At 37.8% G+C, this 72089-nt stretch overlaps 2 protein-coding genes across 6 annotated transcripts in view; one reads left to right on the top strand and one right to left on the bottom strand.

Moving 5' to 3' along the window:
* MSH5 (MUTS-homolog 5) overlaps positions 1-3572 on the bottom strand; it is a 7618-nt gene extending 4046 nt beyond the window's left edge. For 2 of the 5 annotated variants that reach the window (XM_078975643.1, XM_078975642.1), the window contains exons 1-16: positions 3485-3572; positions 2716-2747; positions 2427-2521; positions 2240-2320; positions 2080-2152; positions 1912-1975; positions 1686-1840; positions 1504-1605; positions 1383-1410; positions 1277-1308; positions 1145-1202; positions 951-1037; positions 682-738; positions 427-528; positions 293-337; positions 1-38 (exon numbers count right to left, since the gene is read on the bottom strand). The exon at positions 1-38 is cut by the window's left edge and continues 40 nt beyond it. In XM_078975643.1, coding sequence (XP_078831769.1) covers positions 1-38; positions 293-337; positions 427-528; positions 682-738; positions 951-1037; positions 1145-1202; positions 1277-1308; positions 1383-1410; positions 1504-1605; positions 1686-1840; positions 1912-1975; positions 2080-2152; positions 2240-2320; positions 2427-2521; positions 2716-2747; positions 3485-3520 — 1085 coding nt within the window. In that variant the 5' untranslated portion in view covers positions 3521-3572. Of the gene's footprint in view, positions 39-292; positions 338-426; positions 529-681; positions 739-950; positions 1038-1144; positions 1203-1276; positions 1309-1382; positions 1411-1503; positions 1606-1685; positions 1841-1911; positions 1976-2079; positions 2167-2239; positions 2321-2426; positions 2522-2715; positions 2748-3424 lie in introns of those variants that run through there. The other 3 variants (XM_078975644.1, XM_078975645.1, XM_078975646.1) reach the window with 3 other exon arrangements.
* Positions 3573-49591: 46019 nt separating this feature from the next.
* On the top strand, positions 49592-50925 carry LOC145018093 (BURP domain-containing protein BNM2A-like). Its single transcript, XM_078976014.1, has 2 exons — positions 49592-49742; positions 49829-50925. The coding sequence occupies exons 1-2, from the start codon at positions 49689-49691 to the stop codon at positions 50675-50677; spliced, it is 903 nt and encodes a 300-aa protein (XP_078832140.1). The 5' UTR covers positions 49592-49688; the 3' UTR covers positions 50678-50925.
* Positions 50926-72089: the final 21164 nt, after the last annotated feature.

Here is a 72089-nt window from a genome sequence, read left to right as displayed (position 1 = left end):
TTCTCTTTACTTCTACTTACATCAATAACACCAATTACCTAAAGAAATAACAATAAATCAGCATACAGAAGTTTGGAGCACCTTAGCATTATTTAGATTTCAGATTTTATAAGTTTGTGTTTCAACTTTCAAGAGATGACATAAATTCCATCCTTTTTCTGTGAATATAGTCTGAAGTTTCAATTTTCTACTTATTTAATCTTACAACACACTTAAATCTAACTTGAAGAAGCATATAATGAAATGAAGGATCACAAATTCACAACAGAATGTAAAGGAGAAGTTAACAAACCAGTTCATATACATAAGCCAAGTCCATTGAGATGCATGAAGCAGCCTGTTCACAACTCAAAAACCAATGAATACTTACAACTAAAGCAGTGGTATAATTATAAAAAACAAACAAAAACAAAAATAACTTAATACCTTCTCAACAATATGTAGACTTGAATAGTTAGCATGTTCCTGAAGATTGTCAGAAATTCCAAGTTCAAATATTTTGTTGATATGCAGTAGTGCAGCAAGGCTCTACAAAATGAAAGCATATTATGTTATAAACATGAATGTTAACAATCATCAAGTAAAAACAGATGTGTAATAAATGACTCAAGATGCATATGAAAACATAATAAATATCCTACAACTTTACAAGAAGGGTGAAATAGATAGCAAAGAATATACCTTCAAAAAAGAAGTCCAATCGCCACATGTACATATGGAGCTCGGGGAGTTGAATTTCTTTTGTGAAGAAAATGAAAAAGATAAGTGAAAATTACATATTAGAAAATAGAAAATACAGAAAGCATGAATATTCTGGGAAAGATATGATGCCAAACAAACAGTTATTGGTATATATTAATGTAATGCAATGCTTTTAGAAATCTAGGTTCACAGTATCCATCACAATAATGAAAATGTGATAAAAAGGTGAAAAGAAATTGATTGTGCACCTTAAGTATATGGGGAACATCCTTAACAGATTTCAATGTATCACGTAAAGCAGTTGACAATTCTTCAGATGAAACAAAGAATGATATCTGAATCTATCAAAGAAAACAAGCATGTTTGTATAAATGGAAATAGAGAAAAAAAACATCTCATAAAAAATATAAAGCTCTTTGTATTTAAATAGGAACTAGGATACAGCATTTAGACGACTATTCAAGTTGTCAAGATCTAAAATGGGCCTAAGAAACCATGACCTGTTACAGAAAAAAAAAATTACCTGTATGTAAAATTATAACTGCAATACTTAAAGCTGAAAATTTGTTTTTACCTAAGAAGACGTTTACCCATAGGTGTAACACACTAAAAAAGAAAACACTGATTAGACAACATTTCAAAGGTAAGGGGGGCATAAAAGTAAAATACAATCCCCACACCTTATTCATCATGCCAAAGACAGAGAAACTGCAAATAAACATATATTAATATAAATCAGTGGTAACTACATATTCAAGAATATGTAAAAAAGACAAAAGAAAAAAGAAAAAAGAAAATTACCCTTCTTTTGCTCTACCAATACCCATATGACTTGGATGTTTATCTGTTTGGAATATCTGCAACGCCTCGTGTGCTGCTGAGTCAACTTTAAGGAATTTGTTTCTGCATTTCAAATGCAAAAATTATACAACCAAAACCAGGGGATTTAATCATTTTATTTTACTATGAAGAAATGAAATTACAATGAGATTTGCATGATAGAGTCGATTGTAATTGATATACTCCCACATTCGTTTTGTTCAATTGTATCCACAACTCTTTCATTCTCCAATATGGCAAGAAGTCCTCCACTAACACGAACTTGAACTTCACTCTCAATATCCATCATTGAACTTAGCTAAAAGTAAAGAAAAGTAGAATGTGATCAAAGAAAACATGGTGACTTAGCAAAATCATGTGATTACTTACAAAGCAGATTCGTTCTTTGATATTTAATCCATCATCCATCCCTGTTACTCGAAGATATACTAATCTGTGTTATGTAAATAGACAGAAAACAGCAAGAAAACTATCAAAAGAGAAGTTAAGAAAAAACTAGAGAGAACATGTCAAAGAAGTGTCCACTGTATACTACACCTGTGCCATGCTTGTTCATAGCAAAAGATTGAACTCTTCATAATCTTCACAGTAGGAACCTCATTTCCACCATCTGTATAACTATCACTGACAAGAGTAAATAAAAGATACACAGGCTTAGTTTAGTGTGTAGAAGAATATAATGTTACTATGAGATTACCATTTTGTTGTAAGGCAGATATGAGAGATTCTTCACTTTTAGTACTTGTGTATATGATCAAGGGCTTAACTTGATATTTGACTGAGAAATTAAGAAAAGGGATAGAGGTATTTAAAACTGAAAAAAGCTGCCAAATGACCTAATCTTAAAAGCTGACATAATCACATAATATAGAAGTATCTTTTACCCATATCAATTAGAGGAAATTCTGAGGTATTGTCTTCCCAAAGTTCAAGCACATGGAGCTCACGTGTAAGAGTATCATAATAGGAAATTCCAACTCTGGCAACATGATTTTGATGATGAGTTAACTCTGGTAATAAAAAGCTTTATAATAGATTAGAGAAGTTAAATCTGATATTAGTTTTGCACTCTGATTCAAGGATGATGATAAACAGAGTTTTTTCATCATGATAATGCTAATTATTGCAATAGGATTACCAACTACTGATGTTTGTTCACCTAAGAAAGCTTACCTATGACCATGCATGAGGCATGCCATGTACACCTGCATAGAAAAGCCATAAGCATGTCATGAAATTTCAGGATAAGCAAAAATAACATTATTGATCCTTGGGGTCATGGGTCCCACGAAGGAGGAAGGGAAGTGAAAAAACCACAAGTCAAATTAGTTTATGGAGGGAAAGACCATGGTCAAACAATTTCAAATCAGTCCTTGAGAATTTAAGTAGTAATTTGTTTTATCTGAACCTTTAATCACAAAGTTAGTTAAAAGGTGGGTAGTGCATTCCATGTAGGAAGGCATTATTTGAGAGAGTATACAGCATGATTTTGTTCAGTGATATGAAAGCCCTCTCTTTCTGTCATTTCTATGTTTCTCTATCTTTTTCATCTTTCACTGGATTGCTCGCTTTATTTTACAGAATTATCAATTACAACAATAATTTGCAACTGAGAGATACGGACTTGCAAAAAATCGTTTAAGTATGTACACTACCTCTCCTGAATATCAACAATGCAGAATCACATCTGATGACTAACACTGATTCTCCAAATTCGAAGCAAGATAATGAAAAAAATATCAAATAAATCACTTGAATTTATGAGGCGCGATCAAAATATTAAAATCAGCACCAAAAACACCCAATTAATCGAAAAAATGACAAGAAAAAGGAAAGGATGAATGCTAGGGTTACAGAATATTAAATGCATGTAATTAATTACCTGATCAGATGAAAAATGTAGTGATTAAGAGAAGGAATGAGTGTATGGTGTCGAACACACCTGTGGCACAGCTTCTGTTTCGTCGACCTCCTCCATAGCACAAAGCTAGCGTATGTGATATGGCGGGGTACAACCTACCGTTGGGTTTAAAGAAGGACAGCAGGTCAGTGCAATTTTTTAATTAAGTAATTATTTTTTTTATTATTACAAAATTTCACCAACAAAATGTTCCTCCGAGTTTATTTAATCTACATGTTTCGTATTAATTTTTTTTTTTTTTTAACTTAGATCATAATTATTGTTTTTTTTTTTTTTTTAATTTTCGTCTCTCCTATCTCTAAAAAGATTTTTTGTCATATTATAATTTTTATATTTTTAATTATTTTATATACCTTATTTAGAAAATTATAGTTTTAGTTCATATAATTGATATAAATCTGCAATTTTAATCATAGTTTTTTAGTTTTAACACAATTAATCCATATTATAATTAATTTCATCAAAAATCGTCCCTTGTTAAATTAACATCTTCACATCACCATAAATGAGTCTTACGTATCTCTCATATGATGGGTAATATAGTAATTTAAGGTCTTTCTCTCTCAAACAACCATCTATAGTTAATTGAGGACCTAAAACAACCATCTCCCTCGCCTCATCCCTTTACACTTTGTTCTCTTGAAAAAGTAATTGTGCTTATCTCCCAAAAATGAAATGGTAATTTGTTCTTGTGGAAGCAATTCCTTCATTGTAACTTCATAGACGAACCTTACACCTAAAGACGATTATGGTTTTGCACAAGGGTTGGAACCGGGTCTAGATTTATTGGGTGGTTTGATCCTCTACTATGTCATAGGGCTACTAAAATTATCTTAGGTTTGCTTAGGTTAAGGAATGATCTTGAAGAAAATCCTAATTCTGCCAGGAAATACACGTTGATGTGCTATTTAAGTTGGATTTTTTTAATGTTTTTAATCATCAAAGGATTCTAAGTCATGGATGTGATGGGATTTAGGATGGGAATGTGTGTGTGTTTGTTAGAAGGTTTTGAAATGCGGGTTGCAAATCGATGTATTATGTTTAGGTTTTGAATGAAAGCTTTGTGGGTTGTAAATTAATGTTAACAATTTTGCAGTTTTATACTCTTTTACAACTAAATGTTTTTGTAGTAATCAATTATTGGTATGTTGCAAACTTATGGTCAATATCGTCTGTAACTTTGAATGGACACAAATGAATCATTAACATGACATGCAAAAGGAGTAAATAATATTACTAAAACAATATCAAACCAAATCAAGGACCAATCTTATTTAAACATTTAACATTAAACAAAAATAAGCATGACATCATATCTAGTTTATACAGCCAACTACCATTAAAAATAAAAATATGTTGTTTTATATTTACATACCAAAAAGAAATCAAGAAGCAATTACTAAAATCATTGTACCAAAAGATTAACTTAAACCATTATACCAAAAACCAATAGTCAAACCATTGTCCCTCAAACCAACTCTCAAACTACCAACCATCTTAAAGACACCAGACCTACTATCCCTTGTAATATCCCGTTTTTCCGTTATCATTTTAAAAGCATTGTATTATATTTTTAGAAGTGTAAAAGTAATTAAGAAGTTAATAATAATAAAAATAAAAACAATAAGAATAATAATATAATTAATGTTTGTTGGATATTATTCCTTTTATATATCAGCTCAGATACCGATTTGTTGGAAATATAACAATCTGATCACCACAACAAAAGGCTCGGTTACCAGTTACTGTGTGACAGATATATTAGTTTAAGATATAAGATATATATATATATATATATATATATATATATATATATATATATATATATATATATATATATATATATAAAGAATAATAATTGCGGAATAAGTATAAATATGAAAGCTGTAAATGACTGAAAGCTATAATAATATAAATGACTGTATTTAAATGACGTAAAGCTATAAATAATATAAATGACTGTATTTAAATGACATAAAGCTATAAATAATATAAATGACTATATTTAAATGACATAAAGCTATAATAAAGTATATAAATATATAAATATATATCAAGTAGGTTCGTCAATAAATTGACTGAACTGGACTCATGAAACGACTGGTCGATATTTGTTCTTTGAATGGACTGGTCGATATTGGGACTCTTGGAGCGACTGGTCGATATTTGTTCTTTGAATGGACAGGTCGATATTGGGACTCTTGGAGCGACTGGTCGATATTTGTTCAAAGATCAATCCGGCATTGGATAAGTAACAAAAAGTTCATTTAAAGCTCGATTTTATGTAAAACAAGTGTTTACAAAAGGGTACAAAATACATGGGTTTATGTATTTGTATTTGAAGTATTTTTGGGTAAAAACATGCACACGGGTCGTGTAAGATAAGGCACAAGTGACACGGGTCGTGTAGGAGGGTTTTGGAGGGTTTTCTTGAAGAATGATGCTGACACGGGGCGTGTTGATTTAGCCTTGCTGAACACGGGGCGTGTTCATGATGCTGATGCTGACACGGGGCGTGTTGATTTAGCCTTGCTGAACACGGGGCGTGTTCAGGTTCAGAAGTATGAAGAAGGCAATCAGAGGGCAACACGGGGCGTGTTGATTTTGCCTTGGTTTTTAACACGGGGCGTGTTCGTGTCAGAGTCAATTTCGGGATTTTTGTGATTTGAAGGTAAGTTTTGTTTGTGATGTTTTGGCTAGGGTAATGGTGTTAAGGTGTTTTGAGGATGTTTTCAAGGTTGTTTAGAGGTTGGAAGGAGGTTGATATAAGGTGGTAAAGGTGGTGAAATTTCTCATGAAGATGATGATGAATAGTGATGGGTTTTGTGGTTGATCTTGATGCAGGAGGTTTTGGGTTGTTTCATGGTTGTGTTTTGGTGTTTTGATGTAAGGAAAGTGTTTGGTGGTGTATGATGTGATGATCAAAGGTGGTGAAGATGAAAAACCTTTAGTTTCAATGAAGAAGATGAAGATGGTTGATGGTGTTCTTCATGTAGCTTCTTGTTTGATCTTGGTGTTCTTCACTTGGCTTCTTGTTTGATCTTGGTGTTCTTCATTTAACTCCAGGGATGAAGATTGAGAGGCTTTAGTTTTACAAAGGAAAGCTCACTATATCATATCTATCTCTCTTACTCTCTTCTATTATCTCCAACTCTAAACACACACTACATACACATGTATATATATGAGAAACAAATATCTTGTAGTAGTACACTTGAGTGTAAGTTGAAAGATGCAAGTTGATGTAGAGCTAGGAGCAAAAAAAGTGGGAAGGGTTTTTGCTTCTTCATCTTTGACTATTCAACATATATACATATATAATACATACATATGTATATAATACACACACACACACACATATATATATATATATTGTTGAAATTGTTTAGTCACACATATGTGTTTTCGTCATTCGCGTGTTTTCGTATTTTCCGTTTTATCACGCATTCATGCAACCTGAAATAACTGATAATATTTGTTAGATTGTATAAAAACAGTTCATCTTATTTCAGTTATGGTCACATACAAGGTTACATAAGAACATTTTTCAACAATTTCCCCCTATGTGATCATTGCTGAAATAAGGACAGGTATGATATAATCATATTGACAGTTTAACTTTTGAAGATTCGAGATAAAAGATTTGTCAATAGATAAGATATATATAAAACCATAGCAATTGATTTGAAAGTTTGTGACTTGGTTTAACATATCTTATGTAAAAGATTTTCAGAAATTTGTTTCCGAATCAAAGTCTCGGGTTCGGTTATCAAAGGGTAGCCATATATGTATCTAAAGAAATTTCTTAAGATTTTATAGCATTATTAATGACGACAAGTGGTTTAACAGGTCGATTCAGATGAACGCTCATAGGTATAGCTCACACTTCACTTGGGTGTTTGGTTGTTCTGGCAGCAGAACAAGTTAATGATCACTAAAAACGAGTGATATCTCTCTCTGACGACTCACACTCATATTGGAGGTGTTCAACTATGCTTTTCCTGAAAGGTCACTTAGTCTCATTATTAGATAATCAATCACATAAGACTGGTTTTGGCATTACTCAGCGGGTTTCTTCATTCATGCCATTAACTTTCTCTCTCTCTCCGTCGGGAAATACATGTAGAGGGGTTTAGCAATTTTCATAGTGCAGTTTGCAACTAAGAACTTTCATTGATGAAGGCTACAGTATCCCGGGAAATCCATTGTTGTTGCAGCTTTTTCTTTGATGGTATCCTTTTTGTTGATCAATATCTTTTTTGTTGTAAAAGGATATTTTGTTTTAGCATCGAGAATTTGCTACATTTGAGAAAATTGGGATTTTTGAGAGTATCTATCTTGCGGGATTTAGATATCCCTTTTTGTGAAAAATGGTTAAAAACAGATCATGAGATCTTTTGATGTTTGCTTTGAAATAACCATTTGGTTGAACTTTGTTTGAAAATACCAAGTGTAGAGTTTTTTTGTTTTGTTTGGTATTTCTTCGGTGAATGATTTGGCTTTCTTGTTGATTCTTCTTTATCATGTTTCATCTTTTCTTGTTGATGGATCACGGGATCTCAAGACATCATTTTTGGTTGGCTTATATCTAGGTAGGGATTAGTGGCATAAAAGACAGTTTGTCTAGTATGTAAGAAATGAATGTATCGTCCCTGGTCATTTTGATATCTAAGCAAAAATGAGACCGTGACAAGGTATAATCGGATATACCTTATAAGCAATAGTGACACACCTAAGCTCACAAGAAATGAATTCCACAATGATTCAGATTGATGAGGCACAAATTCTCACATGGGTTTTTGTTTTCATCTGAACCTCCTAACCTTATGTCCCTTTTTAAAATCATCAATAATGAAATAAAATTGAAGGAAATAAAGTTATGTACATTATGAAAAGTAGGAGATTTGAACCTTCACTCCAATTGAGAATCAATATGACTTAAAATCTTCATCGAGCATAAGCATCTGAAAATTAAGTCAAAAGACGATTAATCACAAGGTTCTATAAAAGCTTATTACGACAAGTCTTTTATTATATTTTTGAAGATTTGTTTTTCTGAATGTTTTTGGAAATATTGGTTATTTCAATGTTTTTGGTTTTTTTGAAAAGAAAGCAGTTTTCAAATGTTTTTGAATTTTCTTTTTGAATGAAAGTAAACACACTTTTGTACAAACAAAAAGTAAAAGTTTAAGGATGGATGTTATCTGGATTTAACATTCCTAGACGGCCTAGGAAGTATTGAAACTTCGTTTCATCGAGAGCTTTAGTGAAGACATCGGCAATTTGATCTTCGGAGTTGATGAAGTGTAGTTCGATATGACCCTTTTGAATGTTGTCTTTGATAAAGTGATATCGAATGTCGATGTGCTTTGTCATGGAATGGTGAACGGGATTGTGAGAAATGGCAATTGCACTGGTTGAGTCACAAAATATGGGAATTTGTGAGATTTTGAAGCCATAGTCACGCAGTTGAGTTTGCATCCATATGACTTGTGAACAACAGCTGACGGCAGCGACATATTCAGCTTATGCTGTTGATGTGGATACACAAGTCTGTTTCTTTGAAGTCCAACTCACTAGTCTACCTCCTAGGAATTGACAGCTACCAGATGTACTCTTCCTATCTAGCTTGCATCCTCCGTAGTCTGAGTCGGTGAAAGCGTTCAGCTGAAAATCGGATTTAGCTGGATACCAAAGGCCAAGTTTGGGAGTGCCTTTAAGGTATTTGAAGATGCATTTCACAGCAACTACATGGGATTCCATAGGATTTGCTTGGTATCTAGCACAAACACATGTAGAAAACATGATGTCAGGTCTGCTGGCAATGAGGTACAAGAGTGATCCGATCATTCCACGATATCTTTTCTGGTCAACGGGTTTGCCATTTAAGTCTGCATCAATTTTGTATCCAAAAGCCATTGGGGTTTTTGCGGTATTGGATTTTTCCATTGAAAAACGAGTGAGTGGGTTTTTGACAAAATTCTCTTGGTTGATGAAAATGCCATCAGTTGACTGTTTGATTTGAAGTCCGAGAAAAGTAGTCATCTCCCCAATCATGCTCATTTCAAATTTGCTCTTCATTAGATCTGCAAACTTAACACTTAAAGATTCATCAGTAGAACCGAAAATAATGTCATCAACATATATTTGTACGATTAACAGATGTTTATTAAAGATTTTACGAAAGAGGGTTTGATCAATTGAACCTCTTTTAAAACCTGATTCTTCGAGAAAGGTTGACAACGTGGCATACCAAGCTCGAGGTGCTTGTTTCAAGCCGTAAACAGCTTTCTGCAATTTAAAGCTGTGATCTGGAAATTTGGGATCTTCGAAACCTGGTGGTTGTTGGATGTATACTTCGCGATCTATCTCTCCATGTAGGAATGCACATTTAACATCCATTTGGAATACTTTGAAATTCTTATGTGCAACATAAGCAAGAAAGATGCGAATTGCTTCAATTCGGGCAACTGGAGCATATGTTTCATCGTAGTCGATTCCCTCTTGTTGTGAATATCCTTTGACTACAAGACGTGCCTTGTTTCGACAAATGATTCCTTGATCGTTAGTCTTGTTTCTGTATACCCATCTTGAACCTATAACAGTAACATCGGGTGAAGTAGGAACAAGATTCCATACGTCGTTTCTTTCAAATTCTGCTAGCTCTTCTTGCATAGCTTTTACCCAATCTGGATCTTTTATAGCAGAATGTATGGTTTTGGGTTCAGTCATGGATAAGAAGGCTCCAAATAAACATTCATTTGTGGATGCGCCTCTAGTCTGAATGCCTAAGTTGGGATCTCCGATGATTTGGTCTGTTGGATGATTTCTGGTCCACTTTATTAAGCGATTCTCTTCCGCTATAATAATTGGAGTTTCAGTATCCCATTGTTCTTCTCCGGGTGTTTCATCTTGGAATAGGTTTGAAGGTTCCCCCATAAATGATGCATCGGGATTGTTTTGGCTATTTGGGGATGGGGTGTTTAAAGGAGGATTTGGTGTTTGTTCCAAAGAGGAAGTATGTGTTGGTGGTTCCCCCTCGAATTGATTTGCATCATTTTGGTTTGTTTGTGGAATTACTTCACTGGGTGTTCCTGTAGGGTCAATTAAAGTAGTTAGAAGTTCAGAATTGTAAGCGGTTTTTGGTTGTTCAAAAAGCAAATCAAGATCGATTTCAATGTCTATGTTAGGAGAAGGTGTTTGTTGAATTGGATTTTGAAAAATATTTTCAATCATTTTTGAACCAAAGTGTTCACGATCCAATTTCCTAACATAAAATTCATCGAAATGAACATCGGTACTTTCTTCAATTACTCTAGTACGTTTATTCAGTACTCGATAAGCAGCTGAAGAAAAAGAGTAACCAAGGAAAATTCCTTCGTCCGACCTTGATTCAAATTTTGAAAGGTGATCTTTATTATTCTTTACGAAGCATCGACAACCGAAAATATGGAAAAATTTGATGTTTGGTTTTCGGTTGTTAATGACTTCATATGGTGTTTTATGAAGATGTTTATGGATTAAGGAACGATTTTGAGTATAGCAAGCTGTGGCTATTGCTTCTGCCCAGAAGTATTGTGGCAGATCAGCGAAGATAAGCATTGATCTTGCAGCTTCACATAGAGTTCGGTTCCTTCTTTCGACAACACCATTCTGTTGTGGAGTGTATGGGGCTGAGAAGTTGTGTTCAATTCCTTTGTCTTTTAGAAATGAATCTAGAGTATTGTTTTTGAAATCTAAACCATTATCACTTCGGATTCTTCGAACAGGTCGTTTCAGCTTCAGCTCGATTTGTTTGATGAAGTTGATCATCTCTTCAGGTGCTTCTGATTTTAGTCTTAAGAAAAAGACCCAAGTAAAGCGCGAGAAACCATCAACGACAACAAGAATGTACTTCTTCCCTTGTATGGTTTGGGTTTTGGCAGGGCCACAAAGGTCTATGTGCAACAACTCTAGTGGTTCGGATACACTAGATTCTGAGATGCTTTTGTGAGTGGACTTGGAAAGTTTTCCTTTTTCACATGCGGCACAAAGAGTTTCGTTATCAAGCTTCAGAAGTGGTAGCCCTCGAACAAGATCATCGCCGATTAATTTGTTGATATACCCAAAGTTTAGATGGGAAAGGCTGCGGTGCCATAACCAACTAATATCTGCTGGGGCTTTAGATAGCAGACATATATCGGGTTTACCATAGATAAGATCCATGTCAAGTGGATACATATTTCCGGCACGGTCAGAATCAACTATAACATCTTTGGTTTTGGCGTCCATGATCAAGCTTCGTTGTTTGGTGAAAAGAACTTCAAGATTGTTATCACACAGTTGAGAAACACTGATGAGGTTGTGTTTCAGGTCATCGATGAAGGCAACTTTCTTTATGGTAAAATTACCATTTGTTATGTTTCCATAACCTTTGATTTTTGCTTTCATGTTGTTGCCGAAGGTAACATCTTGATTGGTTTGTATAGGTTTGAAGTCACGTAATTAGTTCCGGTTTCCTGTCATATGCTTGGAGCAGCCACTATCAATATACCATGTATCATCATTGGGTTCTCCAGCATTAAGTACCTACAATCAGACAGAAACTTTAGGTACCCAAATCTGAATGGGTCCTGGTTTGTCAGTTGTTATTTTGGGTGCTTTTCTTAATGAATTTCTTTTATCATTTGACTTCACATTATTGTAATGGTTTGGTTTATAACGATGGAATGGTTGAGGTTTGATTTGATCTATCAATTTTACCCAAAATGCGATTTGTTTTTGAAAACCTGTGGGTTGATAAGATCTGTGATTTGGTGAAAGATATCCTAGATGTGAAGGTTTGTTTGAAAAGTTTTCTTCATATCTAGGATGTGATGGGCGATTTTGAAAAGCTTTTTGATGATGATGGTTTGAAACTTTCTGATGTGATGGTTTTTGAAAGTTCCTTGAATGATTAAAAGTAATATCTTGAAAGCGGTTTTCAAAAGGTTTTTGAAAAGATTTTGGTTTTTGTTTGGAAACCTGTTTATGAGGTATGACGTAGGGTTTAATTGGTTTCTTTGGTTGTTTTTCAAAAATGTTTGGTTTGATTAGTGGGGTTTTGGTGACTTGAATAGATTTTTTGCTTGTTTGTTGTTTCTTGGAGTATTTTTGTCCCAGACTAGTTTTTCCAACAATTGATGAAGTCATTGTAGGAAAAGCAGTTGGTATAGAAGTACTACCATCCTTATAAGAGGAATTTTCTCCATTCAAAAAGTTTTTGAGTTTAGTGGTTCCATCGGTGTGTTTGATTTGGTGAGTTAAAGAACTTGCAGAGTCTGTTTCAGAATTTACAACTCTTTTGAAAGACTTTTTGGAAACACTGAAAGCAGTATCATCTGGACTACAGTTGATAACTGTTTCTTCATCTGAATCTTCCTCATTAACAGATGTGAAAAGATTAGGTAGAGTAGATTCAGAGTTTTCACAATTCGTCATGTTTTCCTGTTTTGCTTGTTCAATTTCAAAGGATTCTCTTCCAATTCCTGGTCTATAATTCGTATCAATTTTGCCAGTTCCCAAGGTGTTTGCCTTGGTGAAAATATCATCACTTAGCTTTCTGGCAACTTTGATAGAATCCATATTCCATATCAGTCTTTTATTCTCGGTTTCAAGAGAATTGATTTGTTTTAAAGAATCAGTCAGCTTTTCATTTAAACATTGTATTTGTCAGTTGATTCTTGAAAGTCTTGTTTCAACTGAAGGATTTCCATTTCTAAAACATCTTTTATTTCAGAAGAAATGACTGACTGATTTTTTAGTTCCAAATCCCTTTTCTGAATTAGGGTCTGATTTAATTGTTCCAAGACGTGATTATAATCTTCTGATTTTCTTTCAACGTCTCTTTCCAATTTGCTTTTCGTTCTTGTTGATTCTCCAAATTTGAGTTGCAAGGTTTGTAACTCAGATTTGCAACTATCATAATTGACCATTGTGTCATGATATGTTTTGAGATCAACTTCCAGACTAGTCTCAATTTTGGTTATGTGGGACTCAAAAATTGTTTTTGAAAAACCAAGTTCAGAGATCATAGACCATACCTGTTCTATGACGTTTGGAGCTCTTGAAGGTATTTCAACACCAGCTACGAAGCAGAAGTTTGATTGTGTTGGTTTGTGTTCAGCTTCGTCATCGGAAGTTGGCCAGTATTCCACACTTGGTTCATGGATTGCCATCAATGCTCTTTGCTTTTCTTGGTTTTCCAGTTTCTTCAATTCATCGGCTCTTTGAGCATAGTATGCTGAGTCTTTGATTTTGGTTTTGTTTTTGGCTCGACATTCTCTGGCATAGTGATTTGTTCCTTTGCAGTTGTGACAAATGATCACTTCTTCATCACTATCATCCTTTTGACTTTTAATCGGAAGTCTTTCAGGTGTTTGAGTTTGGGTTTGTTGGGAAGGTTGAGAATGGTTTTGTTGGAATCCAAAATTTTGGTTGTTTTGAAAACCATTGTTTTGATTGTTGTAACCTTGATTTTGGAAACCTCCATTTTGATTTTGAAAACTGTTGTTTGGATTGTGATTATGACATGAGTTGGGATCGTTTTGAAATCCCTGGTTTTGAAAACCTTGGTTTGAGTTATTTTGGAAAGAAGGTCTTTGAGAATTTTGTCCAAAGTAAGGTCTAGGTTGAAAACCTGAGTTGTTTTGACCAAAAGATGGCCTTGGTTGAAAACTTGAGTTATTTTGTCCAAAAGATGGTCTTGGTTGAAAATTTGGTCTAAAATTTGATTGACCATGATTTGGGATAAATCTCTGGAGATTTGTGTTTGCAACCAACGCACACAGTTGTTGATAATCTGCTTCATCATTTGAATCAGACTGGAAGGCTTGGTTTTGAAAAGATGTAGTCTGATTAAAATGATTAAAGTTTTGATCTTTGAAAGGTGTTTGGTTTTGAGAAGTTGTGGACACAAGTGCAAGTGGTCCTCCAAAAGCTGCAGTGGTTGGTGGGTCAATCGAGGATTCATACGATTGAAGTTCTCCATACAAGTTGTACAAAGTTTCCGTATGAATAGCTGGATTTCCCTGAATAATGAGTTTAACCATTTTCCAGCTTTCGAAAAGATTGTTTAAAAACTTGAGATTTATCTCGTGTTGTGTCTTTTTGATACCCAAATTGTTCATTTTAACCATAATCAAATTGAACCTATCATGAGCATCATGGATGGTTTCTGATGAAAGCATTTTGAAATTATCGAATTCATTCAAAACAGATGTTCTTTTGTTTCCGATAATTCTTTTATTTCCACAAAAACGATTTTTCAAATTCTCCCAAATTTGATTTGCGGTTAACAGTATAATGTCATCCATTTGACTTAGAATACTGTGAGGTATTCCAGAAACAAGTTCCTTTTTGGCTTGGAGTTCCAACTTTTTTGTAATTTCAACTTGAGTGGCTTGATTTGTAGCAAGAGTAGCCATATTTTCTGAAGTAACAAATGTTCCTTCTACACACTTCCAGACATCTTCATTTATAGCATTAAGATGAAGATTCATACGACCAACCCACGAATTATACTCTTCAGGAATAAGTATGGGTGCCCGTGAACCAGATCCTAAGCTATTTGCAATGGAGACAGAGTTCATGTTGGAGTAATTTGCCAAAGACATTTTTTTTGAAAGGATTTTGAACAAGTGATATTAAAATGAAGTTTTTAAAGAAAAGCTTATGGAAGGTTTATAAACACTATAACCAAAAGTTTTTCGACAAAAATTTCAAGGTAAATCACACAAGCTCTGATACCAATTGTTGGATATTGTTCCTTTTATATATCAGCTCAGATACCGATTTGTTGGAAATATAACAATCTGATCACCACAACAAAAGGCTCGGTTACCAGTTACTGTGTGACAGATATATTAGTTTAAGATATAAGATATATATATATATATATATATATATATATATATATATATATATATATATATATATAAAGAATAATAATTGCGGAATAAGTATAAATATGAAAGTTGTAAATGACTGAAAGCTATAATAATATAAATGACTGTATTTAAATGACGTAAAGCTATAAATAATATAAATGACTGTATTTAAATGACATAAAGCTATAAATAATATAAATGACTATATTTAAATGACATAAAGCTATAATAAAGTATATAAATATATAAATATATATCAAGTAGGTTCGTCAATAAATTGACTGAACTGGACTCATGAAGCGACTGGTCGATATTTGTTCTTTGAATGGACTGGTCGATATTGGGACTCTTGGAGCGACTGGTCGATATTTGTTCTTTGAATGGACAGGTCGATATTGGGACTCTTGGAGCGACTGGTCGATATTTGTTCAAAGATCAATCCGGCATTGGATAAGTAACAAAAAGTTCATTTAAAGCTCGATTTTATGTAAAACAAGTGTTTACAAAAGGGTACAAAATACATGGGTTTATGTATTTGTATTTGAAGTATTTTTGGGTAAAAACATGCACACGGGTCGTGTAAGATAAGGCACAAGTGACACGGGTCGTGTAGGAGGGTTTTGGAGGGTTTTCTTGAAGAATGATGCTGACACGGGGCGTGTTGATTTAGCCTTGCTGAACACGGGGCGTGTTCATGATGCTGATGCTGACACGGGGCGTGTTGATTTAGCCTTGCTGAACACGGGGCGTGTTCAGGTTCAGAAGTATGAAGAAGGCAATCAGAGGGCAACACGGGGCGTGTTGATTTTGCCTTGGTTTTTAACACGGGGCGTGTTCGTGTCAGAGTCAATTTCGGGATTTTTGTGATTTGAAGGTAAGTTTTGTTTGTGATGTTTTGGCTAGGGTAATGGTGTTAAGGTGTTTTGAGGATGTTTTCAAGGTTGTTTAGAGGTTGGAAGGAGGTTGATATAAGGTGGTAAAGGTGGTGAAATTTCTCATGAAGATGATGATGAATAGTGATGGGTTTTGTGGTTGATCTTGATGCAGGAGGTTTTGGGTTGTTTCATGGTTGTGTTTTGGTGTTTTGATGTAAGGAAAGTGTTTGGTGGTGTATGATGTGATGATCAAAGGTGGTGAAGATGAAAAACCTTTAGTTTCAATGAAGAAGATGAAGATGGTTGATGGTGTTCTTCATGTAGCTTCTTGTTTGATCTTGGTGTTCTTCACTTGGCTTCTTGTTTGATCTTGGTGTTCTTCATTTAACTCCAGGGATGAAGATTGAGAGGCTTTAGTTTTACAAAGGAAAGCTCACTATATCATATCTATCTCTCTTACTCTCTTCTATTATCTCCAACTCTAAACACACACTACATACACATGTATATATATGAGAAACAAATATCTTGTAGTAGTACACTTGAGTGTAAGTTGAAAGATGCAAGTTGATGTAGAGCTAGGAGCAAAAAAAGTGGGAAGGGTTTTTGCTTCTTCATCTTTGACTATTCAACATATATACATATATAATACATACATATGTATATAATACACACACACACACACATATATATATATATATATTGTTGAAATTGTTTAGTCACACATATGTGTTTTCGTCATTCGCGTGTTTTCGTATTTTCCGTTTTATCACGCATTCATGCAACCTGAAATAACTGATAATATTTGTTAGATTGTATAAAAACAGTTCATCTTATTTCAGTTATGGTCACATACAAGGTTACATAAGAACATTTTTCAACAATGTTAATTAAAAATAAATGAAAATAATTAATAAAATATTAATGAAAGACTAAATCGGTTAAGTTAGAAACTTATTTTATATGAGTTCTTATCCGGAAGAACCATTTTTGCTAAATCAAAAAACTAAGGGTCTAAAGTATAATTTTTGAAAAAAAAATCGGTGTACTAAAGAGGGTACATCCTTTTACCCAATAGCCCAAACCCAGAGAGGTATACCCTACTAGTTATAAGCTCTATAGGGGTGGTGTAACGACCCAATTTTCACACCAATTTTTTTTTTGTTTAAAAACGTTACTTTAGAAAATATTAATAACTAAAACATCATTCGATCATCCATAATAATAACTGAACCATGTCTGAAAACCAAAACATACAACTAATCAGAATATCAGAGTATCAATCCCAGAAAAGCTCGTAAATGCGGAAACCGAAGAGTGTGTGTGTGACATGCTGCTACCGCGCCGACTCCTTTCCCCTAGCTGAGGAGGTACCTGAAACCAAAACTGAAACCGTAAGCACAAAGCTTAGTGAGCTCCCCCATAATACCCCATACCATGCAAGCATTTAACAAACAACATGCAATTATGAGATACGGGCCACGCCCACACTCGTGAAGATACGGGCCCCGCCCACACTTCGCTTTCTGAGAGATACGGGCTCCGCCCACACTCGTGAAGATACGGGCCCCGCCCACACTTCGCTATCTGGGAGATACGGGCCTAGCCCACACTCCATTCTCGGAGAGATACGGGCCTCGCCCACACTCAACCGCCAACTCATATCATACAAGTATCGCACAGACAACAAGTGTAAGCAATTCTATCATACTGGCATATATCATAATCAACTCAACTAAGAGATACGGGCTCGGCCCACACTCTAATACTAACGTCTCGTCTATACGGGCCGGCCTTGGTGCCTTAGACCCGTTACTACTGGAAGGAAACTCACCTCGAAATAACTGCTGGTCTGTGTGGGAATTGATCACCTACTACTGCTGCTGCTGCTCCGGAAACTCCCCGACTGTAATTCCCACAATATACTTAATCATACACTGCTAACTGTCCTTTGGGTAAAAATACCATTTTACCCCTGGTCTAGCTCTAATTCAAAGTCAGAGTCAACTTTCAGTTGACCCGACTCGCCGAGTTGGCTCTCCAACTCGTCGAGTCCCTATCAGACGATTGTCCTGAGTCCCCATTTCTACTCGTCGAGTTAGGCTATGACTCGACGAGTTCATCTTCTAGACTGACGTTCAACCTCTTCATCCTACTCGCCGAGTTATATGAACAACTCGTCGAGTTCATCTTCATCCGAAGAACACTTATGCTAAGACTTGCCGAGTTGCATGAACAACTCGCCGAGTCTGTTCTTGATCTATGAAGATTGCCTTGGACTCGCCGAGTCAAGGCATTGACTCGCCGAGTCCTATCATGGGTGAGTTCAGCTTCCAACTCACCGAGTCACCCCCGATGACTCACGTCTCAACTCGATACATCATAAAGGGACCAATTCAGTGACTCGCGACCCGACTCGTCGAGTCACATATACGACTCGCCGAGTCGCATCCATCAAATACACCGATTTGCTCGATTCCAGTCCATCCCATTCACAGATCTGGTCTTCTAGGACACAAATCACACGTAAAGTTTCCAACTTTACGTGTAGATATTCACCAATATGGATTTTAAGGCTCAAAGTGCACCAAAAGAGGTAGATCTAGGGCTTTCATGCAATATGACCCCATAAAGGCATTAGATCCAAGCTCCAGGGACTAAATCATGCCTAGATCTAAAGGCTAACAACTTATTACAACCCACAAAGCACAAACAAGCTTGGAGAAGAGCCCAAGAAGGACTCCTATGAAGCTAAAAGAGATTACAAGCTTGAAAACAGAGGGGAAACGAGCTATACCTCAAGGAAAACGTTGAGATGACACAAAGATGCCTGGTCTCCTTCTCCTCTTCTTGATCTACTCTTCTTTCTCCTCAAAATCTTCAAGAACACTCCAAAACACTTCAATCTCTCAAGGAAATAAGGGAATAAACGATGTTGGGAGTTCTGGGGGTGAATGGGGACGAGTTTGGGGCGGAATGAGGGTTTAAATAGGGTGCAAACCCTTGAAATTTAGGGTTTCATCCAGCAGCGGTGACTCGCCGAGTCCGGGATATGGACTCGCCGAGTCGCCAACTTAAACGTGTCCTGAGTCTCGTCCCTACTCGGCGAGTCGGACCTTATGACTCGCCGAGTCCAAGGCTAAAATAGGGAAATACTCAAATAAAATTCACATACCGGAAACCAGGTGCTACAAATCTCCCCCACTTATTTTAGACTTCGTCCTCGAAGTCTGCTGCTCGATCCTGAAACAGCTCGGGGTAATGCTCCATCATCTCGTCCATCGGCTCCCAAGTCCATTCCGAACCCTTGCGGTGCTGCCATTGCACCTTCACTAGTTCTACCCTCTTGTTTCTCAAAGCCTTTGACTTCCTGTCGAGTATTGAGACTGGGAGCTCAATGTAATTCAAGCTGTCATCAACCTGAATATCCTCCAACGGTACTACCGCTGAATCGTCCACCAGGCACTTCCGCAGCTGCGAAACATGAAAAGTGTTGTGGATCTGACTGAGCTCGACTGGCAGATCCAGCCTATACGCCACCTTGCCCACCCGGGCTACAACCCTGAACGGCCCGATGAATCTTGGGCCCAACTTGCCCCGCTTCTTGAATCGAATGACGCCTTTCCAAGGCGACACTTTCAGGAGAACCATATCCCCGACTTGGAACTCCAAGTCGGATCGACGCTTATCAGCGTAACTTTTCTGCCGACTCTGAGCAGTCTGAAGTTTGCTCCGAACCTGCTGGATCCTCTCGGTCGTCTCTAGCACCACCTCGGTGCTTCCCATGACTCTCTGGCCAACTTCACCCCAACATATCGGGGTTCCGCACCTCCGCCCGTACAACATCTCGAACGGTGGTCGGTCAATACTCGCGTGATAGCTGTTGTTGTAGGAGAACTCAGCCAAGGGAAGATAGGTATCCCAGCTACCACCGAAATCCAACACACACGCCCGCAACATGTCCTTCAAAGTCTGGATGGTCCACTCACTCTGACCATTTGTCTGCGGGTGAAAGGTGGTGCTAAAATGCAGACGAGTGCCCAACTCGTCATGGAATTTCTTCCAAAATCTGGAAATAAAACGCACATCCCTGTTCGAGATCACCGATACTGGCACCCCATGCTGTGCCACAATCTCCCTGATATAGATGTCGGCCAATTTTTCGGCCGATATGCTCTCCTGAATTGGAATAAAGTGAGCACTCTTGGTCAATCTATCCACGATGACCCAAATCGAATCCACTCCACGTGCGGTCCTGGGAAGCTTCGTGATAAAATCCATCGTGATATCTTCCCATTTCCATAGTGGAATGTCCAACGGCTGCATCTTGCCATGCGGTCTCTGATGTTCGGCATTGACCTTCCTGCAGGTCAAACACCGCTCGACGTACCATGCCACATCCCGCTTCATGCAGGGCCACCAGTAATCCGGACGAAGATCCCTATACATCTTCGTCACCTCGGGATGAATAGAGAATCGGTACTTGTGCGCCTCCTCCATCAAAATCTGACGCATGCCTCCGTGATACGGCACCCACACCCTACGGTGTAGTGTCAAAAGTCCTCGGCCTTCATAATCAAAGGAGGAAACCTGACCCACCACACGCTCGCTCTTCTGATGCTCCTCCTTGATAGCCTCCAGTTGAGCCTTCCGAATCTGCTCCAATAGGGGAGTCACCACGGTCATCCTCAAGCAAACGTCCCTGATCGGCACCGTCTTGCGGCTAAGCGCATCAGCCACCACATTGGCCTTCCCCGGGTGGTAAAGGATCTCGCAATCATAATCCTTCACCACGTCCAACCACCGACGCTGCCTCATGTTCAGATTCGGCTGGTCCATGAGGTACCTCAAACTCTTGTGGTCCGTGTAGACGGTACACCGAACCCCGTAGAGGTAATGTCGCCAAATCTTGAGGGCAAAGACCACCGCCCCCAACTCCAAATCGTGCGTCGGGTAGTTCGCCTCGTGGGGCTTGAGCTGCCTCGAAGCGTAGGCAATGACATGCCCCTTCTGCATCAGAACTGCGCCCAACCCCGAAATGGACGCATCACAATAAACCACAAAATCCTCTACGCCCTCAGGCAGGGCTAGGATCGGCGCCTCACACAATTTCTGTCTCAGCATCTCAAACGCAGCCTGCTGCTCGGGTCCCCACCGAAAGACCACAACTTTCTTCGTCAGTCGTGTCAGGGGTACGACTATCTTGGAGAAATCTTGGATAAATCTCCGATAGTAGCCCGCCAGTCCCAGGAAGCTCCGAATCTCAGATGGAGACTTCGGGACCTCCCATCTCATCACGGCCTCGACCTTGGCCGGATCAACCAGAATCCCGTTCTGGTTGACGAGGTGTCCAAGAAATTGCAGCTCGCGCAACCAAAACTCACACTTGGAGAACTTGGCATACAAGCTCTCCCTCCTCAGGGTCTCCAATACCTCCCACAGATGCTCCTCGTGTTCCTCCCGAGTCTTGGAATAGACCAAGATATCATCGATAAAGACTATCACAGACCGATCCAGCATCGGTCTGCATACGCGGTTCATGAGGTCCATGAACGCGGCAGGAGCATTGGTGAGCCCAAACGACATCACCATGAACTCGTAATGACCATAGCGCGTCCGAAACGCGGTCTTCTGCATATCCTCCTCCCTGACCCTCATATGATGATAACCCGAATGCAAATCAATCTTGGAGAACCAAGATGCCCCCTGAAGCTGGTCAAATAGGTCATCAATCCTCGGAAGCGGGTAACGGTTCTTCACCGTTACCTTGTTCAGCTCCCGATAATCTATGCACATCCGATGTGACCCGTCCTTCTTCCTTACAAACAGAATCGGGGCTCCCCAGAGTGAACTGCTCGGACGAATAAATCCCTTGTCTAGCAGCTCCTGTAGCTGCGTAGACAACTCCTGCATCTCGGGAGGGGCCAACCGATACAGCGCCTTGGCTATCGGAGCCGCGCCAGGGACAAGGTCAATCCTGAACTCCACCTGTCGCTCCGGAGGTATCCCCGGAAGCTCCTCCGGGAAAACATCTGCAAAGTCTCGAACCACCGGAACCTCGCTCACTGTCGGCTTACCCGCCTCCCGGGTATCCATCACATATGCGACATATCCTGCGCATCCCTGCTGGAGGTAGCGCCTAGCCCTCGCAGCTGAACATACAGTGGGTCCACGCTGAGGCCTCTCTCCATGAATCACTAGCTCTCCCCCGCTTGGGGTCCTGACCCGTACTAGCTGCTGCGTGCAATCTATCACCGCCCCATTGGGGCTCAGCCAATCCATGCCTATAATCACCTTGTTCCCACGCAACGGAATGGGAACCAAATCTACCAAATAATGCTCCTCGAACAAACGCAGCACACAATCTCGGAATATCATCGATGCTCGCACTGATCAATCGTCAGCGATCTCCACTTCCAAAGGGCAATCTAACTCGCCCGATGGCTCATGAAACTTCTTGCTAAGTGCAAGGGAAACGAATGATCGGGATGCTCCTGAATCAAATAACACTTGAACTGGGAGGCCGTTCACATGGAACAATCCTAAGGCATACATATACATATAGAGCACATATCAATAACATAACATCATCATAAAAAAATAAAGGGGAAGAATCATACCTGTCACCACATCGGGTGCGGCGCGTGCCTCCTCGGCAGTCAACTGAAATGCCCGACTCCTCACCACTGGAGCCTCTGCCTTGCCCTGCCGACCATCCATGATCCGCAGGGTCGTTGGAGCTGGCGCCTTCACCGGCGCTGCAACTGTCAACTGGGGGCAATTGGCCTTCTTGTGGCCCCTCTGGTTGCAGTGAAAACACAGCAACTCGGATGTCTGAATAGCTGAAACTGGAGCAGTACAATCCCTGCTAAAGTGCCCGGTCTTGCCGCACTTGTAGCAGCCTCCTGATCCCATCCTACATACCCCCACGTGCGTCCTGCCGCATTTCCCGCAGCGGCTCGATCCTGACTGACCTTTCGGCCTACCGTCTGATCCCTTGGGCTTCTTCCCCGAAGCCCCTCCTGCCTGACTGTCCTCTAGTTTCCGTTTTCGGATGTGCTCCAAATCTATCTCCCCCTCCCTAGCCCTGGCGATCATAGAGTCCAAGGTAGGGCAAGCCGAAAAGCTAACATGCTCCCGGATGTCAGCTCGTAGCATATCATGGTAACGAGTCCTCCTCATGTCCTCGTAACCGGCATACTGGGGCACCAATAAAGCCCTCTCCCGGAACTTGGCGGTGATCTCCGCCACAGTCTCCGTCGTCTACCTCATGTCTAGAAACTCCCTGGCCAGCTGCTGAAGCTTGACCGCCGGTGCAAACTCTGCCCTGAACCTGGTCACAAAGTCCGACCAGGTCATTGCCTCGATAGCTGAGGCACCCAACGAGTCACCCACTGACTCCCACCAATCCCGGGCTCGGTCTCGTAAACACCCTGCTGCGTACCTCACCTTCGACCCCTCGGGGCAGAAGCTAGTCAACTGGGAAGACTCGATATCTGCAATCCATCGCCTGGCGACAATGGGGTCCTTCACCCCATGGAAATCCGGCGCACCACTGCCCCTGAAGTCCTTGAAGGACAGTGTGCGAGATCCTGATTGGCTAGAGGCTAAATCGCTCCTGAATGCCCGTAGGCGATCCTCCATCAACTCCATGATCCCTTCCTTGATCGACCCAAAGAGAATGGGGGTCGACTCAAGGATGCCCCTGGTGATCTCCGACGTGATGAACTCACGTAGCCTTTCGTCAATCGGCTCGGAGCCTGATCCCGAACCTAACCCCTCTCCTGAACCGCCATCGGTCGGTCTCGGTCGAAGTACCACCATTCTGCAAAACATCATAATAATCATTAGTGATACTGCTACTTTCTGAGGGATCTCAACTACTTACAGGTTCCCAGGTCTCATCTTGGCCTTCCTTGGTTCGGATACGGATCCTCTGCTTTCAGTAGTACGGGCCCATACTACCTTCCACATCTATCCGTACCTTCTCCAAGGAATTCCTCGACTCCACCAGATCCCCTTCACTACTGCTGATCAAAGCTATACTCATCCTAGGCTTGCCCTAGGGAGATCTCTAATTCTACTCTAACCAATCCTCAGCTGCGGCAGGACTCATTATAATGCCAATTGGCCATTACTGGAATGCCATCACACGTGAAGAGGCTCAGATAATCCTTCGAGTACCGGACTCGTCCCTACAACGGTTGGACTCAAACAAGAGCTACGCAGTAGGATCAAATTTGGCACTCTAAGATTATCCAATCCTGATTACATGTGATGTGACGCATTCGACTAATGGCTAACTCCCATTATTCAAAGTCCCACGAAGCACGAAGCAAGCAGCATTTAGACAAGGGTAACAGTCTCAATTAACTCTATCCACTTTCAGGAACTGAGCTAGCATATAGTGCTAAGCTCATACTACCAGGCATAACCTATTCAGGCTATCCTACTTACTGTCTACTCCGTAACTAGCATGCAATATCTCATACAACTGAAACACAAATAGTAGGCACATAAGGCATCACTCCTAGATCCTTAGTCCTATTCTAGCATGCGGTTCTACGAAAGCTGATAAACATAACATAAACTTGTATGGGTACTATGGTGAATACTTACTGGAGCTCGGTCGGTCGCGCACACACTTCGCTCTTTCTCATGACCCTTTTCTAAGTTTCAGAGAACATTTTCTTTTAGAAAATCTTTCCATCCCTCGATTTGAGTTCAGACACTCCCGAAGGCGTGTCCGAATCCCTCAAACCAGGGCTCTGATACCAACTTGTAACGACCCAATTTTCACACCAAATTTTTTTTTGTTTAAAAACGTTACTTTAGAAAATATTAATAACTAAAACATCATTCGATCATCCATAATAATAACTGAACCATGTCTGAAAACCAAAACATGCAACTAATCAGAATATCAGAGTATCGATCCCAGAAAAGCTCGTAAATGCGGAAACCGAAGAGTGTGTGTGTGACATGCTGCTACCGCGCCGACTCCTTTCCCCTAGCTGAGGAGGTACCTGAAACCAAAACTGAAACCGTAAGCACAAAGCTTAGTGAGCTCCCCCATAATACCCCATACCATGCAAGCATTTAACAAACAACATGCAATTATGAGATACGGGCCACGCCCACACTCGTGAAGATACGGGCCCCGCCCACACTTCGCTTTCTGAGAGATACGGGCCCCGCCCACACTCGTGAAGATACGGGCCCCGCCCACACTTCGCTATCTGGGAGATACGGGCCTAGCCCACACTCCATTCTCGGAGAGATACGGGCCTCGCCCACACTCAACCGCCAACTCATATCATACAAGTATCGCACAGACAACAAGTGTAAGAAATTCTATCATACTGGCATATATCATAATCAACTCAACTAAGAGATACGGGCTCGGCCCACACTCTAATACTAACGTCTCGTCTATACGGGCCGGCCTTGGTGCCTTAGACCCGTTACTACTGGAAGGAAACTCACCTCGAAATAACTGCTGGTCTGTGTGGGAATTGATCACCTACTACTGCTGCTGCTGCTCCGGAAACTCCCCGGCTGTAATTCCCACAATATACTTAATCATACACTGCTAACTGTCCTTTGGGTAAAAATACCATTTTACCCCTGGTCTAGCTCTAAGTCAAAGTCAGAGTCAACTTTCAGTTGACCCGACTCGCCGAGTTGGCTCTCCAACTCGTCGAGTCCCTATCAGACGATTGTCCTGAGTCCCCATTTCTACTCGTCGAGTTAGGCTATGACTCGACGAGTTCATCTTCTAGACTGACGTTCAACCTCTTCATCCTACTCGCCGAGTTATATGAACAACTCGTCGAGTTCATCTTCATCCGAAGAACACTTATGCTAAGACTCGCCGAGTTGCATGAACAACTCGCCGAGTCTGTTCTTGATCTATGAAGATTGCCTTGGACTCGCCGAGTCAAGGCATTGACTCGCCGAGTCCTATCATGGGTGAGTTCAGCTTCCAACTCACCGAGTCACCGCCGATGACTCACGTCTCAACTCGATACATCATAAAGGGACCAATTCAGTGACTCGCGACCAGACTCGTCGAGTCACATATACGACTCGCCGAGTCGCATCCATCAAATACACCGATTTGCTCGATTCCAGTCCATCCCATTCACAGATCTGGTCTTCTAGGACACAAATCACACATAAAGTTTCCAACTTTACGTGTAGATATTCACCAATATGGATTTTAAGGCTCAAAGTGCACCAAAAGAGGTAGATTTAGGGCTTTCATGCAATATGACCCCATAAAGGCATTAGATCCAAGCTCCAGGGACTAAATCATGCCTAGATCTAAAGGCTAACAACTTATTACAACCCATAAAGCACAAACAAGCTTGGAGAAGAGCCCAAGAAGGACTCCTATGAAGCTAAAAGAGATTACAAGCTTGAAAACAGAGGGGAAACGAGCTATACCTCAAGGAAAACGTTGAGATGACACAAAGATGCCTGGTCTCCTTCTCCTCTTCTTGATCTACTCTTCTTTCTCCTCAAAATCTTCAAGAACACTCCAAAACACTTCAATCTCTCAAGGAAATAAGGGAATAAACGATGTTGGGAGTTTTGGGGGTGAATGGGGACAAGTTTGGGGCGGAATGAGGGTTTAAATAGGGTGCAAACCCTTGAAATTTAGGGTTTCATCCAGCAGTGGTGACTCGCCGAGTCCGGGATATGGACTCGCCGAGTCGCCAACTTAAACGTGTCTTGAGTCTCGTCCCTACTCGGCGAGTCAGACCTTATGACTCGCTGAGTCCAAGGCTAAAATAGGGAAATACTCAAATAAAATTCACATACCGGAAACCAGGTGCTACAGGTGGGATACGGATTTGAGCATCACACAAACACCACCACCATATCTTACCTCCACTGCCACAAAAAGCCATTGCATGTCATCATCTTGATGTCGGAGAAATAGATAGATAGATAGATGGAGTGAGAAGAAAGGGGAATAGAGCTTGATTGTTGCTAGAAAGCTTAATAGGTATATTTCTTTCTTCTTTTTCTCTTTAATTAAACCACCACACACTACCATTGTCGGCAGCGGTGGGGACAACCATCGTGAAAACACCCTACCATCATCACCACCATGATATCAATTGGTTAGTGGTGAGTCCACTTACATGTTGATTTCCTTGGCTAGAGTGTTAAATATTACAAGTCTTTCATGATGGTTGTTTGGAAGCTAAAAAACGATATTTTTTCTACTAGGGCAAATAGAAACTAAAAATGACTATTTTACTTTTCTGGTTTGGTCTTTGTTAGATAAAAAATATATGTTTTTTTGTTAAGTAACATTTAAGTTTCTATTTTCATATTCAAATTGTGACAATTATGACCACACAATATGCTAAACAATAATATTAAAACTAAACTAATTGAGATGTCATATCTTATGAACACATAAACAACAACATTACATATTTTTTCAACAAATAATAAACTACAATGTTATTTAGTGCAATTCTGAAAAAACAAACAATAATAAAAATAAAAAAATAATTCTCAAAACAAATGCATATATGCAAGTATAGCAGTTCATAAACTAATTATTTTTTTTCACTATAATTCCATCTTTAGACTTGGGGAAGTGGTGCGGTAGAGGGAGTGCGGTTTCGCCACCTAGGCAGCGAACACCGCTCTTGGGTGTGGTTTGGGCGCGGTTTAGACTGCAGTGTTGTAAAAAAATGGCTGTGTTTTGTGATTGGGTGGGGAGAATTTGACCGTTTTGTGATTGGGTGGGAAGAAAAATTAAACTTTTCATTTAAATTAATTTTTTTAAATAAGGTGTGGCACCACTCCTTGGGTATGACAAAGAACCACACTTTTGTTGTAAAAAATGATGTGGCGCTTATGTGGAAATGAAGGAGTGAGGTTTCGGTTCTGTGGCACCACTCACACTGGCCTTTAGTAGCCTTTTTCCATCATAATTCCATTTTAACTTCTTTTTTTTATCATATCTTATGCTTGCAGTTACATCTTTAATAGCCTTTTCCACCTTCTCTTGCACTGCTAGAACCTATTGACATTAGAAAATTTTGAAAACAAGTACATATATGCAAGAATGAGCAACACCATCAAGTTCACCAACAAGATGTACACTTCTTTTTCATCTGGTTCACCAACATGATGCATAACAGTTCATCAACCAACATAAATTTGATTTCGAGGATAAAATCAGATAAATCAGCCAAACTAAAACAACATACTTATGATTTCATAACCCAAAATTTCATAAACTCTGATCTCATAACAAGAAAAAGAAAAAAGTCAAACATACATAAAGCATACATATAGATTTTCTAATTTCATCCATCAAACATACATGCAAATTTTCATACATAAAACATCATTTTTTCAACTAATTTCAGAAAAAAAAGTCAAACCAAATTAAAACATACATAAATCGTCGGATTTCAACATCAGCCCATAAAAATCAGTTTGTCAACTGATTTCAGGAAAAAAAACACAAAAAGGAATGCTTACATGTGCTGATGCGCAGGTCAACGATGGTAGAGGATGAGAAGGTGTTGAGGTCACGGGAGGAAGGACCGGATTTCAAGCTTTCAATGAGCTAATTTCAGGAAAAAATAAAATAAAATAAAATATAAAAACACACAAAAAAGCATGCTTACCTGAGCTGTTGTGGAGGTTGACGATGGTAGGGGACGAGAAGGTGTGGAGGTCACCGGAGGGAGGACCGGATTTTAAGCTTTCTGCTTTCGTGGAGTCGTCAATGAGAGGGTGTTTGGGAATACCTTTTAAATGACTTTTGCCTTTTAACTTTTCTAAAAAGTTAAAAAGATGTTTGGAAGATGGAAAAGTTTTTTTTTCAAAATAACTTTTTGTAAAGAAGAAAAGAGTGGGTTTTCAAAAGTCATGAAAGTGTGACTTTTTGTAACTTTTGAACTTTTAAAGCTAAATCACACTCAAAAGTCAAAAAAATACTACCCAAACACTTTTTAAAAACAACTTTTGGCTTTTGCTTATTCAAAAGAACTTTTCCAAGAAAAGTAATCCCAAACACCCCCTGAAGAAGCAAGGCTATGTTTTGTGTTTTTTCTTTTTGGGCACAAAGGGCAAAAAGGAAATATGGTTCTTTTTTTTTGGGTCAGCAAGAAATTAAAGGCAGACCGAGTAAGAGCATTGGTCAGCAACAGCTGACCACTAAATTGGAGCCTTACTAAACAACTTGACCCGCCCGAGTCAGCCGAAATTTGCAGACCAGACCCGGTCAGATCATTATCAAATACCACCTGAGCCAACTTATCACAAAACACTATGTAGCTCAAATATTTGAATATAAACTCTAGAAATCACCTTCTATGATTAACATCAATTCTCTGGATAGGAAACTCTATGGTGAGTCATTTTTCTTAAATCAACAAATTGATATTCATTATTTGGTATGAAAGGTTTTGCAATGGAAATACAGAGGATTTTGTAACACCCGTAAAATTCAAGCAAATTTAAAACTTTTCAAAACATTTAAAACCAATAGTTATTACAAATTCGTTTTCAAAATAGTCTAATATCAGAGTTTTTCCTAGAAACATAAACAGAACATGAGGAGTTGTACGATCACACCTTCGCCTTGCCACAATCCTCTGATGTATTTGAAATAATAAACTGAAACTGGAAGCCCGAGGCTTAGTGAGTTCCTCCCAAAATATCGATACACTACACATAACACATATACAAATAACAACATGTACTGGGTCCACAGCTTTACAGATTGGAGTACCCCTAGGCCTACAGTGTGAGTTTGGATTGCATTCCGGGCCCACAACTCACATTTGGATTGCCACCGAGCCCACGTTATGAGTCTCCCTCAGCTCGTAACTGGAATGCTCCCGAGCCCACAGTACGAGTCTAGCATGCCCCACTTGGCCCTCAGCTCGTATCTGGAATGCTCCCGGGTTTGTTGGTTACCGCACGGAGCAGTATCACCTCAAACCACTCCATATAATCTGTTGACATATAGTTGTTGGGTTTTGAGCATTCTAACACTCCTAAGGTGTATATGTAACCCTAGAAACCTTGGATCTATGTTTTACTACGATACATGCAAAATTGATTTCCAAGGTTCATAACCTATCTAGCATACATGGGGAACTTTTAAACATAACAGTTAGTAAGAAAGACATACCTTTTAGATGCTTGGATTCCTTGAAAACCTTGTGAGCCTAGCACCTCAAGTGTGATGCCTCAAATGTCTCACACAACACCAAATACACTTGGAATAACTTTGAGAGAAATAGAACACTTCTAAAATCGGCTATGCCCTCTTGTTCTCACTAGTACCGATTTTGGTTGCTCACATATTCCTTTTATAGTGTATATCACACCCCCAAACCAAGGATGGCGGAAACGTCCGGGGGTGGAGGACTTCATGTAGAGTATCACAACAATGAGTATAATAGTGCTCAAAGTAAATACAACCAACACAAATATAATTGAAAACGTTACATCAAAGCACATGTTTACATGATTCCCATCAATTACATTATAATACAAAATGAACTATTTGACGATTTATCGTCCCATCCTCAAAACGTTGTTGATTTCCTGTTTTCACTGAATTCCTGAGAATACAAGTAGTTTTGAAAAGTGTCAACACAGAGGTTGGTGAGTTCATAAGAGATTTCGTTGGAAAAGTTAATCGTTTTCCTTGTAAAAGTGTTAGAATATGTATCCAGAAAATCCGATGTTTTCTTTAAAATCTGCTTAATGTAGTCTTATGACTGAAAACCAAAATGTATAAGTAACCTTTCTTATTAATAGAAAATGTTATGTACTTAAATGAGCATGGACGCGTTTGAATTAAATGAAATTTCTGTATGTTCTCATGTTCGTTAATACTTTATATATATGTAGTCCTAAATTAGAGGACCGAGAAATAAAAAGTATTGACCATACTTAAAAGTATAAATGTGGTTTCAAATGATGTGTAGTCGTAACTACCAAAACCAAAATTGTACAGTAATATCTGTACTCATAGAGATAAAAAGTGATTTTAAATCGACATAAAACTCATTTAGGTTTTATAAATAAAATCCCGTAAACTTATGGATTGTTATATCCCTATGTGAGTCGCTATAATCATACTATGACTATGTGAACCTGCCACGACGTTCTCAGGTGTCGCGAAAAATAAAATGACATTTGTCACCCGTAGACCTGCAGGTCCAACTGTAGCTAGCAGCAAGGTGTGGGGTGTCAAACCCAATATAGATCTATATACAAGTATCACGTTCTCCCTCAAGGAGATTCTGATTATAACTACCAGGAATTATATCCCGCACTCGGACGTACGGGGAGAGAGAGAGAGAGAGAGAGAGTCTCACAATATAGGTTAACAAGTTTACGTGAAATGTGTGTGAATATAAATCTTTCTTGTATGAATGTACCCTTTTTGTACGAGTGCGTTGAGTGATGTATCATAAACTATACCTATTATAGTTTATCTAAAATGTATGTAATATGTATGAACTCTTTTATGGAAACGTATTAGTGTTATGAATTTATCAAACTATACTTTTTATAGTTTAATATACGTGTTCTAAAATGAATGAATAATATTTATTATGAATGACTTAATTTCAGTTCATGATGATAAACTAACAAAGAAACACATTCAATAATTAGAACTTATGATTATACACTTTGCTCAACATATTACAAAGTGTTATGATATTTACATGCTGTTGGCTAAATTTAGTCAATCATAGAAAAATCATACGAAGTCGAAAACTAGGTCCGTCAATTCTGAGAGTTCACAAAATGTGTCTAGTTTACTCATAATTTTTATCACGATTTTTAATGACCTCCAACTTGGGTGAATAAGTCCAAAATCACAGACTGGTCCGGATTGTTGTTTGAAATGATAGGTAGTTTTGTAAAAATCACCATAAATTGTAGAAAAATCGTATGGAGATGTGCAAGTAGTCATTTTAAAGCTAAAAACCTGAACTATTTGCACCTTGTACAGTTTTGAAAACAAAAATGTTTAAGATGCCCAAAACAGTCTATGAATGGAGTTGAACTTTTCTGATGAAGGCTGTTAGAAAATTTTAGTTATGTTCTTAGTGTTTTAACTTGTATTCCCCCCCTGAAAACTTGAGAAAACATGAAAATGTAGGGGTATGAACTCACCTTGAGTGATTTCAGTAGATAAGTGTTGAAGAAGAGAAGTGTTCAACCCAAGAACACTTGAAGAATCACTTGAAGATTCGAAGCTCTAACGCTAATATGATGGAGTTTGTGTAAGATATTCATGATTTGAGTAGAATGAAGTGAAATAATCATAAGGAGGATGAATTATACTTACTAAGAGTGGAAGAACACTTGAAAATCAGCCTTGAATCTCGAAATTGGAGTGGGAAAAGTTTGAGAGAAAAGTGGTGTTTGATACTTAGTGAAATGAGGGCAATTGAGAGAAATGAGGAGAGAGGATGTTTGTTCCAGCTCTAAAAACGTGGGAATGAGTGTAAATTGAGTGTGAGGGACATTGAAGTGACCTAGGTAAGGTGGGGAGGTGTGGTTAGTCAAAGAGTGGGTGTGGGGTGGTTGCTTGTGACATTGGATAAGACAAAGTCAACACTCCACCTTTAATAATTCACCCACTTGATTTTTATTATTTAGATAATGATTTTCATTAAAATATGTTTAAATTATGAATATTTAGAGTTTATTATGTTAAAATATAATTTCTAGAGAAAATCCCGCTTTAAAATCACGAAAAACGGGCTTAAAATGTTAAAAATATCAAAAATGGGCTAAAAGTGACAAATTTCCGAATTCTGGCCGAGGTTTGGCCTTCTGATGCTGAAACCGAGAGGAGGGAGGGTGGAAACCGAGAGGGGAGAAGAGAGACGGAAAGAACCGAGAGGGGAGAAGAGAATAGAGGGGCGCGAAGAGACAGAGAGGAGAGAAGGAGCAGAGACCGAGAGTAGGGAAGAGACAGAGAGGCGGAGTAGAGACCGAGAGGCGGGTAGAGACAGAAAGTGGAGAAGCGATAGAGACCGAGGCTCGGTCCTCGCGTGCATTAGCCAACAGAGGCTCGGTCCTCGCGCGCCTTAGCCAACAGAGGCTCGGTCCTCGCGTGCCACAGCCAACAGAGGCTCGGTCCTCGCGCGCCTTAGCCAACAGAGGCTCGGTCCTCGCGTGCCACAGCCAATAGAGGCTCGGTCCTTGCGTGCCACAGCCAACAAAGGCTCGGTCCTCGCCTAAGAAGCCTCTCTTCTTGGTTTCGGTTCCTAAAGCCTATTTTTCTCGTTTTCGCCCCGTTTTGAGCCGTTTTTTACCCGGTTAAGGGTCGGAATGACCCGAATGATCCCAAAAAGTTACGGGAACTTTTGAGAGAGATTTGGGAGAGATTCCTCACACTTGGAGAGATTTGGGAGAGATTTGACATTCTTGGAGAGATTTCTCATACAAAGAGATATTTGCGAGAGTTTTCACATACTTGGAGAGATTTGGGAGAGATTTGACATTCTTGGAGAGATTTCTCATACAGAGAGATATTTGAGAGAGATTTCACATACTTGGAGAGATTTAGGAGAGATTTGACATTCTTGGAGAGATTTCTCATACAGAGAGATATTTGAGAGAGATTTCACATACTTGGAGAGATTTGGGAGAGATTTGACATTCTTGGAGAGATTTCTCATACAGAGAGATATTTTAGAGAGATTTCACATACTTGGAGAGATTTGGGAGAGATTTGACATTCTTGGAGAGATTTCTCATACAGAGAGATATTTGGGAGAGATTTGACATAGAGAGAGATAGAGTGAAAACGATTGAGAGAGGTTCCATTTGGGACAGTTGTGAGTGTCCGGCATTGCAACGCATGGTTCGTAAACCCTGTTAAGCCTTGTTTAAGGATCTTACACACTCCCGATGAGTAAGCATCATTGTTTTATCGGTTTGGCTCGCCACGTACTACAGTTTTAGGTTAAGGAGATCTAGATGTTCACACTTTTAGCTTTATGATTTCTCATTAGAATAGAAGTTATGTAGAAGTTTCATAGTGTGAATTTTAGTACTCATGGGCAAATTGAGTCAAACGGTTTGACTTGCTGACTTTAGTTGACTTTGACTTGACCAAAATTTGACGGTTGTCACAGTGTATCATAAGTAGGGTTACACCATGTAAACCCTAACTTGACATGGCTCTTCATTTCCTTGATCCATGGGTTCAAAGACACCATGGAGCCTCCATGGGGCATCCTATGGGTTTTAGTCAACTTTATAACCCATGGAGCATTAGCCCACTATACAAGTATGGGTGATTTACACAATCAACCCATACATTTAATTAGTCTTATTTTGATCACTTAATTAATTCCAAATTAATTCTTGATCAATACTAATTAAATAATATTATTAATATATTAAAACTTATAATATATTAATAAACCGTAAGTGTTATTTCTCTCATTTTAGTCTATCCAAATGCATGATGCCATGCAACCCAAATGGACCATGCTAATCGGGTCAAGTACATTCCAGAAATAGTTATGAACTTAGACACCTAATCCAACAGTCTCCCACTTGGACAAGTCTAATAACTATAACTACAAGAATGACTTCAGGAACCGATCAGCAATTGTAGCTCTTTTAAGGTCTCGCGGAACTGAGATGATGATGATACACCATTTAAGATAAGTGATCATATAATCCTTTGTTCTAGATATCAGTCGGACAAATACATGGAACAATGTCTTACTTATTGTCCAACAGTTTGTTTCTCGATTTCCATTTTGTTTGACATAAAACTTATTTGAACACATTAACTTAGTTCTGATCGGGTCCGATACATGGGTCAACACAAAATCATCGAGGGGTCCAGATATCACTTTTAGTCCAATAAGGAACAAATAAACTTCGACTCATATGCTTGTTCGACTATTTGTTGAATCATACACAAAGGCATGTTTTATAACATTGAGTTACCAATGCGTTAACATACAGTCAATGTATAACCAACTCATAGGCAACAAGTCATATCTCTAGGTTTGAAGACTTATATGATATTACCATGTCACGATCACTCGAGATAAATTCCATGAAGTGATACCAGTGGCCGTGGGTTGAATCCAATACTCAGAACTTATGAGCACTCATGAGTGTTGTAGCACCACTTTGTCCAACATTTTAGACCTCTACAAACCAACCCATGACAGTCTTGATTCATATCTACTTCCAACATATGACCGACTGTGGATGGTTTGAATAACTTAGTCATTCAGGAAGAGCGACTTAGTTATATATTCTGGAAGTCAAAACATGCAAAGTGAAACACAAGAATAATCGAATCCAATATGGTCTCAGAACTTATGAATATAAATAAAACATCTTTTATTTATCACCATATTAATTTCCCATCATTTATTGCATACTGTTTCAAACTATCAACTTTATACTTGAATTAAAATCAATAGTTGTCTCATGATCCAAGTATGTACACTATGTTTTTCTAAACACTAGTCATGCCACACACCAAGTATGCACACTATGTTTTTCCAAACATTAGTTATGTCATACACCAATTATGCACACTAAGTTTGTCTATGATCTTTACTCTGTGAAATAGATCGATTGAACATAATTCCAGTGATACTCGTTTCACAATCCCAAATCCTTACCACAAATGCAAGAATTCCAAATTCTTTCCATTTACCTAAATTTGTTAGATTCTAAACTTATATGCATTGGTGCTCTTGTAATGATTATGTACAAAGTCACAAAGACTTGTCAACAGACATTACAGAGTATTCCAATGGAGATCAACTCCATGGAACCGAAGTCTCATATTCAAAGGTCATTAACTTTGAACATTCTTCTTATATTAAGTTTCCTAATCTTACACAGATTAATGAATAACTTCCACTTATGGGAACATTTCCATATTCCCCTTTTGACTATTACTCCTGAACAAGAGTTGACTCTTTTCAGAATATGTCAATATGGTCCTTTCAAAATTAACACTATACTTCTAACTGTCCCTAAGCAACCAATCTTTGGTAAACCTTAGATTGTCCTCAACAATTGCTTAATCAAATTAGTCATATCTAGTTCTAGTAATTTTTCCCTCTTAATGCTCTGTGCATTTGGAAAAATTTAGAACAAATGAATATTATAGCACATGCAATCGATCCTATATCTGAAGCATATGAGACACGATTTATAAAGACATGATACTAGACCAGTCTTTTGCTATAATATTTCTATTTCTATTTGCCAAGTTCTCATAATTCAGATTTGTAATGACCATAAAATTCGAGCCAAATTAAAACATTTTAATGCATTAAAAAACCATTAAGTTCATACATCTTGTTTTCAAAATAGTTTAAACATCAGAGTATTCCCTAGAACCATATCACATAAATCAAAAAACATGATGAACGGTACGATCACACCTTCACCTTGCCATGATCTCCAGAAGTACCTGAAACATTACACTGAAATATAAGCCCGGAAGCTTAGTGAGTTACCCCCAAAATACCAACCACACATAAACATACTCATAACATATCACAAATAAAACAGCCATGCACATCGGGTATACTGTGTGACTGGTCCGCCCACATCGGGCCTTTAGTCCACCTGGTCCACCCTCCGAGTCTATCCATGTACATCGAATCTACATTGTGATTGGTCCGCCCGCATCAGGCCTTCAATCCACCTGGTCCACTCTCTGAGTCTACAGTATGCCTGGTCCGCCCACACCGGGCCTTCAGTCGCCCTGATCCACTCTCCGAGCCTCGACACGTCTATTCCGCCATCTTGGAGCCTTCAACCTATCCGGACCGCTCACTTGGCCTTCGGAATATCCGTTCCACCCTGGGTATGTTGGCCTATAGCAAAAAGCAGGACCCGCCTCAACACAACCCCCATCAAACAAACATGTGCATATACAACAATTAACCATATAACAAATCGTTAACCGGACAAACAGTCTAACAGATCACATAGCATATCAACATCCTAACCAGGATTCCGACCTAACCGGTCACTATCATATCATTACCCTATATACCGAGTACCGAACTTAACAAGGTCACTAACATAGCATTACCCTAAATACCAGGTACCGACCTTAACCAGGTCACTAACATAATACCATCCTAAATACCAGGATGCAGATCTAGCAAAGTAATAACATAACAACAATACCTGGATTTCCATCCGAAAAAGGGTCGGCCTTGGTGTCGTAGACCCTGTCGATATAGTGAGGATGACTCACCTGCAATTGCCGACTGAAGAGATAAGACCAAGTTGTTTCCACCACCGACACGAACTTCACCACAAGACACTACCAAAGAACCAATTCCATAAATACCAGAATTACCAAAATACCCTTGGAAGTCAAACTGGTCAACTCTTGGTCAAAGTCAAAGTCCTCCGATAAAGTCAACCTTCCTGGTTGACTTTTACTTGCCGAGTCACCCCATCGACTCGCCGATCTCCCACACCCAGAAAACTCTCATATCACAACTTAACTCACCAAGTAGCCCCAAGAATCGCCGAGTCCAACGATCTCTAAGTCCCATCCTGTCCAACTCACCGAGTCGCCAACCGACTCATTAATCCAAAGCTTTAACCCAAAAGAGATTGGGTTCTGCGACCAGACTCACCGAGTCCAAGAATAGACTCACCGAGTCCAAGGCAATCTTCAACAGACTCGCCGAGTTGTTCTTCCAACTCGCTGAGCCCATGCACATGTTCATACAACTCATCGAGTACACCCATGTGACTCGCCAAGTCTCTCCAGTTCTCAATCCTTTCAGAGGCTTTTCGAGCCATACAGGGGCTCCAATCCATAGATACAATCTAACCCTCACATAAAGTTGCAAACTTTACGTGAAACCATGGAGATATAGGCCCAAAACACACTAAGGCTTGGGTTTTAGACAAAGGGGTTTCACCAACAACTTAATGACTGAAACTTTATGACATTATGGACCATCACAAGCCTAGATCCGAAGTAGCAACCTCAGATCTAAGACTCTAACTCAAAATAGCACTTAATCATACCAAAAATGCCCCAAATCTCAAATGATAATAGATCTAGATACAAAAGAGCCCAAGCAACAGATTATTACCTCCAATATATGCTCTGACTGAAGTAGATCCCGGATCTACATCACTCCTTTGCAGCAAGCCTTTAATTCCCCAAGCTCTCTCTCACCAATTTCCTCTTCCAAGCTCCAATCTCCTCAATAATGAAGTCTCACACGAAGGTTAGGGTTTCTGGAACTCTCGGGGGGATTAGGAGGCTGGGAGAAGGATATAAAGTCCTTTAAATAGGGTGCAAACCCTAAGATTTGGGTTTTCTCATTCCAGCATCAACTCGTCGAGTCCAGCTTCCGACTCGGCGAGTTGGTCACTTAATTCACGACCCAAACCCGCTCCGACTCGGTGAGTAAGCATTCCTACTCGTCGAGTCCCTGCTTCGAAATTACACTTTAACCCTTAAATCATACTTCTGAAATTCAGGATGTTACAAGATTATGAAAAGGGATGTCGTAATCATAATCGAATTTTAGAATGCAAATAATGGACCCATATATAGAATTTCCTTATGTTGAGCCATTCCAACATAAAATTCATATATATATATATATATATATATATATATATATATATATATATATATATATCCTTGACTAAAGATGATTAAAACCTCAATCTAAGCTTTTAGAATTGAAATGAAGTTTAATTTCCTCTTCCTTAATTATACCAAAACAACTTTTTCTCAATTGAAACCTTTTGTTTTCTATAATTTACATTGCTAACTTGCAACACTTATTATAATTATCATGCTCCCACTTGCATGATGATTATTAGCATAACACTTATGCTCCCACTAGCTTTGACATGTACTCAGAAATCAGCTGGACTTCTAGAAATCAATACTTTATTGACCTTCTTACCAAAGTTCATATTTCTGATACGAGATGCTTTGATAAAACTTTATCAAAATCATAGACCTTTCCTTAGATAGCACACACGTGTGTCTAAACAATTTTAGAACTATGAAAAGGGATGTCGTAATCATAGTTTCAATTGTTTAGACCTTTGCCATTTCTCACAAGTCCATGTTAGTGTGTCGGTTGACCACATACGTTCCACTAACGACTTTGAGAATGCAAATATCACAATTTCTATCTAGTTAAAATCTACTTTGTGAAAGCGTTTCCTCACCATCATTTTCATGAATCGGAGAGAAACCTTATGACACTTAGATTTTCTGGTGTATGTGTTCCTATCCATGTGAATTTGTCAAAACCATAATCACAAGACAAGGTTAGTGACAAATCCAAACTCTTATGGATTGAACTTGTGCAGTCTTAACTTCTTGCCACCTGGCAACTCAAGGGCCTTCCATTGCTTCCAAGTTGTTATGCAACTAATTGAGATATCTCAGAACTCATATGCAAAGCCAACTTTAACTGGAATGGGCACCGAAATAGGAATATGTCAACACGATAGGTTATAAACCTCAAGTCGTGTGCTACTAATAAACTATAGGTTTTTCTTTTGATTAGATCTAGAAGCTTTTTCAAGATCTTTAAGACTTCCACTACCCTATTGACATATAAGACTCACTTGCCAAATATTCAAGAGATAGTGTGGATTCTTTATCAAGACAAACACTTCACACAACTGGCCTTAAGTTGGTCTCTGTTTTATCCAAAACATCACAATTTACCAATTTCAGATGTACAAGAGTAGGACACACTTTATTCTTACATTTGACTAGTGTTATAAACCTTTCTTTAAGATATGTTACTCAAGTTACAATCTTGGAGTATGACTCTAAGAATTGTTTTGGAACGAAGTATGATTCACCTTCTCGATTTAACCACTTCAACAATTCATGATTCCTCTTCTTAGCCATAAGAATGCACTAAGATGTCCTTAGAGAACCAATTGTGATATGGTTTTTTAATCATTAAGATGATCACTAAACATGATACTAAAGTACTCTCCAATCTTTTCAGATTTGAAAAACTTTTATCCTTCTACCTAATTTGATTCTTCTCATTCGTCCTGCAAAAACATTGAAAATTTTCCGATGTTTCAGAATTATACTTAAACTTGTAAGTATAACCATATTTACTAAACTTTAATAAATCATGACGAATAATCTTATCAATCTTTTGTGGTGGACTTGACCAATGCACAAGAATGTGTACTCGATACCTTAGTCCTTCACTTGACTCACATATAAATGTGAACAATGAATTAGTCTTAATTTTCCAAACCTGAAAGTTCTCATTCATCATACTATACAACTTGCATGATTTCAAGTTTCGGTCCAATTGAAACCTTAAGTGATGAGAATCTTTTCTTATTTGATAAATTTATACACTACCACAAATGAAAGAATCAAAATTCACATTTCCATTATTGCTAGAAACATATAAACATCAATTTTCCATAAAAGCCTTTGCAAGGAGATATAAACTAAAATAAAATCAAAATTTTATTTATTTATAAAATGTGGAAAAAACTTTTTCTTTACAATGCAGCTTTAAATGAAAACTATGCTATTACATATTTCCTAACAATCTATCATAACTCTCTAAGTAGTATCTCAAGAATTCGATCTTCGAACCATGTGATTGAAATCCATCATCGCGATCAAATTCAGCATACTCTTTTCTCTAAGTGTCCTTCCCTTTGCTTGATTCTGCCAAACACCAAAATGTAACCGAGTCACATTTTGTATTAAGAATCATCAATAAGGAACTTAACAGAGTTAGATAGTGGACTTACCTGAAGCAGAATCAAACTTTCTGACTAGACCTTCTCTCAAATCTTTCAGGTAGTTCGGGCAGCTTTGCAACCGGTGCCCCTTCCTTTTTGGCAATATAACCATATGGACCCTTTGAGAATGGTACACAGGACTATCTCGGACTTCGCCTTTCTCTTTACCATTTGGTCAACCGATTTGACAATGGCCGATCCCTTTCCATTGGGAAGAGAAAGCTTTCTGGATTTCCAATGTCACCAATTGTCAATGTCCATGGTAGTTTGGGAAGTTGATCTACTAATCAAATTTGCTTTACCAGAGCTCTAAATCATTGATGATTCAATAACACCAAGAAAATAGATAAGATCATTAAGGGTCATGTCATAGTCTGTTACATAGTAGTCCCAAAGAAACTCACTATGTGACTTAGAAAGTGATTGGACAACCAACTTTCTCAAGACTTTGACACCCAACTCTCCTGGCTAGTCAATATGTGACTTCATCTCCAAGATGTGATCACATATAGACCTTGCTTGCCAATAGGGATTGAGTGACCTTGAGCTTGTGGGATAGGGAGAATAATTGGAGGAGGTGGAGGAATTGAAGTATGATTTCCATGAACCAGTCGCGAGACATCATCTTCATTAGGAAGGCTTGTTTCAAGAGTTTTGGGAAGATCATAATTGTTTGAACCAGACAACTTTTGGGAGATATTCAAGATAGTTGATTTAAAGTCCTTAATATAACACCTAATATGAAATATTAAGGCTAGAACCCAACAAAATATTTTATAACTTGGAAGAGTGATGCCATAATCCAAGCTATAAAATATTTGAAGGTAGGAAAATGACGATTCACCAATTTCCAGCATGAAAAACGAAAAAAATTATTTGGTTTTAATTGGATTTGAAACTCCTAGATGTTTTGAGATTCATTGAACTTTCAATGGCATGTTTCAATCTCGAGTGTGCCCTTCAGGTTTTGTGACTGGGATGCCGAGGATCACAAAACAAGGTGTGAAGTAACCATGCAAATTACTTGGTACCCTTAATGTATTACCCGTCAATTGATGTGCCGGTTAACCACACACGCTTCATCGATACTATGATAAACATTAAGTTACCCTTTGCCTACCTTGTTAAGTCCAGCTGGTGTGCCGATTAAGCACACGCGCTCCACTAACCGGCTTAAGCAAAGTGCAAAGTGTAATTTCATAGGTTAGCACCTTATTCACATTTTCCTAAAGTAACTACGATTGATAATTTATAAAAACATTTAGTTACTTTATATTCATCATTAATACTTTTAATGAAGGGAGAATTCTAGTCCTTGTCTTACCTGTTCGTCTAACGACCCTCCACCGATCAAGGAAGCAGTGGGTGAGAGTGGACACCCATTAAGCTGTCATTTTATAGGTAGCAACCTTATATCCCCTTATAGACCGGCTTCGTGAATGAGGCCTACTAACGGTAAAACGACTTGTTCTTATACATATATAATTATTATTAACTTATAATATTATAAAGTATAAGGGTTGAATTTTAACTTTTAAAATTCTAGGGGTTGGAACTAAAGTTTTTAAAGAGACTTTACATGTTCCAAAACTTGAGTGCAAGTTTTGTAACTTTCAAAAATTTTCATCTTTCATAAATTATGAGTTAAATGGTTTATTAAAATGAGAGACTTTTCATTTTATGTAACCTATGTGTTTCTTTAATGGACTTTAAAAGAATGACTTTTGGTAATCCATAACTTGAGGACAAATTATGGATTCCAATAAAACACATAATGATCAAGAATTAAACTAACAAGTAAGTTACAAATAATTCCTATGATCTTCTAAACTCATAAGTTCATGAACATGCATATCAACAATTTCAAGAATCATAAAATTAACCATATAAAACTTGAAATTTTGATAATAGCTATTGAAAATGGATTAACATAACCATTACACCATCTAAAGCAAGTTATATAAGACCAAAAAAGTTTAGGGTAATGTTTCTAGTCCATTTCCAGCAGCAAGAGTCGAAAAACTGCACTCTGACAAGCCAACTCGTCGAGTGCATGAACTGACTCGTCGAGTTGGTTGAATATAGGCATGAACTCGTCAAGTCCCCCCAATGACTCGGCGAGTCCACTGTCCAGGCAACCAATTTTTCGAGTTTTTCAGCAAGTTTGCATCAAATATCAAGAAAACAAGCCTAGGCTTTGATACCACTATTGGGTTTTGAGCATTCTAACACTCCTAAGGTGTACATGCAACCCTAGAAACCTTGGATCTATGTTTTACTATGTTACATGCAAAATTGATTTTCCAAGGTTCATAACCTATCTAGCATACATGGGGAACTTTTAAACATAAAAGTTAGTAAGAAAGACATACCTTTTAGATGCTTAGATTCCTTAAAAACCTTGTGAGCCTAGCACCTCAAGTGTGATGCCTCAAATGTCTCACACAACACCAAATACACTTGGAATAACCTTGAGAGAAATAGAAAACTTCTAAAATTGGCTATGCCTTCTTATTCTTACTAGTGCCATTTTGGTTGCTCACATATTCCTTTTATAGTGTGTCATAAGTAGGGTTACACCATGTAAACCCTAACTTGACATGGCTCTTCATTTCCATTATCCATGGGTTCAAAGACACCATGGAGCCTCCATGGGGCATTCTATAGGCTTTAGCCCAACTTGATAATCCATGGAGCATTAGCCCACTATACAAGTATGGGTGATTTACACAATCAACCCATATATGTAATTAGTCTTCTTTTGATCACTTAATTAATTCCAAATTAATTCATGATCAATACTAATTAAATAATATTATTAATATATTAGAACTTATAATATATTAATAAACCATAAGTGTTATTTCTCTCATTTTAGTCTATCCAAATGCATGATGCCATGCAACCCAAATGGACCATGCTAATCGGGTCAAGTACATTCCATAAATAGTTATGAATTTAGACACCTAATCCAACAATAACACAACTAATGCGCATTCAGATAATCACATAATAACATAGGTAGTCCTACATATCTACCTAACTGGCATAACAACTAGCATGCAATACTAATTCATACTCAACTTACTACCAACTGCTAGGATATCATATCCAATGGGCCGGCCTTGGTGTCTTAGACCTTTTAGTATAGTGAGGATAACTCACCTCACACTATCGACTCGAAGATAAACTCAAGCTCTTGGATTGCCTATACAATTCCACCACCTAAATGCACCATAGAACCATGCTTGTAAATTTCCAATTTCCCAAAATATCCCAGAAGTCCAATAGTCAACCCTTGGTCAAAGTTAAAGTCAACTGTCAAAGTCAACAGTCCATGTTGACCTCAACTCGTCGAGTACAACCAGCTACTCGCTCAGTTCCTTTCATAGCTCGCCAACTTGCCAAGTCACTTGATCGACTCGTCGAGTTCCTAGTGTCAGTGACCGCAAACTCCTTGGCCAACTCGACGAGTTTCCCCTTTTCAACTCGACGGGTCCATACGTGTCCAAAGGTTGGGAAAACCCTAGCCGACTCGCCGAGTCATTCGACTAACTCGCCGAGCCCATGACAATCTTCATCGGACTCGCCGAGTCGTTCATCCGACTTGCCGGGTCCATTCAATCCTTCATCCTTATAGAGGCTTTTTTAAGCCATGCTAAGGCTCCATATTGTAGATCCAGTCCCCCAAGGGATGTTTATCACATAAAGTTGCAAACTTTACGTGCATGCAAGGCCCTGAAGTCTAAAAAATGACAAACTAAGCTTGCAAATGGAGGTTTTCACCTAAGGAGAGTCTCATCTTTGCAAAAGTTGGAAGCTTTATGGACTTAAAGACCCAAGAGAGTTCAGATCTGAAGTTACAACTTCAAATCTTAGCTTATACACAAGAAAAGCTTCCAAACATACAAGAAAAGCCCTAAAATTCACCCAAAAAAGATCTAGAATGAAATGAGGTCAAGATAACGATTTGATACCTTCCAAAGGATGCCAACTAAGATAGATTTCAGATCCCACACGTTCCTTGCTTCTAGATACTTGCTCTCCAAGCTCTTCTCTCCAAAAATCCTCTTCCAAAGCTTAAAAATACACAAATGGGGTACACTCACACGAATTAGGGTTTATAGATTATCAAGAGGCTGTAAGGGGAGGCTGAGGAGGCCAATGATCCTTTAAATAAGGTGCAATACCTCGGAATTCAGGGTTTTATCTGCCAACTCCTACTCGTCGAGTCCCTTCTTGGACTCGGTGAGTAGGTCACTTAAAACATGCGGACCAACCTGCTGCTACTCGATGAGTAGAGCAACCAACTCATCGAGTAGACCTTGAAATCAAGAAAATTCTTATGTAAAATTGATACCTGAGAATCGGGGCGTTACAGATTTGGAGCATTTTTCATGGGTAGTTCTATGGCTAATGACATATAATAAAAATATTCGATGGTGGAAGATCCAACAGATACATTTGATGACTTTTTTTCAACAAATAAATAATGCATATAGGTTGCCTATTTTCAAAGTTAGTAAACATTGTTTCGACACATTGATTATGACGTTTTCTTGGATGATTCGGCGTTTTCCAAATGTTCTTCTCTTTGGTGACTCCACATGAAGGTATGATGCCCTTTTATGCAACATTTTTATGCATTCAGTTTTTGTATTGAGTTTTTAAATAGTTTCATTAATAATTAATAGTTTATTAATCTACAAGATGATTAATTGGTGACCATAAATTATTAATAAAACTATTTAAAAACTCAATATATTATTTGAAAATTTAAAATTTTAACATTTTGATATCTTTATTATAATATTTGAATATTTGAATATTTGAAAATTTAAAATTTTGTTGTAATATCTAAAAATTTGATAATTTGAATTCTTTTTAAAATTTTCCGTCCATTAGCATTAAGGACTGCTAATGACCACCAAGCCCGAATTTGACCGATATTAATCAATTTCCACCAAACACCCCTAATCGTAATCGATTGCAGACTGTGAAACAGTGAATCTTTGATAATTGGCCGGCAAGATTGATTTCTACAACAATGTGTCTAACATTTTAATAAGCCATAGAGATTTTTTTCAGAACCAAATTTTTTGAAAGACATTACTAATTAACAAGCTTTATGGTAATTTTTTCACAAAATCATATTTTTATATTCATATATATATATATATATATATATATATATATATATATATATATATATATATATATATTAAATATTTATATATTTTTGTCTTTGATTGATATTTATGGAGTGCGCGACCTCAAAAAATATTTGAAAAAGCTTTTCTTAGTGGTTGTTTATAGAATTGTTGTTGTTTATGATTTAACAATAATTTGACACCAAAAAACTATATGAAAAAACTCTTCTATTGTAAATGCTCAATGATGTATTTCGCTCGTTTGTTTGTATAGCTCGGTTCCCGAGTTCAACTTAACGAGAGAAAGGAAAGGAAATAGGTGGAAATGAGAAGAAAATAAGTGAAATAGGTGTTCCCGAATTTCATTAAAGGAGGGAAGTGGAGGGAAATGGGAGGATCACTTTCCCTCCTAACTTTCCTTCCGATTTGGGAGGATTTGAAAAGAAAGAACAAAATGATTCTTTTTCCTTCCACTTCTCTCCAACTCAGGAACACAAAAGAAAATTTTGTTTTCCTTTCCTTTCTCTTCTTTTCTCTCGGGAATTTCTTTTCTTTTCTCTTCTGTTCTTTTGTTAAACTCGAGAATATGGGTAGTCATTTTTATTAATAAAATTTGGACATGTTAAAAAATACATTTTGCATCAAAAACCGCATCCAGGTATTGTGAAACAAGAGACAGTTTTCATATATAAGAAAAATGGTTGGTTATTTTATGAGTAAATTATTGAATCCATCTATGTATTTTGGTTAAAATTATGCATTTCATCCTTATACCTTTTTATTGCACTCGGACGTCCTTGTAGTATGAATTTGTTGTATTTTTAGTCTTTCTCCCGATATGACTATAATACCTTTATGAATTTCTTTTTCAGTTATTTATTTTTATTATTATTTATAAATCACAAGGAGTTCATTGGCCCCACCCACCTCCCACCACAACCAACAACTTGGTTGTTTCTCCACCGGTTTTGCTCCACCGCCAACAGAAACCTCTCTATCCCTTAATCTTCTTTAGTTAGGTTTGCTCCACCTCTACCTCCTTCGTTTCCTCCGTCGGAAACCATTGGACCTTAACTAACCATCCTCGAAACAACTATATCGCCTCTATTTCTACAATCTGTTTCCATATCCCTTCCCCTAAAAAACGATGTCACCATTCTCTACTCCACCATACCCTCTCTCTTTGACGGTATCCTTTCATCTAGCCAGAAAACATTGCAACAAACGCTCTCTACTCTGCTGGTTATGACTATTGCTTTCGATTCCACCTATCACTACACCTTCTCCTAGCATAACCCCCATTGAAAAAACCATTTTTCACTAACGCCATTCTATACTTTGTCATTCATGCCCTATATACCAGATTTGGATTTAGAGAATAGATTGTTTGAGGCTTTCAATCAATGTACGTTTTTTAGGGATTTGAAGAATAAAGGGTTGGGGGATTTTGAGAACATGTAGGTTTTGTTGGTGTCTGTTTTTTTTTAACGGCAAAAGATTCGATAAAACTAGCAAAAAGCTAGAAAAAAAAAGAACAATTACAAAATAGCATCCATAGGGTTTTGCAGCCGTCTTCCCCAATTAATCGAGGTCCTACGTATATTACTACACCAAAAAAAAACGACTGAGAAACAATGGAATCAAACAAAGTAGATTTCTTTTGGCTATGTCTGCCAAACAACAAATCATTCCGAAAATGTCAAATATACCATCAAGTCACCAAAAAACACCTTTAGGACCTCCTTAGCATGCTTCCTTATTCGTAAAGCATCAAACCAGGACAACCATTCCGTATAGGACATAAGAATCGGGATCGGGATATCCCACCACCTTAACACCTGAGAGACCAAATTTGAGGCTATGTGACAAGAGAAAAGAATATGATTGGTGTTGATGGTAATTCATGACAAAGGTAGTGGTAGTTGGTGATATGGTGGCTGATGACAGCGTTTGGTTGATTGCAATAGCGGTGGTCTATGGCAGTGGTGTTGCTTGTGAGTGTGTGATGATAATTTAGAGTTATTACATTAATTTATGTTAAATTAATAATACAAAAAATTGAAAAAGAAAATATAAAGGGTAATATAGTATTTTACGACTTTTAGAGACTATAAACGAAATAAAATTATAGTATAAAGATAGTTCGAGTGCAAAAAAACACGTTAGAAACAAACATGCAATTTTAATCAAACTAGGAGAACGATTTTAATAACTCTTAATTTAATAAATACTCGTATGAAATAACGTACCTTTTGTGACTTTTTCTTCAGTAAAATTATGTACAGCATTTATCGTATAAGAATTAAGAAAAATATATGGAACATGTACTAAGTTCATTATTGTTGTTCTTATGTACATGTTCGACGCTTCCAAAATAACACGCAGTCATGTTTTGTTTTAAATTAAGCTTGAATTTCCAATGTTAAGAGATGGCTGTTAGGGACCTATCACTCTGATATGACTTTTTTTTGTTCCAAAAGATCAATAACTTATATTATTTATTTATTCAAATTATGATAGACGACGAATAAAATAATCATCAAAAATCTCATGAAAGATATCCCTTTCCAAGTATCCTTTTCTGTCAAATAGGCAAGGATGTAACACATTGTTGATTGAGAAAAAAATAATAATTTCAAGGTATTATCAAACCTTTTAAATTAATCTACTGATATTTTTGGACTAAAACATGAATCATCGTAACCCGAATCATTATTTCGTTAGGTGGCACCACTTAAATACCACTTTATGCAGGTAGATTTTATATTATTGTTATTAGCTTATGTAACAATGTTTAGTTTTGGCTAATTTTATATGTATTCCAATTTCCAATTGTTTGTCTCCTGTGTGAGTAAATGTATATCAATACGATTTGACCAATTATATATATATATATATATATATATATATATATATATATATATATATATATATATATATATATATATATATATATATATATATATTATCTAATAAAGCATTTTTGGAAATGCTGAATTTTAAGTTGTACAAACATACAATGCATTTGTACAATCAATTTATGCATTACAAAAAAAGTAAAGTACATAAGGTCAACAGTTGGAAATGTCAAATCTCTTATCCCTTATTCTTAGGCTATTTTGACCCGGTTCATTCCTTATCTCCGTATTTCCTCAAATCTCGCAATTTCAGTTCACAAATCTTGGATATATATATCGCTGACGTTTCCATTTATAGGGTTTAATTCATCTTTCAGCATTCAACTACCATTGTCACACCCGTCGCTTGGTGCGGGTAAACGGCTAGTATATATATATATATATATATATATATATATATATATATATATATATATATATATATATATATATATATATATATATATATATATATATATATGTGTGTGTGTGTGTGTGTGTGTTTGTGTTTGTTTAATAGTTTGGGATAAAATTTGTAAACATACAACCTACAAGAGAAAGCACGCATCTTCATAGAACAAGTCATGGCTTTTGGATTTGCATCTTGGGTTCTTTTCTTTCATCTTCTTCTTGTTCAGGTAGTTCCTCTTTTTCTTACTTTGTCACACACATAATTGTTATTAAGGTCAAATCTAACTTATTTTACAACTTCAATTTGCAACAGCATGTGATAGGAGATAGCGCTACAGAAGCTAATGTCTTAATACTTAATAAAACGGAGGATGACACTAAAGAGCTCCATCATCATGACCATACGCATCAAGATCATGGTCATGGTCTTGATCATCAACATTCATCATCCTCGTCACCATCTACAAATCATAAAGACCCTCAATTAATGGTTTTCTTCATGATAAATAACTTAAAAGTAGGCGAAGTGATGCCTATTTACTTCCCAAACAGACACCTTTCCCCATCTCAAATCCTTTCTAAAGCCGAAGCCGATAACATCCCTTTTTCTCTTGAAGAATTCCCAAACCTCCTTCACTTGTTCTCAATCTCACATGGCTCTCCACAAGCCATAGCCATGGAAAACACCCTCAAAGAATGTGAGGTCAAGCCCATTAAGGGTGAGACCAAGTTTTGTGCAACCTCATTAGAATCGGTCTACGACTTCACAAGTAAAATCTTTGGATTTGACACTCGTGTCAAAACTTTGGCAACAACCCACCTTAAACACTCATCAGTTGGACTTTTGCAAAACTATAAAGTGGTTGAAATCTCACAAAACATACCATCTCCAAAGTTAGTAGCTTGTCACACCATGCCATACCCATATGCTGTGTTTTATTGCCATAGCCAAGAGAGCGAGAACAAGGTGCTTATGGTTTCATTAGAAGGTGAAGATGGTGATGTGGTTGAGGCACTGAGTGTTTGCCACATGGATACGTCTCAGTGGAGTCGTAAGCATCCATCCTTTAGCGTGCTTGGTGTCGAGCCAGGAACTTCATCTGTTTGTCACTTCTTTCCTAGCGATAACTTTGTCTTCATACCTTTTTCTGCAACCATGTAAGCAGTATATGGTTAGATACGTACACAAAACAAAAGAAGGAATTAATTTTACTTCCTTTGGTTGTGACGTTAAATAAAATTCATCCAAAGAGACGCCATGTAACCATGTTTGGTTATGTTTAATATTCGTCTTCACAATAATATCGCATGTTTTGTGGTATATTTTAATATTGTGGTTAATTTGTAATATATAGTGTGCTGTATGTTAGTTTTTCAAGTAGAAATTGCTTCAAAATGTGTTCTTATTTATATCTAAAGGCTTAGACGAATCAAATAACATTTTGATGCATTCATTATATAAGATATCCTTCAGATATAATTTTAAACAATAAAGTTTAAAATAAAATTCCGATATTGATAGTCCTAAAGTTTGAGTGTATTTAGAATGTCCTAATAATTATATACGTATATTACTAAAGTATAAATCTACTCATTCGATATAAATCATGGATATGTCACAATGATTTCTTAACTAAATCCATTGAAGCCTTCGAATCACAATGATTAGCGACGAACCTTATGTTGTGGCTTTTACCGACAGAGCTTCTATTGTGACATTTTCTGACAGACTATGGATTATTGGCTGAATATTTTCTTAATCATGTGATAATTTTTTAGTCGTTAAAATGGAAATTAAAAAGATCATAAACAAAAAATTATCTTCTTGCTACCCAAAATGAATAAATAAATCTAATCCAATAAACAACTAAATCACGTTTTAGAAATCGACAACACAGATACTAAGCATAAATATAAAAATTGTCTCGTGCATATCCTATACATTTAATTAATGATTAAAACAAGGATCAACCCGACCGGTTATATCGACCGGTCAAATTGTTTGAGTGTGACCCGATGAAAAAAACGAGTCAATCATCAACCGGTTTTTTCCTATTTTTGATTTAGATTGAACCGGCTGGGTTTGTAAAAAATTCAATTGAAACATGTGACTCAAAACTGCTAAATAACCAAGTTGAAACAAAACTTTTTTTGTAAAATCTCAATTTAGGGACATAATTCAATTTGGTTTCTATACCAGCTACTACACCTATATTTAAAATCTCGCTTTAGTCTACTGCCTTGTTGAAAAAGTTTTGTATTATGTGTATCTTTATGTAGAGCTCTCGAGCATAAAAATCGATTTCACTTGAACCAATTTTCTAATCAAAGCTCAATTCTAAACTGTCCAACAATTCATGAAGAAGTGTGTGATGCTTCATCTTAAAAGGTAAAACAATTTATTTAAAATATACAATTATGTCGCTGCATTCAAGTTTGTAATCTAAAGGAAAACCATATATATATATATATATATATATATATATATATATATATATATATATATATATATATATATATATATATATATATATATATATATATATATATATATATATATATATATATATATATATAGGGAAAAGTGAATATCCCCTTAAGGGTATATAAGCTTAGGTACCCAAACTCACTATACTACGTCGTTTTGTATCATATATATACATTGTAATGGTTCAATGTTCTTATAATTCAACTTCTAACTTGATTCACTTCGAAGATTTTTATAAATTTCACATTTATAGTCCTCTTACATAATTTTCATTTTCAACTATAATATATATAGCCTATTAGTGTTCAACAAAAATATGTGATGTAAGAGGAAAATAGTAGTGAAATTTTGGAAATGTTGAAAGTAAATTCAGTTAGTGGTTGAAGTTTAAGAACATTATAATGAATATATCAAACAAAATAACGTATTATGGTTGATTAGGGTACCTAAGCTTATATACCTTTAAGGGTATATTAACTATATATATATATATATATATATATATATATATATATATATATATATATATATATATATATATATATATATATATAGGTTCATGTTCATTTGAGACCATTCTAATTTTGTGACACCGTGATATCACATAAAAAAATAATTTTAAAATGCAAAATAAATGGAAAAATTCAAAAATTCTTTATTTAAATATTATTTTCGGAACTTGAATTAACTAAAAAAAATATAAAAAAATATAAAAAATAAAAAAAAAATCCGTTTTTTTTGAAAAATAAGTGAAATATTCTAATAAAATATTACACTCACATATTCTAAAAAATAATTTTAAAATGCAGAATAAATGGAAAAAATCTAAAAATTCTTTTTTTAAATATTATTTTCGGAACTTGAATTAATTAAAAAAAAAATATAAAAAAAAATAAATTCCATTTTTTTTAAAATACGTGAAATATTCTAATAGAATATTACACTGGCATATTCTAAAAAATAATTTTAAAATGCAAAATAAATGGAAAAATCCAAAATTTCTATTTTCAAATATTATTTTTGGAACTTGAATTAACTAAAAAAATAAAAAAATGCGTCTCACGGTCTCACAAAATTAGTCCGTCTCACATGAACCTAACCCTATATATATATATATATATATATATATATATATATATATATATATATATATATATATATATATATATATATATATATATATATATAGTAGTTGCATACCCGCGCAAAGCAGCGGACGGTTATTAATTCTTTTCGGTTATTAGTTTCTTTGCGACTTTAATTTTTATTTCGAAATCACGTGATTCTTTTGGAGATTTGGATGGATAGTTTTCTTTTGGCGGACGGTAAATAGTTTTTTTTTTCAGAATTTTTTTTCTTTCCAAACAAATTGTTTATTACAAAGAACACGTATTGTGGTGGAATCAAATACTTTCTGTTCAACGAATAGTTTCGTTTGGCGAATTGTTTTCAGTGGCAATAAGTTTTCTATTGATATGCTATTACGAGATAAAGATTAAAGATGGTAAGTTAGCTTAAAAAGGAAAATACATTGTATTTTTGGTTTAAATATAATACTATGTTAATTTGCTTACAAATAAAAATAAGTTGTTATTATATTTTAAATATGAAAGTATGTTGCTATTACATGTTAAATGTTAAAGTACGTTGCTATTTTAGTTTAAAAACAAATAGGTTTTACTAGTTTTAGGTTAAATAATGTATGTTACTGTTTTAGCTTAAATAATTAAAAAAAATATTTAGTTGCTATTTTTAATCTCATGCAATACGGCAAGCACAAATTGTACAAGTTTTGAATGGTTTTTTTTTACTAATAGCTTTTTTTTCCCGATGTATCTATCTTTGGATAAGAAAGAGGTTTGTAACTGACAATTTCCTAAATTTTAAAATTGATTGGAATCTGAACCGATTAAGGTTCTTATTTTGTGTGAAGCCTTACATGTTGAGTATCTGTAAGAACTGATTCTTAATTAATATTTATATAAATTATTTTTATACTGTCAGAAGTAACTAATTGTACTTGTTAAAAATATAAAGTTTCATTAATGTAAGTTAAATCAAATCATAAAAAATAGACCAAAATCCTATCGATTAACCATATATTGTATCATTAATAATATATTTTTTTTGTCCCATTTTACATGTCGTGTTTTATAATGAAACATTTTCATTTAAGTTTTAGTTAATTTTGTTAAAATAAGAATTTTTAAATAAATACCCTACTAATTGGCTTTAATATCATAAAGATTCTTGAACCCAATTTCATATAATTCAAACAAAACATGAAAGATAATTTATTGATGGTTAGTTGTACTTTAAGCTTAGAGATTTGAGCGTTTTAAAAAAAAATTATTATTATATTAAATCTATTTATAGAAATAGTGAGATTTCTTTTATAAGATAGTCAAGATATATAAAATGGGACGGGTTATAAGTGGAGCAGATCAACAATGATCCATACCCAACCCATTTATTATAAGGGTAAACGGATATGAATCATAAACGAGTAAACGAATCGAAAATTAAAATCCAAACCCGTAAAATTCTTACGGGTTTGGAGCGAATCAGGTTCAAAACCCGCCCATTGATAGGTCTACCTGCGTTGGTTACTAAGATACTAACTTGACGAGGTTAGCTCGGATATACCTTCTACTTTATGCATCTATTTTCCGATACATGTTTACGATTTTTTTAATAACTTATTCATGTGTTTAATTTAATGAGTGATTTACATTTAGATTATCCGGCAAGTTAGTAGAATAGTAGGTATATTGACTTTAGTATTAAGATTCAATGTTATAGATATTTTATCTCAAAAGAGTAACAGAATGAAAGATCAAACATAAAAACTAAAAGGCAACCCAAAGCAGTGTAATAATTCACTAATAAAATTGAGACACATACACAGCCATGTACTCATACACATACAGTTACACGCAGTCAAATATATTTACATAATTACAATACACAAAAAAACAAAGACAGTCACACTTATGCATACACAATTATAACATTCTACTTTCAAATTACAATGCTTAAAAACAAAATTAAATTAATAAAAAAACATAAATTAAATTAAGATATGATATTAGATAAGCAAATGAAACAACATTGCTATTTAAAGCATTTAACCCATGATTAGGCTAAATGCAAAAAATGAGAATTTACTTTCATTTTCTTATCTAGCATGTCAATTCAATGGAAATATTTATTTCATTATAGAACCCCAAAGGTTGTTTTTCACTGTTTGTTATTACAAAAAACTTTCCATCAATTTGAGGAGGTTTGCTCGTCGTACCATTCAAGTTTACCTATATCAATACTATCAAGACGGTCTTGTAGTAGAAGTAGTGGTCATGGATCAAAAACATGACCCCCAATTGCACCATATTAAAGAAAAGTTTATTACTTGCACTAGTTTTTTTTTTTTTTTTTTTTTATAAAATTACACAAAGTAAATCAATAGAAATTCCATTCGGTGTGGCTTTACAACTGAACCATATTTCACGTGTTTTTTCCATATGATAAATGACATAAATCAAAATAATAAATATCACCTAGAAACTAAAAAAACAAAAAATTGATAGAACATTTTGTTGGATTAGTGTCGAAGTCCATAACTATTTTGGTATGTACTTGACCCGATGGTGCATGGTTCTTTTGGGTTGCCTTCACCAAAGCAACTTGATAGGATGAATTATGGAGAGAAAGGATTAAATATGATTTATTAATATATTATGAAAATAATATATTAAAGGACAAAATCATATTGTTTAATTAATATTAGTCAAGAATTAAGTTTGTGGCTAAAAGAGATTAATTAAACTTAAGGGACTAGAATTTTAATTATAAGATAATTGCAATTGGGCTATGGATTACCTTATAATATAAGGTTGGACGAATTCTATGGGGAAACCCATTGAAATCGTCCAAGGCTTATTAAAGAAGGGTCCATGGGTTGCTTAGGGCCTAAGCATCAAAATTAGGGTTTCCTAGTTGAAAACCCTAATAGCCTACATGTATATATAGTACCCTTAAGCCCCAAAAACGTGGTGAACTTGTTCTCTAGGGTTTTCACACGTTTTGGGTAGCCTCCTTCTCTTCTCCTCTTCATTTGCTTGCTCTTGCTGTTTGTGAACCATTAGAGGAGTGATATTTGTGACTCTAAGCTTTTTAAAGTCATTACAATGAAGAATTGTGATTGTTATTGCTACATAACAATCAAGGTAATATCTTAAACGCCCATTCATATGTTAATATCGATTATCATATGCTAGAACTAGGGTTTATAGTCTTGGATGAATTGCATGTACAATAGAGAAACCTAGATCCAAGCATTAGGGTTTGTATGAGCACATAGGATGTTCTTATAGCTAAAAACCAATAATGGTATCAGAGCCTTGATTGATTTCTATTGTATTGATGCCTTGTATGTTTGTTCAAACTGAAAATCGATTTTTTGGCCTCTGCCCGACCTGACTCGACGAGTCAGTGGATGAACTCGACGGGTCTGTCTAACTCAGCGAGTCAAGTCCCTGACTCGGCGAGTCTAAGCGTCAGAAAGAGGGGATTTCGGGATTTCTTGCTGTTTTACTCATGGATAATTGCCTTATCTGTTCTAAGTCATTAAAATCCGATTTTATTCATATTTGTGAGTATATCCTTGATTAAACAAAAGATAATTACTAATTAATTAAATAATAACTTCCTTATTTGATAAAGTTTGATTATTTGTATTAATTGGGTAACTTATTTTACAAGAAATTGAAATCAAGGTCAAATATAGATAATGATGAAATTAATTGTTTAGTTTATATTATTTGTTATTTGATCCTTGTATTATGAAAAGTTTCAATTTTTCCCTTTAGGTTTTATAGTTTAAATTTGAACTCAAAAGTTTTGTTTTGAAATTTAAATAGTTGAAACCCTAATGTTTTGAAAAGGTTTCAAAACTTGCCCTCAAGTTTTGGAATTTAAATTTTGATTAAAAAGTTTGATTTCGAAATATTTAAATTCTAAACCCTAATGTTTTGAAATGTTTCAAAAACTTTCCCTCAAGTTTTTGGAATTTAAAAGTTGATTAAAAGTTTAATTTAGAAATGTTAAATTCTAAAACCCTAGTATTGTTTTGAAAAGTTCAAATCACACCCTTATGACTTTATTAATTAATTAAGGTGTATAATTAAAGGATTAATAAATCCATAAAGTTTTGGTGTACAATTTAATTAAATTAAAAGTATAATTATTAAATTAGAACACCTAGTATTTTAAAAGTGTAAAATACACCCTCTACTATATATAACATTAAAAGTATAACATTATATATATATATATATATATATATATATATATATATATATGTGTGTGTGTGTGTGTATGAGTAAAAGTCAGTCTTACCGTTAGTAGGCCTCATTCACGAAGCCGATCTATAAGAGTTGTTTAAGGAAATTGCCTATAAAATGGCGATTGAATGAGTATCCACTCTTACCCACCGCACTCTTGACTAGTGGAGGGTCGTTAGCCAAACGGGTAGGATAGGACAAAACCTTCCATTATAAGTATAATAAAGTACAAAAGTAACTAAATGTTTTTACAAAATCCCAATCTTAGTTACTTTAGGCAAAAGTGAATTGATGCAATTCCATGAAATTACACTTTGTGCCCTTGCGAAGACGTTAGTGGAGCGTGTGTGGTTTACCGGCACACTAAATGGTTCTAAGCAAAGGTAGTGAAGGGTGACTCAAGTTTTGTCATAGTTCGGTGGAGCGTGTATGGTTTACCAACACATCGAATAGGTAACTGTAACATGTGGGGGCATCATGTAGATTTTCATGGTTATTCACACCCGCTTTGTGATCCTCGGCATCCCAGTCACAAACTAGAGGGGCATATCGAGATTTAAACATGCCATTAAAAAGTTCAATGAATCTCAAAGGATCTAGGAGTTTTCATAGATTTAAAACTTAAATTTCTTTTTCGTTTTCATGGTGGAAATTGGTAAATCGTCATTTACCTACCTTCAAATATTCTGCAACTAGATTACGACATCCCTTTTCTAGGTTGTAGCGTATTATGTTGGATCCTAGCCTTAATATCTCATTTGGGTGATTTATTAAGGACTCAATCTATCAACTAACTTGAATTTATGTTTTCTCCCGTTATCTAGATGTCAAAGTTTGACAACTATGGTCTTCCCAAATCCCGTGGAACAAGCATTCCACATGAAGATGATATTCCACGATTCGATCGAGGAACAAGAAATCATGCTTCACTTCCTCCTCCTCCTCCCGTTGTTCTCCCTAACCCACAAGATCGAAGAATTGAAAGGTTCAATGTCACTAAAGCCCTATTGGAAATGAAACATGTAGATGGTAAACCCGTGTGTGCCCACGTTCTAGGAATGAAATCACACATTGATAGGTTGAAAATGTTGGGTGTGTCATTCCCGGATAAGTTGGCTGTGAACTGGGTTCTGCAGTCACTTCCCGAATCATATAATGAGTTCAAAAGAAAGTTAACCAACCATTACTGAACTTACATGCTCATTGCTGCTAAATCAAAAATGATTTGGCAAAGCAATTGAGCGTATTTTTTTGGGAAAGTCAACCAACCATGCTTCCGAGGACGTTCTAGGAGAACCGACCTGCATTTGTTGCCAAGAGAAAGGGCATTGTATACGAGTCTGCCCTAAGAGCCTGAAGAGCCCAGAAGATGGGAGAGTCAAAGAGTGTGGTTGTACTTCAGGTGAAATCCACTATCTAACTCAATTAAGCTCATATTCATTGATTCTTGATACATAATGTGATAAGATTGCATTTGAATGTTTTGCAGGATCAATGAAAAGAGAGGAAACTTGATGAAAGAGCAAGATGAATTTAATCACGAAGAAATGGATCTCGATCGCATGGACTTGAAGATTAGATTTTGAGCTTAGAAAGTTATGATAGAGTAGTTAGAAATATTTGATTACATAGTTTTCCAGTTGATTTTGCATTGTAAGGACAAATGTTTTCCGTTGCTTTTATGAATAAAATAAATTTTGGTTTGACTCATTTATTTATTTATTTATTTCCTTGCAATGAAATCGTTATGAAAAATTGGTGTTTGCATATTTCTACAACGAATGGTTGTGATTCTTAATTATGTTATTTGTGGAAAGGTCAATAATTTACCAAATAGGGAAAGTTCCTCATCGCCCAAGTTTCAATCAGAAAGAAATTTGGAATCACACAACTTGGTTGCATGATGAATGAGAAATTTTATATTTGAAAATTAGACAAATTCATTGACAAAGTGTCAAGTGAAGGACTAGGAGATCGAGTACACAAGGTTATGTGTTGATCAAGTCCACCAAAAGAGTAACAAATATATTCGTCATGATTTACTAAGGTTAAGTAAATATGATTACACTTATGAGATTAAGTATAATTCTTAGTTGATTGTAAGATTTTAAATCAATAGCAAAACGAATAAGATGAATCAAGTAGGCAGAAAGATAAAAGTTTCTCTATTCTAAGAAGAAGTGAGAGTACCTTTTATTATGTTTTATGATAGGTCTTAATGATTAAGAACCATATCTTGATCCTCTAAGTAAGTCTTAGTACAATTGTATGTCTAAGAAGAGGAATCAAGAATTGAAGAAATGGTTAAATCAAGAAGTCAATCATACTTTATTCCAAAAACAAGTCTTAGAGTTAAGATTGTGACATTGAGTGACAAGTCTTAAGAAGGTTCATAACATTCACCAAATGTGGAAAGTTGTAGACCAACTAGAACCAATTTTGTGAAGTGTTTTGTCTTGATAAAAGCTACACTAACTCTTGAATATTTGTTTGTCAAGAAATGTTTTTATTGACAAGAGAATCTTATATGTCAAGGAGTCAGTGGGAGTCTTAATGGTCTTGAAAGGTTTCAAGAACAAATAAAAATAAACCTTATCGAACATCACTAGCACACGACTTGAGGTTTACAACCTATCGTGTTGACATTATCTTGTTTCTGCGCCGTTCCAATAGAGTTAATTATGCATGTGAGCCCTACGAGTTCTCATTTGAATGCATAAAAGGCAAGGACCTTGATCAATAAATAGTACATTGATAAGATAGGGTGAGTTGCTTAACTACTTGAAAGACATGCTGGGCAGCCGTGTTACCATAAGGCAAGAGATCAAGATTAAGAAAGTTCGATCCATATGAGTTTGAATTTGTCGAAAACTTTGTTTTAACAAATTCACATGGATAGAAACACATACACCATTAAAATCTAAGTGTCATAAGATTCCCTCCTTCATGAATATGACTGTGAGGAAATGCTTTCACTGAAAAGAAATTTTGAGAAGATAGTGATTGTGAAAATTGTATTCTCGAATTCGATTATGGTTACCGTATCCCTTTCCATGATTCGAATTGTGAGATTTGGCAATTAGTCTTAATTGTTTAGACACACATATGAGCTATCTAAAGGAAATGTGTATAACCTTGATAAAAGATTATCAAAGCATTAGGTAATAGAAATATGAACTTAAGAAATTCAATAGGTATTATTTTTCTGAAAGTTAAGTTGTTTCTGAATACATGTCAAAGCTAGTGGGAGCATAAGTGTTATGTTTATAATAATCATCATGATAGTGGGAGCATAAATGTTATGATTGTATGATTATTAAGGCAAGTATTGCAAGTTAGCAATATTAATTATAGAGAACAAGAGTCATAGTTTGCAAAGTTGTAAGGGTTGAATAGTTGTTTTGCTATAATTAAGGGAGAGAATATTATGCTTCATTTCAAATCTAAAGGCTTAGGTTGTGGAATGTTAATAAATTTAGTCAAGAGTACATAGTGCGTTCTCAAAATTTCGATTATGATTGTGGCATCCCTCTTCATAGTTCGAATTGTGAGAATGTGACACATTAAATATTATGGTAAAAGATTGATAAAGTATCATATCTTTATGTAAGACATTATGCATCGTGTCCTATACGCTTCGGGTATAAGATTGATTGCAAGTGCTATAATATTTGACCATTCTAAAATTTTCCAAATGTCTAGCGCATTTAGAGGGAAAAGGACAAGAATCGGTTTTGACTAAGATAATTAAACAACTGTCAAAGGACGATCCAAAGCTTGCTGAGGATTGGTCGCTTGTGAGTAGTTGGAAGTATGATATTGGATGGAGCATATCGACATTATTATGAATAGATAAGATTCTATTAAGAATGAGTTGTCATATAGAAATATGAAAACGTTTCCATATTGGGAGTTAGATATTGAAAATCTATGTCTAGATTAGAAATTTTATGCAAAAGGATGTTCAAAGAAATGTACTTTGTGTGAGATACATCACGTCTATGGAATTGTATTGTAGCAATCATAGAGAACTTTGTAATTTCATTGTCAATAGTCATTGTGACCTTAGTGCAGTGACATTTCAAAAGGATCATTACATAAAATGTTAGAATCTAACATATTCCATAAGTGGCAAGAATTTGATATTCTTACACTTGTGATATAGATTGGGAGTTGTGAAATGAGTATGATTGGAAATGTGTTCATTTGTTCTATTTCACAAAGTAAGAACCATAGGTAAACATTGTGTGCATGAGACAAGTGTTGTAATTCAAGTAAGAAGTTGATTATCCGAAATGACAAGTAATGAGTAATCGATATGGTGATAAATAAAAGGTGTTTTATTTATACTCAAAGGTTTGAGGACATATGGGATTAGTATTATTCTTGTGTTTCACCTTGCATGTTTTCTCTTCCTAAATAATTTAATTGGTTAAGAACAATTAAATTATTTGAACAGGCCATAGTCGTTCATATGTTGGAAGTAGATATGAATGAAGACTATTGTGAATTGGTGTGTGGATTGTCTAAAGAGTATTAGACATAAGCAAATGTTTGCTGCAACGTTCATGAGTGCTTATGAATATGAGTTTGAGCATTGGATTAAACCCACACTCACTTGGATCACTTCATGGATTTTATCACGAGTGATTGGTGAGATAATAATATCTTATATTCTTGAAACCGAGATGTGTGAGTTGTATCTTGCGAGTCGGTTGCCCATTGATAATATGTAAACGCACCAGTAACTCAGTGTTATAAAACATATTGTTGTGTGTGATTTGGTGAGTGAGTGCAAGCGAGCATTGAGTCAAAGTTTATCCGTTCCTTGTATACAAAGTAGGATAAAAGCGATATCTGTGGGCCCTTCGATGATTTAGTGATGGCACCTAAGCGCTTGGCCAAGTCGGGACTAAATTGATGTGTTCAATTGTAGTCTGTTGTCAGTCGTCATAAATCTGAATCCCGAAAACAGGACATAGACAGAGAGAATGATTTAGATCCATGTCCCAGTCTATACAATAATGTCTAGAATGGAGGAATATATGATCGCTTATCTAAAGGACACGCGTATCTGATAAGATCAGAGTTGACAGCGACTTTAGAAAGCTATGATTACAGATCAGGATCTGAAGTCATACGCGGAATAGTTATTAGACTTATTCAAGTGGGAGACTGTTGGATTAGTGTCTAAGTCCATAACTATTTTGGTATGTACTTGACCCGATGGTGCATGGTCCTTTTGGGTTGCCTTCACCAAAGCAACTTGATAGGATGAATTATGGAGAGAAATGATTAAATATGATTTATTAATATATTATGAGAATAATATATTAAAGGAGAAATCATATTGTTTAATTAATATTAGTCAAGAATTAATAAGAATTAAGTTTGTGGCTAAAAGAGATTAATTAAACTTAAGGGACTAGAATTTTAATTATAAGATAATTGCAATTGGGCTATGGATTACCTTATAATATAAGGCTGGACGAATTCTATGGGGAAACCCATTGAAATCGTCCAAGGCTTATTAAAGAAGGGTCCATGGGTTGCTTAGGGCCTAAGCATCAAAATTAGGGTTTCCTAGTTGAAAACCCTAATAGCCTACATGTATATATAGTACCCTTAAGCCCCAAAAACGTGGTGAACTTGTTCTATAACGTTTTCACACGTTTTGGGTAGACTCCTTCTCTTCTCCTCTTCATCCTCTTGCTCTTGGTGTTTGTGAACCATTAGAGGAGTGACATTTGTGACTCTAAGCTTTCTAAAGTCATTACAATGAGGAATTGTGATTGTTATTGCTACATAACAATCAAGGTAATATCTTAAACCCATTCATATGTTAATATTGATTATCATATGCTAGAATTAGGGTTTATAGCCTTGGATGAATTGCATGTACAATAGAGAAACCTAGATCCAAGCATTAGGGTTTGTATGAGCACATAGGATGTTCTTATAGCTAAAACCCAACTGTAACACCCAAAGTTTCAAAGGCCAAGAAAGGAAAGAAAAGCCCTAATTTAAGGGTCGACTCGGCGAGTCCAAGGAAGGACTCGACGAGTCCGAGCGGGATCCGAGTCGAGGAATAAGTGACCAACTCGACGACTCGGCCAAGGCGACTCGGCGAGTAGGGTCTGTGCGAGGAAAACCCTAAATCCGGGGCTTGGAGCCTATTTAATCGCCTCATTCTCCTTCCTAGTGCTCCTTTACTGTCTCTCACACCCATAACACCGCACCCTAAGCCCCCATTGTGCTCATTCATGCTTTTGGCTATTTTTGGGTGATTTAAAGGAAGAAGAAGAAGTGGGAATCTTTGAAGCACCAAGGAGTGGCATTGGATCCGAAGTTTGGGGATCATTTCAGAGCATTTGAAGGTATTAATTCGTTTCTCTCCTCCAGATTTTCCTTGGTTATGAGTTTTGGGGCTTTTAAGCCATGTTTGAAATCAATCTTGAGCTTGAGGTCCAGATCTGAGGTTGCAACCTCAGATCCATGCTTGTTTTGGTCTAGAATTCCATAAAGTATCAGCCCTTGAGTGGATCATGGAGTCTTTTTGCCTTAAGCCCTAGTTTTTGGCATGTTTTGCCTAGATCTCCTTCTCTAGACGTAAAGATTGCAACTTTACGTAGGGAATAGGCTTGGGAAGGGTAAATCTATTGTTTGGAGTCCATGCATGACTCAAAAGTCCTCTGCATGTAAGGAGAACTGAAGGGACTCGGCGAGTCCTTTGAGTGGACTCGGCGAGTAGCATGAAGTTGTGGAGAAACTCGACGAGTGGGATGAACAACTCGTCGAGTCGTATGAAGATTGCCTTGTACTCGGCGAGTCTGTTCTTGGACTCGGCGAGTCAGGTTGCGAAACCCCCAAACCCTTCGAGTTGTGACTCGAATCAGTGAGTCGGGTGGAGACTCAGTGAGTTGGACAGGTCTGGACTCAGAAATCGGTAGAATCAGCGAGTCATGGACTGACTTGGCGAGTCGAGTCGCGAATGGAAGGTATCTGATCATTTTGAACTCGGTGAGTCAGTAGGGTGACTCGGCGAGTAGGGTTGACCTGGAAGGATGACTTTGACCAGGACTTTGACTTTGGACCAGGGTGGACTTGGTTGTCTTTTGGGGGTCAGTTAGACTCAGTGTTGCATTGATATTGGTAGTTCGGGGAGCAAGGGGAGCAGGAGTTCCGTGAGTTTTCAGGCAGCAACTAGTGAGATCATCAGCAAGTTCAGCCAGTGCAGGTGAGTTTCCCTTTGTGTGAATGGGTCTAAGGCCACAATGTTGGCCCATGTAGTTATGAGTAGAAGACCTGAGGTTAGCCCTAGGCACAGTATGCTAGTATTATTTTCAGGACGAGGTCCAGTAATGGCGGGCGGGTGCCCAAGGAATTGTTTATATGATAGTTTATACTTGTTGTCTGTGTGATACATGTATGTGCCTGGTAGGGAGGTGGGTATGGGCGAGGTCCCGTATCTCACCAGTAGCAGAGTGTGGATGGGGTTCCATATCTCATTAGTAGCAGAATAGGGGCGAGGCCCGAACTAGAACAGGATTGAGAGTGGGCCAGGCCCGTACCTCACTACCATTAGGAGCGTGGACGGGCTCCCATGACTCATCAGTAGCAGGACATGGGTGAGGCCCAGGATAGGCGAGGCCTTAGGACAGAACCAGTTGTATGTGTTAGTTATGAAATATTTATGTGTTATTATTTGTTGGCGGGCGAGGCCCTGTGACAGGCGGGGCCTAAGTAAAACATATCTGTATCCGAGCGGGGCTCGAAGCCAGGCAGGGCCGTTGTAGCAGGCGAGGCCCGAGGTACGGGCGAGGCCCAAGATAGTGGGCGTGGCCCAGTATGTGCAGTATGTGGTTATGCATGGTATCTGGTAGGGTGGGGAAATCACTAACCTTCGTGCTTACGGTTTTCAGTTTTGGTTTCAGGTACTTCCAATAGCGTAGGGAAGAGCTCGGGGTGATCGCATGGCACACACCATAGATTAGATAGCCTGGGAATGTTTACTCTGATAACGAACATGTGTTTTAAAAACTTATACTCATAATATGTTTTGGAATGATGACTTTACTTTAAGTAATGATTTATTAAAAGAAATTTTTAGTCTTAAATTTTGGGTCGTTACAAGTTGGTATCAGAGCCTTGGTTTGAGGGATTCGGACATGCCCTCGGGGGTGTCTGAACTCAAACTGAGGAATTGGTAAAGAAGTTTTCAAATGAAAAGACAGTTTTGTAAAAAGGGAGTTTTGATAAAGAAAATAGTTTTAGAAAAGCAAAAAGAATTTGGAAAGATAAAAACTTTGAAAAGAGAAAAGAGGTGTGGTGCATGCAATCAACCAAGCTTAAGTAAGTACCCCAAAATACCCGTACAAGTTTATGTTTTGATTATCAGTTAATAGAACAACATGCTAGATTAGGACTAAGGATCTAGGGAGGATGCCTTATGTGCCTGTTATATGTGCTTTTGATCTGCATGATAGTGCTGAATAGTCAGTAGTAGGATAGCCTGATTAGGTTATGCCTGAGTTTATGAGTTGTGTTGCATGCTAGTTCAGATTCTTGCTATGTGGTTATGATTGCTTGAGTATGTTATGGTTAGATTTTCCCTTGTCTGAATGCTGCTTGCTTTGTGCATTGTGGGATTCTAAGTGATGGGAGTTAGCCATTAGGTGGATACGTCACGTCACATGTGATCAGGGTTGAATAATCTCAGAGTGTTGGATTTGGTCCTATTACGCAGCTCTTGTTTGAGTCCAACCGTTGTAGGAACGAGTCTTTTACTTGAAGGATTATCTGAGCCTCATCACATGTGATGGTATCCAGGTGATGGCTAATTGGCATTGCGAGGAGGCCTTCAGCAGTTGAGGACTGGTTTGAGTTGAGTCCAAGGTTTCCCTAGGGTAAGCCTAGGATGAGGTAGTGCTGGGAGCAGTAGAAGTAGAAAAGGGACCTGGTGGAGTCAAAGCAGTTCCTGAGGAAAGTACGGATAGATGTGGAAGGTAGTATGGGCCCGTACTACTGAAAGCAGAGGATCCGTACTCGATTCGGGAAAGGCCGAGACAAGACCGGGAACCTGGGAGTGAGTATGTTTGGTCTCGCAGCAGTGAGGAGTATTCTGATAGTGGTTATGTTATATGTTTCAGTATGGTGACATTGCAAGAGGGACCAGCGGGCGGATCAGGCGCCGGAGAGGGATTAGGCTCGGGTTTAGGGGCCGAGCAGCTCGAAGAGCGGATGAGAGAGTTGATATCAGCGGAGGTTACACGTAGTATTCTAGCTCAGACTCCTGTGATCTTTGGCACGGTCAAGGAGGGTATATTGGAGATTTTGGATGAGAGGCTGGGAGCCTTCCGTAGGCTTTGTTGGGAGCGCGTACCTTGACATTTCGGGAGTTCAGGGCTTGCGGGGCACCAGATTATCATGGGGCTAGGGACCCCATCGCTAGCAGCAGATGGTTGGCTGATGTTGCCAACGCATTCCGTACGAGCTGGTATCCTGAGGAGGACAAGGTCAGACTCGCTTCCTGTCTTCTGAAGGACAGAGCGAGGGATTGGTGGGAGGAGATTGGTCACGCTTTGGGTGATGATGCCGCGTTGGACGTGATGACTTGGAGTGATTTCTCAGCGAGGTTTAGAGCGGAGTTTTCGTCGATTATTGAGGTGCAGCAGTTGGCCCGGGAGTTTCAAGATTTGACGCAGACTACTAAGACTGTGGCGGAGATCACCGCCAATTTCAGAGAGAGAGCCCTTCTTGTTCCGCAGTATGTCGCGGATGAGGAGATGAAGAAGGCACGATATCACGAGATGCTGAGGGATGACATCAAGGAGTTCGTGAGCAGGTCCGGTTGTAAGATGCTGGAAGATATGATTTCTCGGGCTAGGGAGAGGGAAATTGATTTGGAGCAGATCCGGAAGAGGAAGTCGGATGAGGTTCAGGTAGCCGCGAGTTCGGGCAAAAGGCCCAAGGGATCAAAGTCGAGATCGAGGGATTATCAGGACCGCAGTCGATGCGGAAGGTGTGGCAGGACGCACGGGGGCGCATGCAGGAGTGGTAGTGGTGGTGAGTCTGGCTGTTTCAGGTGCGGTCAGACTGGTCATTTTAGCAGGGATTGTACTGCTACCATCACTCAGGGATCAGACTTGATATGTTTTCACTGCAATCAGTGGGGCCATAAGAAGGCCCAGTGCCGCAGTTTGCTTTCCGCAGGATGGGTGATGGCACCTGCCCCTGCAACTTTGAGGATCACAGACGGCTGTCAGGGCCGTGTGGAGTCGCCTGCGGTAGGAGGCCGGGCTTTTCAGATGGCTACTCTGGAGATGCGAGTAGCGCCGGACATTGCAGGTATGCGACTTCCGTTTTCAGTTCTTTTATTTTGTACATGATTATATTGTTATGGTTCTGCATCATTAGAGGTTGAGCATTTTATTTTCGAGCGGGTTCAATGTGATCGAGTTATATGCCATTTGCATACCTTGGTTATTGGTTAGTAATTAAGGGATGGGTTGTATCAAAGAAGGTTACTTTGAGTGCATTATCCGTAGCATGCCTTGGAGAGACTCGGTATGTCTCGCTAGTTCGGAGCCGTATAAGTTTTAGAATGGACAGGTTAGATCCTTAGCTATGGTAAGCTTGGGATTCCTCAGCGGATGGATTATGGTAGCAAGGATTGGGATTTCTTCTCATCGATCATCGAGGTGTAAGCAGGATCAAAGTGGGGGAGAATCCTCCGAGTGTATAAGGGTAAGGGCACGCAAATCCAGATCGGGTATATGATTCTGAGAAGGAAAGAAGGTAGTTCAGCGTTTGACGAATCGAGTAGTTCATGGTTGGGAGTTTGAGAACTTCCCATCAGTGCATGCGTGTAAAGGGTAATGGTAGGTATGTGGTTCGGATTCAGGTTAAAGGGCCGGATGTAGAACTCGTGTGAGTCGGAATGGAGATCTTGAGGTCAAATAGCAGGAAATGTTTTCGTGTTAGCCGTTTGTGGTGGAAAGTGATGTAAGACTGCGGGGCGGCCGTAGCATTCACTAGCAGTTAGTGGTGGAAGTGTTGTCAGACTACGGGGCAGCCGTAGCATTTTGTAGTAGCTTCGTTGGCAAAGTCGGGGCGAGGCCTTTATCTCCTAGCATTCAGATAGGGATCGGGAATGGGGAATGGATGAGAATGGTATGGAGTTACCGGTATAGCCATTGAGAGATGAGACCTTGGAAGAGGCCGCTCTAGGATATAGTCGGGTGAGACCCGTGGGCGAGGCCCGTATGAGGATAGCAGTATAGGTGAGACCTGAGAGCAGGGTGGCTCGGTAGTATGGTTGGGTGAGGCCCGTGAGTTTTAGCAGCACAGGTGGGACCTGGTAAGGATCTTAGCGTCTAGGCAAGGGGATCGGGGATCCCAGGAAATTGTAGTGCCAGCATGGTAGAATAGATTGAGCAGTATAGGTGGTGGAAGTATCTTCGAATGTCGCTGGGAGCGACTAGTGGTTATGCTGGGTCAGTAATCGGTGAGAGTCGGTAATCCAGATATTGATAGGTTGGTAGGGCCAGGATGGTCTCAGTTCATTCGGAAGCTAGATAAGAAAAGCAGGATTTCTAGTCAGTAGTAGTGTGGGGATGCAGAGTATGGTGGAGTTCAGTTAGTCGATCGTGGGGTGCTCGACACCGAATGACAGTGGGAAGAATGCCCAGTGGGTACTGGCAACGATGACCCGTACTGGGAGTGGCGGGAGTAATAGATTTGGTGAGGAAAGGGTCTTCACCGCGGCAGAAGGGATAGATGGTTATGGAGCATTGCCTTGGGAGAGGCAAGGAAAGCGCGTAAGGAAAGAAAGGGTGAACCCCTACGGGGTTAGTGCAGTATTTGGAGATTACCAAAAAGATTATCGGTTGAGTAAGTTGTGTTACAGGATGTTCAGGCTCAGGATGGACCCGAGATTATTATTTGTAAGGATTGACGTTGGTCTGAATGATTGAACGGAAGGCCAGCAAAGTTAGGCAGCTGGTGCTAGAATAGATGGTGGGGCTTTGGAGGCAGATCATCGGCAGTAGAGTATAGTAAACTTCGAGGACGAAGTTTAGTTTAAGTAGGGGAGAGTTGTAACACCCAAAGTTTCAAATGCCAAGAAAGGAAAGAAAAGCCCTAATTTAAGGGTCGACTCGGCGAGTCCAAGGAAGGACTCGACGAGTCCGAGCGGGATCCAAGTCGAGGAATAAGTGACCAACTCGGCGAGTCGGCCAAGGCGACTTGGCGAGTAGGGTCTGTGCGAGGAAAACCCTAAATCTGGGACTTGGAGCCTATTTAATCGCCTCATTATCCTTCCTAGTGCTCCTTTACTGTCTCTCACACCCAGAACGCCGCACCCTAAGCCCCCATTGTGCTCATTCATGCTTTTGGCCATTTTTGGGTGATTTAAAGGAAGAAGAAGAAGTGGGAATCTTTGAAGCACCAAGGAGTGGCATTGGATCCAAAGTTTGGGGATCATTTCAAAGCATTTGAAGGTATTAATTCGTTTCTCTCCTCCAGATTTTCCTTGGTTATGAGTTTTGGGGCTTTTAAGCCATGTTTGAAATCAATCTCGAGCTTGAGGTCCAGATCTGAGGTTGCTACCTCAGATCCATGCTTGTTTTGGTCTAGAATTCCGTAAAGTATCAGCCCTTGAGTGGATCATGGAGTCTTTTTGCCTTAAGCCCTAGTTTTAGGCATGTTTTCTATGATCTCCTTCTCTAGACGTAAAGATTGCAACTTTACGTAGGGAATAGGCTTGGGAAGGGTAAATCTACAGTTTGGAGTCCATGCATGACTCAAAAGTCCTCTGCATGTAAGGAGAACAGAAGGGACTCGGCAAGTCCTTTGAGTGGACTCGGCGAGTAGCATGATGTTGTGGAGAAACTCGACGAGTAGGATGAACAACTCGTCGAGTCGTATGAAGATTGCCTTGTACTCGGCGAGTCTGTTCTTGGACTCGGCGAGTCAGGTCGCGAAACCCCCAAACCCTTCGGGTTGTGACTTGAATCAGTGAGTCGGGTGGAGACTCAGTGAGTTGGACAGGTCTGGACTCAGAAATCGGTAAACTCGGCGAGTCATGGACTGACTTGGCGAGTCGAGTCGCGAATGGAAGGTATCTGATCATTTTGAACTCGGCGAGTGAGTAGGGTGACTCGGCGAGTAGGGTTGACCTGGAAGGATGACTTTGACCAGGACTTTGACTTTGGACCAGGGTGGACTTGGTTGTCTTTCGGGGGTCAGTTAGACTCAGTGTTGCATTGATATTGGTAGTTCGGGGAGCAAGGGGAGCAGGAGTTCCGTGAGTTGTCAGGCAGCAACTAGTGAGATCATCAGCAAGTTCAGCCAGTGCAGGTGAGTTTCCCTTTGTGTGAATGGGTCTAAGGTCATAATGCCGGCCCATGTAGTTATGAGTAGAAGACCCGGGGTTAGCCCTAGGCACAATATGCTAGTATTATTTTCAAGACGAGGTCCAGTAATGGCGGGCGGGTGCCCAAGGAATTGTTTATATGATAGTTTATACTTGTTGTCTGTATGATACATGTATGTGCCTGGTAGGGAGGTGAGTGTGGGCGAGGTCCCGTATCTCACCAGTAGCAGAGTGTGGATGGGGTTCCATATCTCATTAGTAGCAGAATAGGGGCGAGGCCCGAACTAGAACAGGAGTGAGAGTGCGCTAGGCCCGTACCTCACTACCATTAGGAGCGTGGACGGGGTCCCATGACTCATCAGTAGCAGGACATGGGCGAGGCCCAGGATAGGCGAGGCCTTAGGACAGAACCAGTTGTATGTATTAGTTATGAAATGTTTATGTGTTATTATTTGTTGGCGGGCGAGGCCCTGTGACAGGTGGGGCCTAAGTAAAACAGATTTGTATCCGAGTGGGGCTCGAAGCCAGGCGGGGCCTTGAACGGCGGGGCCGTTGTAGCGGGTGAGACCCGGGGTAGGGGGCGAGGCCCAAGATAGTGGGTGTGGCCCAGTATGTGGTTATGCATGGTATGTGATTGGGTGGGGAACTCACTAAGCTTCATGCTTACGGTTTTCAGTTTTGGTTTCAGGTACTTCCGGTAGCGGAGGGAAGAGCTCGGGGTGATCGCATGGCACACACCATAGATTAGACAGCCTGGGAATGTTTACTCTAATAATGAACATGTGTTTTGAAAACTTATACTCATAATATGTTTTGGAATGATGACTTTACTTTAAGTAATGATTTATTAAAAGAAATTTTTGGTCTTAAATTTTGGGTCGTTACACCAACATATTTTCAGATTCAATCTTCATTTTCATATTGGAAATGAAAAGAAAAACCAATGAATATCAACCTAAATTTTTGAGTAGTCCATTTATGAATAAGTTTCACATTTCCAATCGCTAGATTCATAATATTTTATGAAATATTACATGAAAAAAACATTAGTAAAAACAATGAACACAAGGCTCAAACAAACAAATTCGACAATACATTTGTAAATAATAGCATCGGTCAGAACTTGAAGTAGAGCTTACAACGATGAGATATGGAATACCTGTAGTTTGGGCTTAGTTATAAATCAGACTGAAAATAGTTCATTGAAAGAGATGGTTGTGTCAGCAAAGAGGATCAAAATAAATGACAAATCTCTTTTGTGAAATTTGATCCGGAGAGGTAAATCTTCTTTTAGCTTCATATTTTGAGTCCCTTGTTTCAAGGTGATCCCATTTCTATTTCAACATTATGTTTCCACAATCTCCTTCAT

Source organism: Lactuca saligna, chromosome 9 (genome assembly GCF_052625555.1).
Source record: "Lactuca saligna cultivar CGN05327 chromosome 9, ASM5262555v1, whole genome shotgun sequence".
Lineage (NCBI taxonomy): Eukaryota > Viridiplantae > Streptophyta > Magnoliopsida > Asterales > Asteraceae > Lactuca > Lactuca saligna.
The sequence above is the reverse complement of the archived record's forward strand: the minus strand, read 5'-3'. Positions and strand labels throughout refer to the sequence as shown.

Coding starts and splice junctions, on each gene's coding strand:
- LOC145018093 (XM_078976014.1), top strand. CDS start 49,689: ATGGCTTTTGGATTTGCATCTTGGGTTCTTTTCTTTCATCTTCTTCTT. Junction 49,743..49,828: donor TTCATCTTCTTCTTGTTCAG/GTAGTTCCTCTT, acceptor AATTTGCAACAG/CATGTGATAGGAGATAGCGC.